This window comes from Felis catus, chromosome D3 (assembly GCF_018350175.1).
Source record: "Felis catus isolate Fca126 chromosome D3, F.catus_Fca126_mat1.0, whole genome shotgun sequence".
Taxonomy (NCBI): Eukaryota; Metazoa; Chordata; class Mammalia; order Carnivora; family Felidae; genus Felis; species Felis catus.
Window position 1 is genome coordinate 87022320 of NC_058379.1, and position 72089 is coordinate 87094408.

Sequence of the window (72089 nt, forward strand, 5' to 3'; positions counted from 1 at the left end):
CCCAATAATGGTTATAGCTAAGGCATAAATTTGGTTCTGGGCTTCTTGCAGACATAACAAAAAAAAGAAGTTACTCATTTATATAGATTTCATTGTTTAATGGGGCACGCTGTGCTTGTCTGAATATGAGATATAAATAGCTATTTCTGACACCTCCAGAATAAACATTGCGCCTGGGGCTTCATAGAGGGGGCCCTAAGCAACTTAGGATAATGTCCTCAAAAACAAAAACAACATTAAAGCCTCTAATGAGGAAGGGACTGTTTCTTTTATTGCCCCTCCATAAAAACCCAGGATATAATAATACATTGCTATCCAGGCCCAGCAAAGGAATATGGCTTAATAGGCATCTTTCTGATGATTTTGGTGGATACAGAGCTACAACCTAGATTCTCAAAGGTTTTCTTCGCCTACGCTGTGGCAACATTTCATGAAGAAAGTGTTCGTTTCTTAACTTCAATATTCACTGAGTGTCCACTAGGTACTACTATGGTAGGATTGGAAGAGGATGCCCACTTCTCAGGGTCATTTAATGTTAGTCTCCATGAGGAGCCTCTTTCACATCTTGTCTCTACTCAGATCTCCATCACCACCACTGTCATCCTTACTCTAAGGTGATGACCTAGTTTCTTTCTCCCCAGAGAAAATAGAAGCAGTCAGAAGCATTTCCCAAAGTGTCCTCTCGAGTCTTCTGACCTACATGCATCTACACCATACTTCTGTCTTTCCTCCTCCCACAGATGAGTTATCTCTGAGTCATCCAACGCCATATATACTCAAGGACATGATCCCAGCAGTTGTCCCTGCAGTCTTCGACATCATCATTTTTTTTCTCTTTTCTGGATCATTCTGGTCAGTATACAGGCTTGTTGTCATTTCCCCCTTAAAAATGTCTTCCCCTCGACACTACATCTCTTCAGTTCCCGACTCTTTGCTCTGCTCTATTTATAACAAGAATCCTTAAAATATTTTAAAGTATCCCCTTTCTCCCATTTCTGTATAAACAGACTCTACTCGAATTTTGTCTCCATCAGGTTTCCCAGACTTCTTTTGTCAAGGCTACGAGAGTCCTCTATTTTGCTAAATTGAAGTCAATTCTCAATCCTTATGTTTCTGACCCATCATTTACCATGGGTAACCACTCCCCCTCCTCCCCCCCTCCCCCCGCCACTTCCAACATTTCTTCCATTTGGCTGCTAGGACCCCATTCTCTCCTGGTTTTCCTAGAGCTTCTTCAGAGCTCCTTTTCACTGTTATCTGCCTCCCTAAATGCTAGAATACCCTAGGGCTCATGCTTTAGGTGTCTTCTCTTCCCTATTTACAGTCGGTCTCTTGATGACCTCATTTAATGTCATGGTCTAGACATCATGCCGACCAGTAAGTGGTTAGCTATCCTCACAAATGTTCATCACGGCATGTCAGTCCTCAGTACAGCTTAACGAAGAGAGCTTTTGTAAAAATTCTCGGGGACTACAAATATTCTCATTTAAATGGTTTGTGATGAGGCCCAGGAAGTAGCACATTATAGACGCTTTCCAGGTGATTCTAAGTGCAGTCAGACTTAAGAAGATGCATATGTATTGAGTGGAGACTTAAACTCACTTCTGTACAGAAAGGAACAAAGATCTTTTGTCTGCACCCAAATGGTAAACGTATCAGTCCTAGATATCGCTTCAACCAATTTCTCCACTTCCATTCTTGCTGTTCATGCTTTACTTGGCTAACAGAAGGAGATTCATAAATATAACTAAGAGATCAAATGCAATGATGAATAAAGCAATCAGCACTTTCTAGTTTTATTTCCATCATCTCTTGCTTTAGATTCCCTAAGAAGACATCCAGATGCCCAACAGGCACATCAAAAGATGCTCAACATCACTAATCATCAGGGAAATACAGATCAAAACCACACTGAGATACCACCTCACGCCGGTCAGAGTGGCTAAAATGAACAAATCAGGAGACTATAGATGGTAGCGTGGATATGGAGAAACAGGAACCCTCTTGCACTGTTGGTGGGAATGCAAACTGGTGCAGCCACTCTGGAAAACAGTGTGGAGGTTCCTCAAAAAATTAAAAATAGACCTACCCTATGACCCAGCAATAGCACTGCTAGGAATTTACCCAAGGGAAACAGGAGTGCTGATGCATAGGGGCACTTGTACCCCAATGTTTATAGCAACACTTTCAACAATAGCCAAATTATGGAAAGAGCCTAAATGTCCATCAACTGACAAATGGATAAAGAAATTGTGGTTTATATACACAATGGAGTACTACGTGGCAATGAGGAAGAATGAAATATGGCCCTTTGTAGCAACGTGGATGGAACTGGAGAGTGTGATGCTAAGTGAAATAAGTCAGGCAGAGAAAGACAGATATCATGCTTTCACTCATATGTGGATCCTGAGAAACTTAACAGAAGACCATGGGAGAGGGGAAGGGGGGGGGGGAAGTTACAGAGAGGGAGGGAGGCAAACCATAAGAGACTCTTAGATATTTAGAACAAACTGAGGGTTGATGGGGGGTCGGGGAGAGGGGAAAGTGAGTGATGGGCATTGAGGAGGACACCTGTTGGGATGAGCACTGGGTGTTTTATGGAAACCGATTTGACAATAAGTTATATATAAAAAAATAAATAAATTCCCGAAGAGAGACACATTATTATTTTCTAATTGTTTTCCTGATTAATGCTTATATTTTAGAAAATCATAAGTGAAAAGATAGAATTTTAAAAGAACAGTAGGTTGTAATAGACTATGTGCAGTATGATTCAATATTGAGCTGTGTATGTGTGTAGGTTAGCTCTAGGTGGGAGGTCTAGAGATGGTTTCTTTTCTTTGTGATAGTTCCGTATTTTTTAAGTAGGCTTTATAATTACAAAATATAAGAAAGACAACTTAGGGATACATTTTACTTTAAAAACCAAACATCACAACTATGGATGTATTTTCCATATTTGTAAATATTTCACATATTTTTATTTTACACATTTTTTCATACTTCCTTTCACATATTTGTTCATGTATTTTGCGTATCTTTTGATTCCTAGTGATGGCACTATTTACTTAAGTGCTCTGTATGTTAGAAAATAGCACGAATGAAGAGAATTGAAAATTCCGTGGATTAAAACTCCCATTAAATAATACAAATTAAAAGAATATCAACTCGTCTGTGTGAAGTGGTAATTTTTTGTGCTTTTTTGCACAGTCAGACTTTCTCTGGTATTGGCATTAAGCAACCCCTGTGTGAGTTTTCATTAGCTATCATCACCTTTTGATTAAAAGACATCTTTTCTACATAGATTAAAATGAATCACTTATGTAATTAAACCGGAAGATCTTAACTTTCAGAAATACAGATGGGCTGCACTTTTCAAAAGCAGTCCTGACCTTATGTTAGTAACATATTTCTCTTGCTAGGCTAAACATCTTTTCAGCTTATCAGAGGGTAATTTAAGGATTAATTGCTTCAGGAATCAAGATGAGGCAAGTTGTTTTATTGTAATGAAATCAAAGAGCATCTTGTTAGTGACTCTATCAACATCGCTATCACCATTTATCAGAATAATGTGGTTTGGTGGTATTTGGCTTCAAAAAAAAAACAGAAAAAGAATAACCGAATCTTGCTGTTTTTTTCCCAAATAATGTTGTCCCCTTCTTTAAAAAAATCTCATGTGTGTCTGTAGGATGACCTGGTTACCAGTACTTCGCTAAGATGCTAAGTGCTTGAGTTGGCGTGTGTTGTAGGGTACTTATTGCTTTCTGCATACCCAAGCCGCGCAGGACCTCGTCTCCAAGTTATTCACACAAGATTGTCACAGTTTCCAAATAGTGGGACTTTGCATTAGTTGGGCAGTAAACATGCAAAAAAGGAAGCCCATACCATCCAGGGAATACCGACTTAATATTCAGTTGTCTATAAGTGGTTACTTTTTTGATTTATGGAATTCACTTATTTGGTTACAACTTACCAAAACTTCATACTTGTGGTCTGCCTTCATGCACATAATCATGGTTGTGCTTCTGTGTGCCTCTGTTAGCAATTCAGACTAATTTCTGTACTTCAGGGTGGCTTAGCCTACTGTTTGGGATTTTTTTTTTTAATATTTAAATATTTATTTATTTATTTATTTATTTATTTATAATTTTTTTAAAAAATGTTTATTTATATTTGAAAGAGAGAGAGATGGGGCGCCTGGGTAGCGCAGTCGGTTAAGCGTCCGACTTCAGCCAGGTCACGATCTCGCGGTCCGTGAGTTCGAGCCCCGCATCGGGCTCTGGGCTGATGGCTCAGAGCCTGGAGCCTGTTTCCGATTCTGTGTCTCCCTCTCTCTCTGCCCCTCCCTCGTTCATGCTCTGTCTCTCTCTGTCCCAAAAATAAATAAACATTGAAAAAAAAAATTAAAAAAAAAAAAAGAAAGAGAGAGAGTGCACGAGTGGGTGAGGCAGAGAGAGAGAGAGAGAGAGACACGGAGACAGAATCTGTAGCAGGCTCCAGGCTCCAAGCTGTCAGCACAGAGCCTGATGCGGGGCTTGAACTCATGAGCCTTGAGATCATAATCTGAGCCGAAGTCCAAGGTTTAACCAGCTGAGCCACCCAGGCGCCCCTGTTTGGGAGTTTTGACTCTAGGTGGCAGTATAGCGTGTGTAATCGAGAGCTCTCTTCAGGTTGGTTTTGAGTTGGGCTCTCAAAGACTCCTTAGTGATAGACTGATTTTCAGAGGTATTTTCAAGTTCATATGTTATATAAAACAAAGATTGGGGCGCCTGGGTGGCTCAGTCGGTTAAGCCTCCGACTTCAGCTCAGGTCACAATCTCACAGTCCGTGAGTTCGAGCCCCGCGTCGGGCTCCGTGCTGACAGCTCGGAGCCCGGAGCCTGCTTCGGATTCTGTGTCTCCCCCTCTCTCTGCCCCTCCCCTGCTCATGCGCTGTCTCTGTCTCAAAAATAAATAAAAACATTAAAAAAAAAACACAAAAAACCCCACAAAGATTGATTGGTTATACTACTTAAGGTACCTATTAATGGCATGCCTTCTTACTCATTAAATCATGTAATCCTATTGTCTTTCATTGTTTGAAAATTAAGGAAATGTTTATGCCTGGACAAAACAGACCAGAACATAGGCCCCAAGCAAAATAGTTTATGTTTTTATGGCTACAATTTAAAGATTTTTGGCTTTAATTTTCACTAGTATATGCTTTCTGATAGACTATAGGGAAAATGAAGGCCGTTGCTCATGAAAGAGGAAGGTGTCTGGTAATTTTCTTAATTATGGTTTGTGACACATCCTCAAATGCACACTCTGACCCCTTTTTCAAGGTAATTCCATTTGAAAACAAGGTGTCACAAACTTACCTTGATTGTTCCCCAAATCTCCCTGCTCATATATTTCCTTTTCCCTATTTTAAGGTAGGAGGGCGAGGGGCTTTTTTTCTTTTCTTTTTCTTCCAAGTTATGCACGATCTGCTCTTTAAAATCAGAACGGCTGTCCCTGGAGTGGAAAGTGATTCATAGCTGCTCTGAGGTACCTCTTTTTCAGGAGTTCCTACTGTGAGCTGTTCCTTCTTGGCTCCCCTCTCTTCCTGCTTTCCTGTCTCCCTCCCTTCTCTTTCTTTTTCTCCCTTCTTCTTCCCTTGCTTCCTCTGCCCTCCCTTTCTCTCTCCTCCCTCCCTCCTTCTCTCCTTTTCGCTTCCTTTGTTTTCTGCAGTGTAGCACACGGACGAGAGCACATGCTTGAGGGTTAGTGCTGAGCTGAATCCTGCTGAACAACCTTAGAAAAATGACTTAGTTTCTTTGAATATTAGTTTTCTCATCTGTAAAATAGGGCTAATAACGCTCCCCTCCTATAGCTGGAGAGAGGCAAATGAGTAAAGTGTGGGACATTTGGCTCATACTTGGCATATACTGTTACTTACTTGGTAATAGATCATTGAGTACACACTGTTTACTTATGTCCGAGTAGAGTTAATTTTATCTTCATAGCAGGAGCTAAATAAATGGTAGTTACCGTTATGTGAACATTCTTTGAACATTTTAGTATAATTTGCTTTTCATAGAACATGCTTATGTTATTAAAATGAAATATTACTTACAATTCCACAGATCCTCGATTCCTGATTACCATAACCTTGGGGCAAATGGTCACGTGTGTGCCACAGGGACAGTAGGACAGCAAGGATGAAGTAGGCGGCCAGAGATCTGCTTCTGGCTCTGCCATTAGCCTGTCCTGGGACCTTTACTGAATATTTTTTTTGGTAGAAGAGGGCGCTTCATTTTCTAATGGGATTTAAAAGGAGATTATATTGTCTATCTCCCCAGGGCCACTTCCAGATTGGGGCAGCTCCAGCTGGGAAGCCAATATAGATGGTCCTCAACTTGCTATCGTTCGACGTAATGATTCTTCGACTTTAGGGTCGAAACCCGACACAGTGACAACCATTCTGCACCCCTACCGCCATCTGTTTTTCACGTTCAGTACAGTATTCAGTGAATCACATGAGATGTTCAACACTCTGTTGTCAAAGAGGCTCTCTGTTACACGGTTTGTCCAACTGTAGGCTAATATAAGTGTTCTGGTCATGTTTAAGGTCGGCTGGGCTAAGCTATGGTGTTCAGTAGGTTTCATGTTAAATGCACTTTCAATTTATGGTATTTTCTTTTTTTTAAAAGTATAGTTATTTATTTCGAGTGAGAGAGTGTGTGCAAGTGAGGGAGGAGCAGTGAGAGAGGGAGAATCCCAGGCAGGCTCCGTGTGGTCAGTGCGCAGAGCCCAACATGGGGCTTGAACTCATGAACTGTGAGATCATGACCTGAGCTGAAATCAAGAGTCAGACGCTTAACCGACTGAGCCAACCAGGCGCCATTACGGTATTTACAACTCACAACGGTTTTGTGGGGGACTTAACACCATCATTAGTTCAGGAAGTCCTGTAGTCTGAAATGGGACGTGATCAATTTCTTCTGTCTTCTCTTTTACTTATTTCTCTTCTTAGAAGCTGGCTACCTGTGCCTTCTGAGTTCTCTGGGACCTAAAAAGAGGGCATCTGATGGCAGAGATGAGAGGAAGGGATAGAGAAGGTTTCAGACACTTTCATGATGTGTTATGGCTTCTCAGAGATACCACCTGTCTCCTCCTGATGTTGGAGATCTCTTACCAGAAATTGCCTGGATCCCACAAAATGCATCTTCTCTGGCTCACTTTTGCGTTTTCCTTTGACACCTGAGGTTTCGCCTCTCCTTCAGCTGGTTCTCTTATGACGACCCTAGACCAGCATGATCTGGTCCACGGGAAAAGTGGATGCTAGTTGAAGATCTGTCGGCGTATGGAATGGCATTGACTGCACACTGATGATTCTTATTAAACCCTTTCTCTAACCTCTGACTTCTTCCATAGGAGGGGAGTGGGTAGTCACTTAAAAATTACATAACTGGCTTCCACCCCCTTACATGCAGGCCTTACTTACATGGTCTAGCTCTTCATTTTGGAAGGTGGGAAGTATTATCATTTATTGTTTTAAGTCTTTGGGCCCCAAATGAAAAAATAAACTTCCATTTTATATTTTATTCCATCCAGATCAAGTAATCCAGCTTCACCGTTGTGTAGTTCTCGGTACATTTCATAAAAAGTGAAAAATGTATATTAAAAAAAAACCCTAAACGGCCCCTTGAACTTTTTTTTTCACACCATATATTAACTGACCTTATTTGAAATTCATTATTTCTGTTTAAATTTTAAGTGATAAATATGAGTGGACTTTCTAATGGATTTCATTTGATGGATTAGTGGTTGATTCTAATGGGCCTATTTTTTATCCGTCCTTTATGCTTATAGATTTTGAGATAAGGAGATGAGCCCAAAACATCCATCTGAGAGCGACATTTGGAGGCACAAGCACCCTCCACTGTCACATGAATCTGAACATTCAAGTCCACTCTCTCTGAAGAGTCAGTAAACCACTCTGATAACTTGCTCTTCACTTTATTATTTGCAACACAATTCCTGAACAGAACTGAACTGTAGAACAGAGCTCAGAGTAAGTGCTGCAGTGATGGTTTGAGTGGCCAAAACCTGAGACAACCGATAGATAAAGCCACCATCACAGGGGAAGTGTTTATTCCATTCCAAAGAAAATGAAATTACCTCTAAATATATCACAGGGAGTCTTTCTTTTAAAAAAAAGAAAAAAAAATAATGTTTGTTTATTTTTGAGACAGAGAGAGACAGAGCATGAATGGGGAGAGTCAGAGAGAGGGAGACACAGAATCTGAAGCAGGCTCCAGGCTCCGAGCTGTCAGCACAGAGGCTGACGCGGGGCTCGAACTCATGGACTGTGAGATCATGACCTGAGCCAAAGTCGGATGCTTAACCGACTGAGCCACCCAGGCGCCCCACAGGGAGTCTTTCTCAAAGTACACGTCTCATATACCCATTTGATCATGGGGTTAGTTTAACATATAAATATCAGTATGTTCTCTAAGATTTAATTAAAAAAAAAGCTTTGAAAGATAGTTCTCAGGAGTGGACAGTGACCTTAAAATTGGACTATCCAAATAAATCACATTCCACTGGCAAAGGATTATGCAAAGTAAATTCTTGAACTTTGAACGATAAATTCTATTGCACTTTATTGTGAAATATTTTAATCAACAATGAAGTTGATGTATTACAGTTAAGTATTCCAAGCATCTTGAACAGAAAATTGTTTCCTCTTCAACTCCTGTTCATATACTGAACATAGAACGTCTGGATATGAAACTTAAGCAGTGTAAGAAAACAAAGGAAACTCTCCTGATGTGCGGAGACACTTTATAAAATCCAGAAATATTTCATAAAGTATAAAAAAAGTCCAAGGGTGATGACCACTCTTTGCACCTCATTCTGGATGGTCTAAGCTGGACTTTCATCTAGGGTTGATTTAAAGAGAAAATGCTGCTTCTAATTCTGCCATCATCTCTGCTTTGGCCCTGGAGTCTTAGTCTGTTCTGGAAGCTGGAATGACAACTGGTAGCGTGCTTTGAAGAATGGGAGGAGTTAATGAGGTCTTTTATTATATGATTATGTTCTCTACTTTCCCATCTAATTTGCTGTAAGGTAATTCAACCTGTATTTTCCCATCTCTTAACGAGAATAAATAGCTGCGCAGTCTGTTTTAGGGGCTTTAATTGTTGGCTAGACATTGCAGATCTTTTCCAATAGTGCTTATGATGCTTGAGAGAATGTTCCCGTTCTTGCAGAGTTTCTGCCAATCTGACTCTTTGAATCAACTCTAATGGTACTATTGTTGAGAAGACCATTATGAGGATGCTATCAAAGTCTTAGAAGTGAATTATAGGCAATAGGATCATCCTAAGGGTGGGAAGGAGGAACGGGGAGCCTGCAACAGTACTGACCAAATCTTTCATGTTCTTAATGAAGCAGTGCTCTTCCTTTTTTAAATTGCTATAGTTAGAAGCGACAATCAAACTACTAAATCTTCACTTCATGACAATTTTGTGATCTCTGTATGGAACAGAGCATTCATTTCCTCCATCTGGCTTAGTAGTTTGTAGCATATTTCCTATATAAAATGTCCATTCTTCTCTCCTTTTGTCATTGCCTTTATGGTCACCAGAAATCTTCCATGCAAGAAAAGTGCACCTCAAAAGTCTGTCTGTCTATTGTCAATCCTAGGGGCTGCCAGGAACGTGCCCAGCTCTAACTCTGAAGCATGCTGGGAGTCATGAAGAAATAACATAAGAAGAAATGGTTAATGTAGAGAAATATGGATAGGAGGAAAGATAGGTATAGGAGTATGAAGAAATCTGACTTCTGACATCAAGACCAAAAAGGTGTGCGAACAATCCCACCAACACCTTTCTCTGGAGCCCACGAGTTTGAACAATGGAAGACTCTTCTGAGAACTGGTGATGGAATATATGTGAGGCTGGTTCCAGGAGGCATGTGGATCCCTTACAATAGCTGAGCAATGATCAGGAAAGGGCAACGCTATATTCAATAGTATTTGACAATGAGGCTAAATTTTCTCTGGGTGTTCTGTTTGCAATTAAAAATAAAACAACTGGAAAAGCTCGTTTGGATTTTTTGGCAGTAGGGAAAGCTGGAAAGTCCCCCTGTCTGCCTTCTTGAAGAATGGATAATTTGGGGGCAAGATTGGTTACAGTGCTGCTGCAAAGATGATGAGCACTTGGTGTGGTGAGTACAAGTATCTGTGCTTTCACTGTGGTTAGTGCGTCTTGTTTGTCTGCTTGTCTTGACTTTTGGGATGATCCTGTATCTACTAGCATCCAGTCCTAACCCCTCACATCTGACTACACACTCCTGTCTTTCCATTAAGAATATACACATACTTGGTTGCCTCCGATTACAGAGGTCTCTGTGTCTCTGGTCCTAGAAAACCTGTGATGGGTTGTTTTGGCCAATTTAGTTCAAAGTATTAGAAGAATCCTTTTTAATTCTTTTGCTAGTCATTTGACTGGTGTATTTGTGTGTGTGTGTGTGTGTGTGTGCACGCGTGCTCACACATATGTGTGTGTGGAATTGGCTTACATGATGATGGGGGTGAGTAAGTAGACTTTGTACTCTACCTCCATGCCTGGGGTGGGAGCCTGAGGCTCCGGGTAGACAGAAGAGAAGAATAAGGGCTGGAATCGCATGAGCAGAAGCTGAAATACCACGACTGAATGGACTGAAACCCATGTTCATTCTTGATTCCGCTGACATTGGTGACAAGGGTATCCTACAAAGCCTGCAACCCTTCTTCATGTAGCTGAGACACACACTTGGCTTAGCCACTGCTTTAAACAAAGGGACTGATTCAGCAGATCAGAAAGATCTGGAGCTGTTGCCTCCCTTCGAGCCTCCAAAAGCTCGCACAGTCTCCCCTGTGGCCCAGAAACATCCAAGAAAGGAGTTTTGGGGAGTGTAGTTACACCTAGGCAAGTTGGATCATTGCAAGGAAACTACACTGGGAGAATCTTTAATGATGGTGGCGGTGATACTGACAGCAGCTGACATTTGTCGAATGAGTGCCTTCCATTTGTTAGGCCCTGGGCTGAGCTTTTCATATGATTATTTCATCAGGTCCTGACTACACTTCTCTGAACTAGGTTCTATTATCTACCTCACAGATAAGAGCCTGAGACACAGGGACATTCCATAATTTGCCAGACTGCACGCAGCCAGCAAGTGGCAAAGCCATGATTGGAGCCCAGGTGGTTTTTAAACAACCATTTTCAAAATATCACCTGCATAGCATAAGTTTCTCTAGACAAATGGTTAATTTTCCACACTCATTAAAATGTCAACTTTGCCTCAAAAGGGAAGAGTGGGGTGTGTGTGTGTGTGTGTGTGTGTGTGTGTGTGTGTGTGTGTAAACATTGACTGGGAAGAATATCCATTTAGCCATTTGTCCTTCACAAATAAGATTAGTAAATTCAGAAGATGGAAATTTAGACAACTAGTTAAGTAATTTATCCCAAGATAGTTAGTGTATCTCTGGTACAAAAGGGTGTCATAAGTTTTTTTTCCATCTCACTACAAATGCTGTAATGATTCTAATACACTTTAAAGGTGCCATTTGTATAAAATTAACTACATCCATGACGTCCTGTAACACATTGTACCTTTTTTCCTGTCATTTGCTTGCTTATGAATAATGCAGTGAAGAATATTCACTTGTGGTGCTAGCTCACAGACTCACTCTGGAATTCTCTCTTTATTCCAGCCAGAGCAGCTGTTCTATCAATGGTTGTTTATATATATTTTTTCCATAAAACATTGCTTTTTACCTAAGAAATAATTTAGGATTAAGACTGTATCTTCTCCTCTGATAGTTCTTTCTATTGGCTCACAAAAAGTAGCTTTTCAATGTGTTTTGTTATTGAAATAGAATCTGTAATATTCTAAAATGTTTAAGCTCGATGCATTAGCAACATCTGTATTTTCATCCAAGTGTGAAACAGTTTTACCACACTATGAGTTTCTTCTAACATTGTTCTTTCAATTTTTCAATGATGTTTTCCACATCCTCTAGCATATTTGCTGACAAGAGTGGATTTTATTTTGCTATTAAATTGTCTTTCGTGTATAATTTCAGTCATTTTTAATGCATCTAAAAGAACAAGTGTTTCCCAAATTTGTAGGGTTTGTCTCTTATTTTTAAGTAAGAAAACCCCCAAAAGGCTTCTCAGCATTTACCATTAAAGCTCAGTGAAGTTTTATAAGATATACTATTATCACTTGCTGAAAAATTGAGGTATTTTCATGTTCTTGATACTTAATTTTAAGATGAATCATTGATTTTTAGCCAATATTTATATTGCAAATGATTAATGATTTCCTTGATGCAATTTTTTAGCTTAATTTTTATCAGAGCTAATTATTTCAACTTTGTGTTTAAACTCATTCATATTGTACTAGGACAATAGAGTGATCACATCTAATATTTTCTTCCTTTTTTGTGGGGGGAGAGAGAGAGAGCACTCGAGACCATGAGCGGGGGAGGGGGAGAGAGAGAGAGAGAGAGAGAGAGAGAGAGAGAGAGAGAGAGACACTTTAGCAGGCTCCACTCCCAGTGCAGAGCCCCACACAGGGCTCAATCTCATGACCCATGACCTGAACTGATATCAAGAGTTGGGCATTTAACTGACTGAGCCACCCTGGTGCCCCCTTTTCTTTGCTCTTAAATTATGCTTTCATTAGTAATGCTCTTTTCAATTTTGATTTCTTTGCAGACATCTTTTAGAATCAACTTCCCATTTATTGGTTTAATTTAAATCTAGGAAATATAACCCATAACTCTACAAATTTGAGTCGGTGGAGTGGTCATGTATCTATGACAAGCTGTGGCACAGGTGGGTGGGTGGGAGCTTCTATTTTCATTCCACATAACAAACATTAGACGTGATCTCTTTTGCATTGTTGGTGGGAATGCAAGCTGGTGCAGCCACTCTGGAAAACAGTATGGAGGTTCCTAGGGGCGCCTGGGTGGTGCAGTCGGTTAAGCGTCCGACTTCAGCCAGGTCACGATCTCACGGTCCGGGAGTTCGAGCCCCGCGTCAGGCTCTGGGCTGATGGCTCGGAGCCTGGAGCCTGTTTCTAATTCTGTGTCTCCCTCTCTCTCTGCCCCTCCCCCGTTCATGCTGTGTCTCTCTTTGTCCCAAAAAAAACAAATAAACGTTGAAAAAAAAAATTAAAAAAAAAAAGAAAACAGTATGGAGGTTCCTCAAAAAACTAAAAATAGAACTACCCTACAACCCAGCAATTGCACTACTAGGCATTTTTCCATGGGATACAGGTGTGCTGTTTCAGAGGGGCATATGCACCCCCATGTTCATAGCAGCACTTTCAACAATAGCCAAAGTATGGAAAGAGCCCAAATGTCCATCAATGGGTGAATGAATAAATAAAATGTGGTATAATATATATATATATATATATATATATATATATATATATATATACACACACACACACACACACAACGGAGTATTACTTGTCAATCAAAAAGAATGAAATCTTACCATTTGCAACTACGTGGATGGAACTGGAGGGTATTATGCTAAGTGAAATTAGTCAGAGAAAGACAAAAATCATATGACTTCACTCATATGAGGACTTTAAGAGACAAAACAGATGAACATAAGGGAAGGGAAGCAAAAATAATATAAAAACAGGGAGGGGGACAAAACAGAAGAGATTCATAAATATGGAGAACAAACAGAGTTACTGGAGGGGTTGTGGGAGGGGGGATGGGCTAAATGGGTAAGGGACACTAAGGAATCTACTCCTGAAATCATTGTTGCACTATATGCTAACTAATTTGGATGTAAATTTAAAAAAAAAATAAAAAATAAAAAAAAAGAAGTGATCTTTCCCCATAACTTTTAGATTAAAAAAATAGCTGTAACTGGGAGTTCTAACATGCTCTTATGGAGGACGTTTTTGACACTAGAGGAGCTTGGAGATGGGGGCACAGGAGAAGGGAGCCCAGGAAGCTGCTAAGCCTGCATTACTCCTCAGCTGTTAGCCTTTGCTGAGATTATGCGGTGACATTTGGACATCAAACTGGTGCCATGAGGCGATAGCTTCTTAATGACAAATGGAACGTGCATTGGCCCAGCCTCTCTCTGCAGTTCTCTCTCTGTGAATTTCTGTGGAAGGACAAGGATGCTCAGTTGGCACAAGATAGGATTCAGAAATCCAAACATAGGCACATTTGCCACTATGACTTCAATCATTTTGATTCTTGGATAAAGTGATCAATGACAACAGAACGTTCCTGGCAGGAAGGTAAGTTTCTATGAAATCGCTGTGTAAAAACATATGGCTTTAATATATTTACATCTAAGTACCTACCTCCTGCACATTTGATTTCATTCAATAGTATTCCATAATTTGTTCTATATTTCTATAAAGAGGATACTAAAGTGCTAATCTGAAACAATTTAGGGCACAACTAGTTACTATGAGAGTCTCAGAATTCCTCTCCTTTTGTATATTATGTTGGCTATTGACACACAATTGGGGTGCATTATTAACACATACTGAATGGAGTTCACGGAAGAAAAATAGACAATTGATAGTGTTTGGGGATGTATTTACTGTGAAAACAGTCACTCCTGACCAATTCTGCTAGTTCTGTCTATAGCCTTGTTTCAGTGACATTCTGTATAATATGCACTTTGCTACCCAATTACAACATGTAAACTGTGAGTTGGAAAAGGACCTTAAGATTTTGACTCTGGAGAACAGATATTTTCTCACTAGTATCAGTGAAGTTGTATGGGATGGAATTCAGAATTGAAAATGGTGATTCAGCCCTTCTGAATGGATTTAGCTCTTAGATAGTATTTTTCGGCAGGGTCTAAGGCTCAACCATGATGGGCATGTATACACTGTACAAACAAGGGCTGTGAAGGAGAAGGCAGAGTGATCTTATATGTCACAAATGTCTAAGCTGCACAGAAAATTACAGATACCAGTGAACATTTAAGGAGACTAGACACATGCAAATAAATGTTATTCTAGGAAAATTATTTAACTTACCTGGCCAGGTGAACAAACTGATAACACTAACAACAGGTGCACAAGGGATGTGGGGCAGATTCTTAGACTGTGCTCTTTAGGCATTAGGATTGCTTCTTTGGCTAAATGTAGAGAATCAGGGATAATCTTCGCAGATCTTGAAACTTTTATTTTCTGTAAGGTAGAACATTGTTTCTCAAAATGTGAATATACAACACCGACATCAAAATCTTATGGTATATACTTTATAATTCAAGTTCTTCAGCATTCCAAAGATTTAATAAATTGTGCATATGGCGCCAAAGTTTCTGATTTTTAAAGCCAGACATTCTTGGTGCTACTTGGTGCTACTTATCTACTCAGAAAGTTTGAGATCTGCAAAGACAGAGGAAACAATTGGCTGAACTTGATTCTCTGAATGCCATCTAACAGAAGTTGGTGAGAAACTTCAGGAAGTTGAAGTCAAGGAAGAAGAAATTGAGAATAACTAGTGTGTTTTGATCTCCTAATGACAGCAGATTTCAAAAGCTGAAGTAAAATGTTAGCTCCATTTCAAAGCACCAGTCTTTGGAGAAAAACAGCTTGAGATGGTTGAGCTCTTCCAACCTGGTTCACTGTGCAATGATTTAACTGCCACATGATGAGTAGGGTGTGGCATACCAAGATATCAATGCGGCTGTCTGTGCAAGAGCTCTCTGAGCAAGAGCTATCTGTGCGGCTGTCTGTGCAAGATCCATTTCTGAAAGGATGTGCACGAGGTTGAGAAGGAGGTTATGGATTCTCTATTCAAGGTCAAACAAGATACTGGTACAGAATTTAGGGTATAAGGAAGGCTGTGTGCTGAAATGAGCTGAGGCCAAAATGTGAACCACAACACAAGCTTATTCATTTACTCATTTATCTCTGTAGGTTTTTTTTGTTTTGTTTTGTTTGTTTGTTTTTTACAAAAATGAGAAAGGTCTTCCTATTAGGGTTTCTGGTGAAATGATAAGGGTTCACCTCTTTAATTTTTTTTTTTTTAACGTTTATTTATTTTTGGGACAGAGAGAGACAGAGCATGAACGGGGGAGGGTCAGAGAGAGGGAGACACAGAATCTGAAACGGGCTCCAGGCTCTGAGCTGTCAGCACAGAGCCCGACGCGGGGCTCGAACTCATGGACCGTGAGATCATGACCTGAGGTGAAGTCGGCCGCTTAACCGACTGAGCCACCCAGGCGCCCCAGGGTTCACCTCTTTAACTGTTGTTTTATTTCTAAGTTATTTTCACGCACAAAGAAAGGTGTTGAAAGTACTTAGATAAAAACCAAAATACTATGGAAAGGAGACTGTTCTTCCCCAAACAGAAATGGATTGGAACATGGCACTGTCACTCATTCATTGTGGGACTTTAGGAAGTTCCTTACGTCTTTAAGCATTTTTCTATTCTTCTGATCTTAAAAATGGAGAGAAAAACATTGGTTCATAGATATGGTATGGGCAATAAAGATATAATAATACTCTTGTGCAGTTGCATGAAATGTTATTTTTGTTTTTTGTTTTTTGTTTATTTTTGAGAGAGAGAGAGAGAGAGAGAGAGAGAGAGAGAGAGAGAAGGAGAGAACAAGCAGGGGGGATAGGCAGAGAGAGAGAGATGGAGAGAGAGACTCTCAAGCAGGCTCTGCACTGTCAGCACAGAGTCCAATGCAGGGCTTGAACCAATGAACCTTGAGATCATGACCTGAGCCAAAACCAAGAGTCAGGCGCTTAACTGACTGAGCCACCCAGGTCCCTCCAAAATATTATTTTTTTTAAAAAGTTAACTTTTTGGCTCAAATTTCTTCTTACTCTATTAAAGGCATTTGCAAATTAAATTGGAAATTACTGAATCTGGTGGGTCATCTTTGAAACATGTGGAAAACAGGAGAAGACATGTGGAAATCATGTCAAGACAACACTATTTTGATTTTTCTATGGAGAATGAGGTCAGGTTTAGAAAAGTAAAGATCAGTTTAACATGAATATTTGACAAGATTTTTACCCATATTATTAAGAGAATGGAAGGTTTGCTTGTATGAAACATAAATTGATGTACAATAGATCCAGACAGGAATTCACTATGAACAAGTCACATCAGACTGAATTTCTTTTGTTGACATGGTTATTGAATGCCTAGATCAGGGAATCTTGTTGGATGGAAGTATACAATGAAATCTACATCTGTTTGTATTTAAAAAAAACTAAACAGCTGTAGTTTTAATTGTTGGATGAGGAACTGATTGGATATTGATCCTTTTTCATGTGCTAAAAGCTATACTGAGGCAGATGTAAAAAGTTAAGGGTTTACTTGAGAAAAGTCAAATTGGGCACCATCCAATCTAGCAGACAGGAGCTCCAAGGAGTTGTACAAAAGGAAGAACTTTTATAGGCAAAAGGGAATGAGAACAAGGAAGTTATCCTAGGCCGAAATGTGGATTAGTTATTACAAAATTACTTTCCTTTTTGGGATGACAGGGGTTTAACCAGTGCTGATCAGGTGATTCTTGATTGACTGGTTTAAGATTCCTTTTCTGGGAGAGCTAAAAATGTAATGAAGTCTCGGTTTAGCAAAAAACAACTCCATATTGGGCATGCTGTCTTTTAAGAGTTTTTCCCTTTTGATCAGACTCTTACCTGAGAGATGTGATCAAAATTTAAGGCATTAGTGCTACTCCCAGCTACCTCTCTGGAGTTTTTGGCTGAATCACTGTGTGGTATTCACAGGTGTTGAAACCAAGTTCATATTCTTTAAGTTGGTTATTCTTTTTCCTTCTCTGATGTTCTAATCTTAGGGAGATCATTTCTAGGTGATTAGGAGCTGCAAACATGCATTTAAAGCTTTTGAGAGAATACAGGGCACCAGGGACATTACTATGATTATTGTAAGTAGGATAATTTCCAATGTCTTGAGTGCACTTCAGACCCATGGTCCACAAGACTCAAAGCAATCAGAATCAAGTAAGTCAAAGAAAGGCTCCCTTGAAGAAGTCACTTTAAAAAAAAGTATTTATTTTTGAGAGAAAGAGAGCTCGAGTAGGGAAGGGGCAGAGAGAGGGGACAGAGAATCCAAGGATCTGAAGCAGGCTCCACACTGATAGCAGCGAGCTCCATGCAGGGCTCAAACTCAGGAACCACAGGATCATGGCCTGAGCCAAAGTCGGATGCTCAACCAACTGAGCCACCCAGCCGTCCCAAGGGAGTCACTTTTGAAAGCCAGCTGTCTTGTTCAGTAATCTTATGTAGCGGAGTCTAAACTCTCCGGAAGTGTCAATCCGAAGCGAAGCAAGTGGTGTAGGGAACTGTACAAACACCTCCTTGCTCTGCTACAGGATAATCAAGGGCTATCCTGTTATCGACAACAGCTTTGTCCAGAGGGTGTAGGGGTTTTGTGGGTCAGCCATCGTGTTAGCAGCTGGTTCTGCAACATCGTCAGTACTGATCTGCCAAAGGAAGCTAATTGTGTTTTCATTCTTTTTAACGTTTTATTTATTCTTGAGACAGAGAGAGAGAGAGAGAGAGAGCGCACGTGAGCAGGGGAGAGGCAGAGAGAGAGGGAGACACAGCATCTGAAGCAGGCTCCAGGCTCTGAGCTGTCAGCACAGAGCCCATGTGGGGCTCAAACTCACAAGCTGTGAGATCATGACCTGATCCAAAGTCGGACGCTCAACCAACTGAGCCACCCAGGCACCCCAAAAGGAGCTAATTTGGAATCATGAATGCCCCTTGGTAACTCCTTTTTGAGGAAACAAAGATCCAGAGCCACTCCCAAAGATAAGCAACAGGAGAAAAGAAAAAGACTCCGACAATTCCCCTGAGAGCTGGCACAATCAGTAGGGTGAGAGCCACCAAGGGGGTGCAAGGCACATTTCTGTTCGGCCACATTTTGGGGGACCTCAGCCTGATGCCCTAAGCCATCACAGGTCACAAAATGAGACACACCAGAAGGTGGTCTATCCCCGGGAAAGAAAGCATCGACAATCAGTGGGCACCTGAAGATACGATCACACGTCACAATCCAAGATCTAATCCTTACATTTTTTTTTTTCCCTGCCAATCTGAATTGGAAAAGGAAAGGACAAATGTGAAATTTGACCTTCCTCACTCTATGAGGGACCATAGATAGAGACCTAGAAAGCTAACTTTGGTAATAATTTTTTTTAAAGTATATTTATTTTGAGAGGGGGGGGAAGAGAGAGAGAGAGAGAGAGAGAGAGAGAGAGAGAGAGAGAGAGAGAGAGAGAGGGAGCATGAACACATGAACAGGGGAGGGGCACAGAAAGAGGGAGAGAGAGAATCCCAAACAGGTTTCGCACTGTCAGCATAGAACCCAACGCAGGGCTCAGACTCACAAACCGTGAGATCATGACCTGAGCCAAAATCAAGAGTCCAACGCTTCACTGATTGAGCTACCCAGGCTCCCCCACTTTGGTAAGAATTCTTACCCTTCGCTGGCTCTGCCAGTTCTCCCAGGATCCTTCTGCAGGTTCCAGAGCGAGTGGGGCGTCCCTCTGGGGTGATCACCAGAAACTGTAGAGGAGGACAAATAATTTTCCCTCCAACCTCTGAGGTGAGTTCTTTGGGGCCCTTTTTCTCTAGGGCACCTCCTAAATAGGTGCGCTTATCTAAGATGGTTAGAAGTTCTCCGCTGTGGCCCCTGCTAGTCAAGATTATCTTTGGTAAATTAACCTGCTTATTGAACCTTAAAACAAAATCTCTGTCACCTGAGGCCTCACACTGCACGCACCCCCACACCTGTTAGGAAGTCGAGCCAGTCTAACCCGGACCGGTCTGGTTTTTAAGTGGCGCCTGGTCCCCTTTTCAAGTCAGACCTGGTCTGGTCTTCAAGTTGAACCGGGATGGTTTTTAAGTCTGAGCTGGTGTCCTGCGGCCGGTCTGGGAGCCAGGTGGGGAAAAAGAGATGCCTTGAGGGTAGAGGCTCCTTCCTGACAGAAGCCGAGGAGCCGGGATCCCAGAGGGGCCCCCCACCACCTCCAACGGGACAGCAGCGAGCTCAGGGGCTCAGCAGGTGCCTGTGGGGCCGGGGTGCTCCTTTCTCCTGGGGGCTCTCAGGGGCTTCCTTGGCTTCCTTCTTCTGATACTGGAACTATTATAAGATAAGCCGAGAAATATTAAACATTTTAACAATTTATTGAGCAAAGTCGAAGCAAATCGAGCAGTATGCAACCTAGCAGGGAGAGGAGCTCGGGGGAGCGGTGCAGGCAGGATGAGACTTTTATAGCCCGAAGGGAGCAGGAAGAAGGAGGTTTTTCCTGGTTATTGCAAGGTTCCTTTCTTTTAGGGGATGGCAGGAGCCTATGGGGCAGGTGACTTAACTGGTGTTGGTCAGGCGATTCCTGAGTGGCTTAAAGTTCCATTTCTGGGAGAGCAGAAGGTGTAGTTAAGCCTGGGTTTGGTGATCTGGGGCTCGGTTACGTAAGCAACTCCATACGGGGCTTGTTGTCTTGTTTTTACCGTATGCTGTTAATTCTCCTCAGAAACCAACTGGGTGGTTGTCCCCCTTGAAATCTGATACCAACTAAGTTTGATGAGCCTCCGGCTTGGGTGGTTTTCCTTTGCCGCTGTTTTCCCAACAGTCCACTGCTTTCCACCTAAGGACCAGTAGGGTGTGTTTTGAAAGCGCGTGTGGGTGCAATCCAGAGCCAGGCTGTGGATCCCCACCTCTGCCAAAGAAAAGACCCCTCCAGTCTGCAGAGAGGGCACTTATTTGCGTTTTATTCCTGGGGGAAGCTGCCTTCGTTTTTGTTCCGTATTTTAGCCTCTGATCCCAAGTCCAGACTTTCCTCAAGCTCTGCTCTTCTATTTTGGGCTTTTACGACCTGTACTAGTTTGCTACTTAGGCAAACCACTTCCTTCGAAGAGTGGTTCTCAAGTTTGATTCAAGAAGTTAAGTTGCTCTCTACGCATAACCCAGGAATGAGGAGAGCCAGTTGAGAATTCAAGTTTTCAGTAATTCCCCTGCCCGTGGTCCCGAGAAATGGGATGATGGAGCGCCCACCTGGCCAGCTGCAGTGAATACTTTCAGGGATTGCCTTGCTCGTGGTCCCGAGCTCCTGGCCTTATATTTGTTGCTTCTCAGGTTTGTCTGGAGCTCTTTCCTGGTGGTCTTGGGTGAGTGTTTCCTCCAGGTTTTTATTTTTCCATCAGTGTGTTTTCTATTTTCCTGGGCTGTTACTCTGTTTCATGTTTTCCAACTCCCCTTATGATTTTCTGCTTCCCTTTATATTTGGTTTTTGCTCTTTTAGTGGGACCTCAAGGGATAGAGAAGGTAAATAGACTTTGGGTCTTTGGGTCACAATATTTAGGCAGTAGCTTTATGGGGTAAACAACAAAACAAGAAAGCAATCTCAGTCATGCTGATACAGTATGGAGAAATGTTGATGCACCATTTTAGACCTTAGAGAAGTAGAAACTTACCTACTAGAACACTGAAATAAGTGTTATCCAAATTTTAGAGTTGAAGAAATGCTGTTTAAAATATGTGGTTACTTGGCCTCTCCTAGGGTTGGTGCAAGCTTTGTGATTCCAGAGGCAAAGTTGTATAGTCATAAAAACATTACAAAACATTGGAGGAGTTGAAAATAACAGACGTGTTGGTGCTCTTTTTCTTCTCTTTCTTTTTAAAATTTTTCCATCTAGAATTTGGCTGATATGTTTTTACGTAGTTGTGTCAAACGTTCACAAGTGGAAGTAAAACCACTGAATCACGGAGGTGGTAATCAGTAAAAGCTTATTTTGCACACAAGAAGACCGTTTGTGGAGGGGGGGACTTCACACCAAACGTGGGATGGGGCTCAGGTGTATTGTTATAAAGCCACGTATATAGTGAGGAGGCAGTGAGTGTTGACTCTTCAGCGACTGGTTATAATATCAAGAGTCCTCTTAAGGATGGGGAATTGGCTAGTGGTTACTTGATAACACTTTTGGAGAATAATAGAGGTGTTGCTTCTGATTTAAAGAGGCATTAAGTGACTCAGGTCAAGTGTTGTCTTGGAAAACAAGGTAAGTTTTTTTCCTATACGACAAAAGTGGTTTTGTCTATTTAGGGCGTTTATGGGTTTCATTTGTTTGATTTTAACCAGTTATAGTGGATACTCGCTTAAGAAAGTACTTAAGTTTCATGTTCACCAGAAAGGTATTAAAAATACTCTTACACACATCTTGATGCATTTACTTTCAACGTTTCCTGAGGACAATTTCCCAAAAATGGAAATTCTAATTCAGAAATTAAGAGGTATAAATATTGGTTTCATATTACATCTTGGCAAACTGATTTCCATGTGATTTTTTTTTTTTCCGATCCTTGTCACTTTCCGAACCCTGTCTGTGGCCTTTTCACTCTATATGTGTTTATAAGCCATTTTCGACAGGCCGACTTCTACCTACCAAAATACAAAAATGGGGGAGATGAGGCTTAGCAAGTAAAGACACTGAAAAAACAAAGTCTTTAAGCCTAATATGAGGAAATGTGCTTCTTAAAAGCTAGCAGAAAGATATGATCTTGGGCTTTTCATAAAAATAGGAATTTTGATAGTCTGAGTCCGTAATTTGTTAAACTATACCTGGTGGTCAAGCACAGGGCATGGATTATAATAGTTACGTAAAAGGCAAATCATGTACTTTCAGATTCTAATGGTATTGTTTTATTTATTTTTGGGACAGAGAGAGACAGAGCATGAACGGGGGAGGGGCAGAGAGAGAGAGGGAGACACAGAATCAGAAACAGGCTCCAGGCTCCGAGCCATCAGCCCAGAGCCTGACGCAGGGCTCGAACTCCCGGACCGCGAGATCGTGACCTGGCTGAAGTCGGACGCTTAACCGACTGCGCCACCCAGGCGTCCCTAATGGTATTGTTTTAAAAAGGAGTTTGTAAGTGATAGGGATGCAAAAAGGGTTTAAAACTTTGGTACATTAAGAACTGTTAAAAAAAAAAAAAATTGGCAGAAGGGAAAAGAAAATAGAACTCTTAAAAACAAAACAAAAAACCTAATCAGTCCCAGGTGATCATACTAGAAGCCACACAGACCAAAATTTAAATGATTTGAGCTCCATGTGAAGAACTTTCTAACAAAGTAGAATATAAAATGCACAGTGAGCACCAATGAATTTTTGCTCATTTGGAAATTCTGTGATTTTTTGATTAGAGGTTGAGTTTGCCAAACTTAATTTTTAACTGTGCTGCTCTATGAGGTCATAATTTCTATTAAACATATCACAAGTAATTGTAGGTTGGAATCCTATGTCTGAATGCAACATAAATAAGAACTGATCCAATAAGTGATAAAAAACATACTATTCAGTAAAATTATATTTCAATAATGTAATCAGTTGGTTTTGTCAATCTCTAAAATTGAAGGACTTACTTTCATTGGATTATTAATAACGAAGTAATCCAAAAGATTGGTATTAGTTTTGGATTTTCTATAACCAGGAAAAAGGGAAAAATATTTTTGGGTGGGCATCCCTCGAATTGTTAATTTGTCCTAAAAAGTTATTTCCACATAATTGGTTAGTTATCTCTTAATAGATGTAGTTTAAAGTTATTTACAAATTGCTTTTTTGAGCTCTTAGTGGACTTTTTTCAGTAAAGATTTCAGGGAAGTGTTCCCCCCCAACCGAGAAAATCCTATTTGCTTTGTATTAATACATCAAGTCTATTTTATGGTTGATTAAGAATAGTTCTATTGTAGATCATCCACCTCATTTATTTTGATGGTAGATTATTTTCTTTGCTATTCACATGGGAAATGAATTATTAAAGTAGAAAACCAGTAGAGTGTGCATATAGATTTTTAAAACCCTAGGTGGAAAAGGAGAAAGTGGGATTGATGTTTCTTTAGTAGGCAGGCCAGAGGCAAGGGAACCAAATATTATTAATATCTGTTCTAAAGTTTTGTGCATTTTGAGTAACTGACTTTGAAAGATGACTCTCAGGTGCTTGGAATATGTTGTGTCTGGACAGGTGCAGCCATGAAGGCACAGGTGGAAAGTTCATGGTACTTCTCTAGGAAAGCAGATTGTGTTCTAGTGGCCCTAGACGTCCCATAAACCAACGTGATGGATTTATTTTTGTTCTGGATCACATTATAGTAAATGAATGCTTCCATTTCCCTGTAATCCTTTAGGCATATAAATCGAAAAGTCCTAACCCAATGGAATAGACCATATGTGAAAGCAACCCACCTGCTTCCAGAGTCCTCTCAAACTGGAGATCTCCCTTAGATTCCCTAAGACATTGGCTTAATAAGAACAGCATACGTGGGAACAGATTTTTGATGGTGATAATCAGTTTCCTCAAAATTTTGCTCAGCTATGTTTTTCCTAGTTGCAGTGTCTGTTCCTCCTCCATATAACTTACGGTTGCCAACAACAGGATTGTAATACTGTCTCCACTCCACCCCTAGTACAATTCTAGTTTTCTCTGTTCCTATTATATCATGAATCATTTTTTTTTAAAAAGACTTCACTCACACTTAGGTGGTGGTTTAGTTCAAATTGATTGTTGAAAGCCCCAAGTTGTTAAATCTTCAATTGGAATAAAACGAGCCCTTCTCCCAAAGGAGTAAGTGAGGTAAATGACATAATCCCTCCCCCCACCCCACTCACCCAAACCCAATCCTGCCACATGCCACTCGGAGATTTTAAAGGGGATGGAGTCATTATAAAATGGATGTAGTCCCCAGCCAGCCAGTTTTAAAATGGGGGATTCAGAAGGGGAAATCTATGAAAAGGAACAGAAAAGTTGCCTTTTTATTCCTAAAGGCTTTATTTCCCAGTTTCACACCTATTTTTGGGCCCCTGTCAGAGCATTTCCTATTAAACTGTATATCTGTGCATGTCTGAGATGGGGATGGTGTGTGGCATTAGTTCTGGCCAAAAAGTACCCGTTTTGGTAACTAAGCAGGAGAGCTAGCTTTGGGGAGTTAGAGATGCAAATAATCAGTTGATCCTGTATTCTTTTATATATCCGAAGCCTCTTAGAACAACCTTGGGATCCCATTTTAAGTAAAGATTTTCCTTGCTACACTTAAGTCTCTCTCCTTCACGAAAGTCTTCAGTGGCTTTCCATCCCCGATCAAATGATATCCAAACACCCAAGAATGGCTTAGGATGGTAGTTCTTAAGATTTTAGCATGCATCAGAATATTCCAGAAGGCTCTTAACATGGAGGTGGCTGGGCTTCATCCTCCATCTGATTCAGCAGATTTGAAGTGGGACCTGATCCTTTGCATATCTAAGAAGTTCCTCGGTGATGCTGATCCAGGGAGTACATGTGGATCACAACTGGGATAGAATATTTTCCTAGGTGAGCCTTGGACCATTTCCTTGTACTCTGGTAGGTTGATCAAACTATTTGTGGGTAGCAAATGCGTGTCCTCTCTGCCCTAGATTCTGCCTTGATGGGTCTTCTAGCTAGGGTCTTCTGTGTCTGACCTCTCAAGATCTCCTGTAGGTCTCCCTCTGGTTCCCCCAGCCCTTAATCCCAGTTTGTTGTCAGTGGACGGTAAGTTTGAGGCTCCCAACTTTATCTTGTTTTTGATTTCCTTGGATTCTGCCATTGTGTTTGGGCTTTCTTGGAGGAAGAACTGTGATCCCTTGTCAGATTCACAAGTTTTACTTTGTTTTTATCGGCTACGGTGCAGTGGCGATGAGCCAGGACTTTGGAACTGTGGCCTGGTCTCTGATCCCGATTTCAGCACCTTTTGTAGCTATGGGCAAGTTCCTCTGCCTTTCCCGAGTCTGAGTAGTTTTCACAGCTGTATAAGGGTGGTCCTCATAATCCCATTCCTTGTAGTTTTGCTGTGTTAACACCTGTGAAGGATTTTGAATGCTATCTGGTAGTTCAGCATACAAACAGGTGCTACTATTATAACAAGAATGTGATCTCCATGAGGGCAGTGGCATAAGCTTCAGTATTCAATCAACCAATCCTAAGTGATTCAGGAGGCTTGGGACTGAACTCTGATTTGGATCGAACTAAGAGTGAATTTGTAGTTGAAAGATTGTCAGCAAGAACTGTAGCATGGTAATGCTTTTCTTATTGACTAGGCAGTGTTTACGCTTTTAAAAGAGCCTTTATTTTTTAAGAGCCCTTTTATGTTCATAGAAAAATTGAGCAGGAATAGTTCCCAGTTATCCCTCTATCAGCACAGAGTTTCCCCATTAATGCCTTGATTAGTGTGGCATATTAAAATTGAAAAAACGTTAATATGTCCCAATATGTAAGATAAGGTCTAGATTAGGGTCCGTTCTTTGTGTTGTACATTCTATGGGTTTTGACGAATTTGTCATGTATCCAATGTTACATTGTCCTCCACCTTTCACCACCCTAGAAAGGGCTTGCGTTTCACTTACCCATCCCTTCTCAACTCCCCCCGAACCTGTGGCAATCACTAATCTTTGTACTATCTCGGTAACTTTGCCTTTTCCAGAATTTCCTATAGTTAGAATCCTACAGTATGTAACCTTTCCAGGCTGGCTTATTTCCCTTAGAAATCTACACCTAAGGTTCCCCCATGTTGTCGTTTGGCTTAAAAGATCATTTCTTTTTATCAGTGAATAATGTATTTGGGTGTAGTATAATTTTGTCCACTGACCTGTTGAACATCATGGCTTCTGCCATTCTTGGCAATTATGAGTAAAGCTGCTATAAACATTCACGGGCAGGTTTCTGTGTGAACAGAAGTTTTCAATTCACTTGGGTAAATAGTAGGATTGCTGGATCACATGGTAAACCTGCGTTTAACTTGGTAAGAATCTGCCAAACGTTTTTCCAAAAACGGCCGAACTGTTTCACATTCCCACCAGCAAGAATAAGAGTTCCTGTTGCTCTACATCCTCTGTAGCATTTGGTAGTATGTGTCGTAGATTTTACTGGTTTTAATAGATGTGTTTACATCAAAATCTTCCCATAACCTTTTTTAAAACTTTTTTTAACGTTTATTTTTGAGAGTGAGACCTAGCATGAACAAGGGAGGGAGGGCGGGCAGAGAGAGAGGGAGACACAGAATCCGAAACAGGCTCCAGGCTCCTAGCTGTCTGTGAAGAGCCCAGTCAGTGCAGGGCTTGAACCCACAAACCGCAAGATCGTGACCTGAGCCGAGGTCGGACGCTTAACCGAGTGAGCCACCCGGGCACCCCACCGTAACCTTTCTTCTTGATTCATTATTGGCTATGAACCTCTATGGTGGTCAATTGATGTTGACACACTGAAATGTCCAGTGCTGAGATTTGTCTGTATTTTCAGCTAGAAGCTGAATTTAAGAGAAATCTGCCGATCGAACTGCATAAAGTGAGCTATAGCATCACTGACATGAGAGTTACATGAAGAACTCCCTAATTAATCTTGGGAATAGGGTAGAACAGGCAAAGAACTGATCTTTGACCTGATCTCTTTTGGACTGTGTGGGGTTTCCTAACACTGAGCCTCCTGGCACAGCACGGCAAAGGAGGACTGGAAGTGACGAGCTTTGGGTTAATGTATCTGATTTCCCACTGTTTAATCTGGTGACCTCAAGCAAGTCACTTAACCTCTAGACCCCAGAGAGCGTTGTACTGTATGATTTATAATCTCCTTTAAGCTCCAAAATTCGGATTCTAAACCCCATCTTGCCATTGCTGTATCAGCACAGAACAAGGGAAGGAGCGCCCGCAGAGCCTACACTTGGAGGCAGACAGGATTTCATCAAGAAGGAAACCCTCTTGAGTTGTCAGTCTTTGAAGCAGCAGAGATATGTGACGGGGTGGCCGATGGTAAAGTTCTTTGGGGGGGATCCTGAAAATTTCAAAAAGGGGATCTGGTGTTTTGATGACCCAAGCATGGGGATCATAGGAAGTGGAGCATCTTTGGCAGGAGTCGAGAATTGGGGATTAGCAGTAGCCATAGCTGCTGGAAACTGAAACACTCCCGTTGAAGAGTGCCAGTGTGCAGCGATGTGCTGTCACACTGAGATTTCTCTATTTTTTCATTTGTGGACGAGGTTAGAGGGCTTGTGTGGACAAGCAAATTAAACTGAATGAGGTGAACAGGGACCTCGGGAAGAGCTGGGGAATGACAAGAGAAGAGCCATTGTCAGACCGCATGATTATACATCACTGTGCCTGTGGCTAAGTGCATTTTTTTTTTTAAGGGGCCAATGAAATCACCTCTCTCCCTTTGAGCCTGAATGGTGGACATATTTCTGGGAACAAAAAGGGATGTTTAACTTTAAGAAAATGAAAGGTATCTCTCAAATGTTTCTGTCCTGCTTCTATCTTTATCGGCAGGTGCATTTCCCACAGAGCTAATTGGTCATTCTGGAAAGTCGATGGGGTGCAGGCAGCCATATAGTTATAAGTAAAGCCCAGATGATTTTTACCAGCTCTCTTGGGTCAGAGTTGTCCTTAATGATAATTGTGGGCTTTAATAACCATCCTTTATGGCAGTAGAGGAGCAGGATACCTACTCATCCGTTAGGCTATTTTAATCTTTCTGAAATTCCCCCCCTGAGCATTTCTAAATTTCTTCAGCACATTGTCCTCTCTGCTTGCTAGCCACTGAACAGGTGGGAATAGAGCCATAACGTGATCTGTGGTCGTCCCGTTTTACATCAGAGCACAGAGGCCATCTGCCTGCGTCAGGCTGTCCTGCTGTTCTAGGTGTTTATAGGTGGGAGGGGGGGGGGGCTCAATCCATCAGGAAACTCCCCACCCCCGCCAAGTGATGAGTGGCTGGACCACAGTAGAAATCTCTAGTTGACTTAAAATATCAGGAGGGTTGACCAGCTCAGCAGGGAAGCCTTCTTCACACAGCCCACCTGGCACTGCTGTGTGGGGCTCTGCCATCTTCAGTAAATGGTTTCCAGGGTTGCGCTGGCAGGTGTTTATTCTGGCCAGAGAGCGAGAGGCACGGAGCATGACTGCATCGGGCTTTTTAGGCCAGACCAGAAAGTGGCTCCGTCCCCTTGTATCCACGTTGCATTCACAGGAGCCCATTCGTAGGGTCCTACCTAATGGCACAATCTGGTCTCTGGCTAAGAAGCTGCTTCTCGGTGCAATTCGACTCCATAAAAGACAGAACATAGACTCTCGCTGGACATGAGCTAACTGTAAAGGTGTTGTATGAACTGAGGCATTTATAGGCATGGATGGGGCATTCTCTAAAGACGTTTGTTCCAGAAAGATTATGTGGAAATAGGAAATAGGGCAGAGTAAAAATTTCCTTCCATGGTGTTAGGCAAGGTGCTTGAGGGATGATAGATCCCTGTCTGTGGCTGATGGTTTGAGATGCAGGGAGACCAGCTGTGGTCTCCCCTCTTTGCATGTAAGACTGACTGTATTTATCACTGGAATTCTGACCCTCCTCCCTGTGGGATCAGGGACGCATAAGGGTGTCCCCTCACCTGTCCTTGTTGGCATATCCTCAGCACTGTTTGCTGCTTGCACAGTAGCCAGAAAGGAATGGCCCATTGTGGTCACAACTAGGTGACAGGTGCTTCCTGTATAGACCCCCCCCCTTTTTTCTCTGCCAAGTTTTGATTTTTAAATTTCTACCAATTTTCTCCATTCTTCTAGCACACGTTTTCCCAGTGCTTTTTACCTTCGAAACACTGATGGCCATGCTTGGCTGATGGACGCCTCTGGCATAGCGTCAGGGTTTACATCCCCATTCTCCAGTAACCTTGTTCATTCCTCCAAAATAAAGCCTGCCTCACTTTCTCCTTCAAACCTCCTATATCCCCAGCAACCTGGGGGAAAGCATTCTTAAAACTGAACAATACTGTTAGGGAGTAGTTTTACTTAAAGTGTTATCCTGTTCGAAGTTGTTGAAGGTTAACTCAGAGGATCCTACTTCTATACTTCTAATCAAATGATTATCTCTAGGTCCCTTCCTGGCTGTGGCCTCTCTGGTGTTTCCATTTAGTCACATTTTCATTTGCCTCTTTATGTCTGTGGGCATCCCTGGGCTGGTAGGCAGGGGTGGTGCACTGAGGTCAGTCTCCTTAAAAATAAGCACCCATGTCCTTGTCATAAGGGCCACTTCACATTTCTGGGTCGTGGTAAGAATTGAGGCAGTTGGGTGTCTGGGTCTCCTGTTTTCTCTGAAACCCGCGAGCAAATATCGTCTGTCCTTTGCAGTTCTCCCAGAGGGAAACTTTTCTTTTGCTTTATTTCCAGGAGGCAATTTTATCCTCTTGCCATACTTTGCTAACCGGTTTTCCTTTTGAGTACATACTTGCTCTGCCTTCCTGTGCCTGCCTCGTTCTGTCTGCTCAAACACCATTTTGTTTGTGTAATTTTGATCTAATGCAAGTGTGTTATCTTGGGAATTTCAAAAATTTTGGTAACTCATTTGAGGAGATTTTTCTGTAACCCAGAAAATTTTGGTTATTGTTCAGATTTCATCTTCTGAAATGACTACCTTTTTGAGGGTACCAAGGATTTGTGATCCAAGTTAACTTGCCTAAAATATCTGGAATGGTTTTTGCCTTCATGGAAAACTGAGCCGTGTTTCTGAAGACGACACACACACACACACACACACACACACACACACACACACAGAAATTACCAGAACAGAAATTTCACTGGTGCTCTAGGTTGCTTTTCCATGACTTATGTGAATTTATACGTATTTGTGAATTACAAGATGGTTACCTTATTTGATGTACACACTAATAACCATGTCCATATATATCTTGGGTCTTGGAGTCAGACTTTTCAATTGTTAGTAGTTGTATGAGTTTGGAAAAGTTTACTTAACCTCTATTCCTCAGTGTGCTAATCTATAATTGGAGGAATCTAGGATTCCTCAGTTAGTAAATGAGAATATGTATAAGATATTTGCAATAGTTTCTGATATATAGTATACACATTAAAAATCTGCTATTTTTAATCTCCATTCCATAAAAACAATTCAAAAATTACCATAAGTGTATTTTAAGTCTCTGTTGCCTAGTGTTCCGTTTGGAAAGGTTTGAACTCTGGGGTTGGAGTGGTCACTAAAGCTTATGGAATAAAATGATGGACCCTGGAGGACACAAGAAGAAAAATGTAAGAATAAAATTCTTGAAGTTCTCCGTAGATCTTGAAGTGTTAGTATTGACATTGGAATATCCAGTGGTGAAATACATTGCTTAAAAAATTGGAAGAGAACCTACAAGTAGAGAAAGATAAGGTCAAGGCTCAGAAGTAGAATATGTGGGAAGTGAGAGCCACAAACAACTGGAGAACAAAAGCCTTGCCGAGGAGCAAAGGAGCGGGCCAAGGATTACAAAAACAGTATCCAAAGTATTTGTTGAGCACATTGTGTTTTGCGTTATGCTGATCTCCAAGGCAAATACAGAACTATAAGCCGTAGTTTAAGATTCTTTCCCCAGCTAGATTTTATGTAATGCACATAAAATCATGACACATTGATCTCCATTTAGGGGACTGTTCATTACCTATTGCTAATAAAAGGAATAAAATGTACAGTGCTATTAAGGTCATTAATAATTTCCTAATTGTTAAATATAGAAGACTTTCAGTTTCTTCCTTATTTAAATCTTTTATTGCCACTGACACAGTCCCAGTCCACTGCTCCTTCTATCTTTAAATTCTGGCTTCTGGCTCCTGGATCCCATTTTTTTCCCCCTTGGTACTTTTCTTAGCTCTTAGACTGTTGATTACTGTGGTACCTGGTTGGCTTAGTCAGTTGAACATCCAAGTCCTGATCTTGGCTCAGGTCATGATCTCATGGTTTGTGAGATAGAGCCCCACACCAGGTTTTTTGCTGACGGAGTGGAGCCTGCTTGGGATTCTGTTTCTCTGTCTCTCTGTCTCAAACTTAAAAATGTTCCTCTTTGGATTCTCTGACACTCCAATAGATGTTGACTGAATATACTGTGGTATCAGACTTTAGATTCAGCTAGGGACCGGGCTTTTCCATGTATGTTGGCTGCCTCTCACTAGCAATCTTGGTAAAAGCTACACCATCCATCCCTGCCTAATCCATCCATCTCCTGTAGACCTGCTCATTCCCATCAAGTCAGTGATTAGATTATCTTTATTTGTAAGTTTTGTTCAAACCTTCATACCGGTCAGGATCCAATCAGAAATGGAAACCCTGGGATACATAATGTTTTTCCTCACTTCGCCTCCCCATCTTCTATCAAAGGATTGGTCACAGGGATCTGAACTTCAGCAAGTGTAGGAGCTGGTTGAACAGGCTCTCGAAGTCTGTCCTCTTCACTTCTGATGTTGCTGCTTGCTCCCTGAACTGCCACATTCCAAATCCCTATCTCTTGCTTGGTTTCCTTCTGCCTTTGCTCCAGTATCCTCTAATTCTCAGAGCCACCACTGATCCCTTTATAATGCAACTTGGGTCATTTCATTTCTCTGCTTAAATCCTTCAGGGCTTCTCATTTCACTTGGGTTAAAAAACAAAGTGCGTCCAAATGATCCGCAAGGCTCTACAGGGTATTCTTAATTGCCGTGTTGGATTGCCATATATATTTGTTAGCTGTGATAAGTTTTGTGGAGAAAATTGAAACCTGGTAGTGAAAATGGCAGCCTGGGGTGGGGGGTTAGTTTTAGTTGCCACGTTAGAGAGCATGGTTTTGTAGAGAATCGTCATCCTGCAGATAGGTGATAAAGCACTTGAGAGTTTGTGGAACCACGTCTATCCTTTGTTTCTTAGTTTTAATATTTCAAAATATTTTACTATGACTTCCTTTTCAAAACATTACCAATGTTGGGAATAGTTTTCCTTTGCTACTTAATTGCATATCTGTGAAGAAATAAATTTTTGTGGGGCGCCTGGATGGTTCAGACGGTTAAGCGTCCGACTTCAACTCAGGTCATGATCTCACGGCCCCTGAGTTCGAGCCCCACGTTGTGCTTTGTCCTGACAGCTCGGAGCCTGGAGCCTCCTTCGGATTCTGCGTCTCCCTCTCTCTCTGCCCCTCCTCCACTCATGCTCTGTCTTTCTGGAAAATAAACAAAAATTTAAAGAAACTTTTGTGATATGTGATACTGTGTGTTTTCTAAATGCCTTAAAAGTACATGTAACTGATCAGTTCTGTTTGAAATGAATTCATGTTTGGCTTGCATCCATCCATGCTTGTCAGATGGGGAGAACTGCATACCTTATTTTTAAAATGCATTTGGAATAAATATGGTTTTAAAAGTGTAGGGATGAACTCTAGTCCTCTATCCCCTAACTACTCATCTCAAGATTATTCTTACAGTTTTTTTAAGCACACCTTGTAATTCCCAAATAATTGGCCACAATTATCTTTCCTCTCGCCATATGTCGATTTATAATGAGGTCTTCAAAGGGAAATAACTGTATGCATAAACATTTATTGCATTTGTTTGCATATTCTAGTTCTGTTTGCCTAAACTGTTTTACATGTCTACCGCTTCTTTAAAATATTTGCTAATATTAAAAAGAAAACTTTGGGGCACCTGGGTGGCGCAGTCGGTTAAGCGTCCGACTTCAGCCAGGTCACGATCTCGTGGTCCGTGAGTTCGAGCCCCGCGTCGGGCTCTGGGCTGATGGCTCAGAGCCTGGAGCCTGTTTCCGATTCTGTGTCTCCCTCTCTCTCTGCCCCTCCCCCGTTCATGCTCTGCCTCTCTCTGTCCCAAAAATAAATAAACGTTGAAAAAAAAATTAAAAAAAAAAATAAAAAAATAAAAAGAAAACTTGGACACAGAAATACCAATATATTGTGCCTACTTTAAGAACTCTAATTTATAAACTTTAGGTTTTTCCCGCCCAAAGATTTTAAAATGAAGGATCTACTTGTGTATCCCCTATAAGTGACTTTATGAGGATTATTCTGTAATACCCTATAGGTGATGTTATGAAGATTATTCTGTAATCCCCTATAAGTGACCTTTAGGAGGTTATAAGCAGGAGGAGCACATTAATAAAAAGCATTGTATTAATAAAACCTTTCAAGAGTAGAATTGACAAATGTCTAAGAACTTGGTTTTGAAATCTCCTAGTTCTGAGATAAAATTGATATTAATTGTAGAAATCTGCAATATTAAAAATTTAAATCTTAAGTTAACATACTTTGTAATCTCAGGAATATAATTGAGTGATCACTTATGTATTACACCCAGTGCTCATCCCAACAAGGAACCCTCCGTTCTCTGTAAATCAGCACTTCTGTATCCTTTGGATAAATAGCCACTAGTGCAATTGCTGGGTTGTAAGGTAGGTCTGTTTTTAATATTCCGAGGAGCCTCCATACTGTTTCCACGGTGACTGCACCAGTTTGCTTTCCCACCAGCAGTGCAAAAGAGTTCTCACGAACATCTATCACTGCCTGAGTTGTTAACATTGGCCATTCTGACAGGTGTGAGGTGGTATCTCCTAGTGAGTTTGATTTGTATTTTCCTGATGATGTTTGATGTTGAACCTTTTTTTTTTTTTTTTTTTTCATGTGTCAGCCATCTGGATGTCGTCTTTGGACCGTTTTCCCAGCACCACTTGCTGAAGAGACTGTCCTTATACCATCGGATATACTTTGCTGCTTTGTCAAAGATTAGTTGGCCATAGGTTTGTGGGTCAATTTGGGGTTCTCTATTCCGTTAGGTTCACCTTTGTATTTGTTTTTTGTGGCAGTGCCACACTGTCTTGATGATTACAGCTTTGTAATATAGCTTGAAGTCTGGAATTGTGATGCCTGCAGCTTTGGTTTTCTTTTTCAGGATTGCTTTAGCTATTTGGGGTCTTTTCTGGTTCCATACAAATCTTAGGATTGTTCTAGTTCTGTGAAGAATGCTGGTGTTATTTTGATAGGGATTGCATTGAGTATGTAGATTGCTTTCGGTAGTATTGATATTTTAACAATATTGTTCCTATCCCTGAGCATGGAATATTTTTCCATTTTTCTGTGTCATTTTCAATTTCTTTAAGCTTTCTATAGCTTTCATGATACAGATTTTTCACCTTTTTGCCTAAGTTTATTCCTAGGTATCTGATGTTTACTGGTGCAATTGTAAATGGAGTCGATTGGCTCTTCTGCTTCATTACTGGCATATAGAAATTCAACCAATTTCTGTACATTGATTTTTTTTTTTTTTATATACTGTGATTTTGTTGAATTCATGGATCAGTTCTAACAGTTTTTTGGTGGAGTCCTTTTGGGTCTTGCACATAGGGTATCGTGTTGTATGTGAAGAGTAAAAGTTTGACTTCTTCCTTGCTGATTTGGGTGCCTTTTATTTCCTTGTGTTGTCTGATAGCTGAGACTAGGAATTCCAATGCTATATTGAGTAATAGTGGCAAGAGTGGAAATCCTTGTCTGTTCTGGACCTTATGGGGAAAGTGCTCAGTTTTTCCCCATTGAAAAACTTAGTGGTGGGTCCTTAGTGGTGGATCTTTCATATATGGCCTTTAAGATATTGAGGTATGATCCTTCTATACCTTTATCAAGAAAAGATGCTGTATTTTGTCAAATGCTTTCTCTGCAGCTATTGAGAGGATCATGTAGTTTTTATCCTTTTATTAATGTGATGTATCATATTGATTTGCAGATATTGAACCAGCCTGCATCCCAGGAATAAATCCCACTTGGTCGTGGTGAATAATTCTTTTATTGCATCGTTGGAGCTGGTTGGCTAGTATCTTAAGAATTTTTGCATCCATATTTATCAGGGAAATTTGTCTGTAGTTGTCCTTTTTAGTGGGGTCTTTGGTTTTGGAATCAAAGTAACGCTAGCCTCCTAAAATGAGTTTGGAAGTTTTCCTTCCACTTAAATTTTTTTGGAACAGCCTCAACAGAATAGATGTTAACTCTTCTTTAAATGTTTGGTTGAATTCCCCTAGAAAGTCATCCAGGCCTGGACTCCTGTTTGTTGGGAGATTTTTGATTACTAATTCAATTTCTCGACTAGCTATGGGTATGTTCAAATTTTCTATTTCTTCACTTTTGGTAGTTTATATGTTTCTAGGAGTTTGGCTAGTTCCTCTATATTTCCCAATGTGTTGGCATATAATTGCTCATAATGTTCTTATTGTTTGTATTTCTGCGGTGTTGGCTGTGATCTCCTCTTTCATTCGTGATTTTATTGACTTGGGTTATTCCTTTTTCTTTTTGATCAGTCTGGCTAGAGGTTTATCAATTTTCTTTCAAAAAAAAAAGCTCCTGGTTTCATTGATATATTCTGTTTATTTCAATATCATTGATTTCTTCTCTAATCTTTAGTATTTCACTCCTTCTGGCTTTAGGCTTTGATGTTCCTTTTCTAGTCCCATTAGATGTAAGGGTAAGTTGTATACTTGAGACCTTTATTCCTTCTTTAGGAAGCCCCGTATTGTTGTATACTTCCCTCTTATGGCCACCTTTTCTGCATCCCAGAGGTTTAGGGCTGTGGTGTTATCATTTTCATCGGTTTCCATGTATGTTTTAATTTTCTCTTTAATTTATTGGTTAGCCCATTCATTCTTTAGTAGGATGTCCTTTAATTTCCATGTATTCATGGTCTTTCCAGATTTTTTTCTTGTGGTTGATTTTTTGAGTTTCATAGCATTGTGGTCTGAAAATATGTACAGTATGATCTCAATCTTTTTGTGCTTGTTGAGGGCTGATTTGTGTCCCAGCATGTGATTGATCTATTCTGGAGAATGTTCCATGTGCACTTGAGAAGAATGTGTATCCTGCTTCAGGATGAAATATTCCGTATATATGTTAAGTCCACCTGGTCCAGTGTGTCATTCACAAGCCATTGTTTCCTTGTTTAACTTTCTGCTTGGAACATCTGTCCATTGTTGTAAATGGGGTGTTGAAGTCCCCTACTATTATCAATGAATTTCTTTGTTTGTGATTGATATATTTGGGTGCTTTCATGTTAGAGGCATAAATATTTACAATTGTTAGATCTTCTTGGTGAAAAGACAATAATGCCCTTCTTCATCTCTTGTTACAATCTTTATTTTAAAATCTAGGTTGTCTGATAGAAAGCTGGAGTAGTAGCCAATACTTATCGATGACCATTAGCATGATAAATGGTTCTGTCTCTTTACTTTCAATCTGCAGGTATATTTAGGTCTAAAAAGAGTCTCTTGTAAGCAGCATATAGATGAGTCTTGTTTTTTATCCATTTTGATACCCTATGTCTTTTGATTGGAGCATTTAGTTGATTTACATTTCGAGGAGTATTGAAAGATAGGAATTTGGTTCCATTGTGTTGCCCCTCTAGAGTTGGATTCTGGTGATATTCTCTGGTCCTTTCTAGTCTTTGTTCCTTTTGATCTTTTTATTGTTGTGTCTTTTCTCCAAAGAATCCCCTTAAAATTTCTTGCATGGCTGGTTTAGTGGTCATGAATTCCTTAGTTTTTGTTTGGGAAACTCTTTTATCTCTCCTTCTATTTTGAATGACAGCCTTGCTGGATAAAGAATTCTTGGCTGCATATTTTTTTTTTATTTTAGCATGTTGAATATATCCTGCCACTCTTTTCTGGCCTGCCACGTTTCCGTGGATAGGTCTGCTGCGAACCTGATCTGTCTTCCTTTATAGGTTAAGGACTTTTTTCCCTTGCTGCTTTCATAATTCTTTGCTTGTCTGTGTATTTTGTGAATTTGACTGAAAAGAAAACTGCCGGTTTTTCTCTCTTCATCTTCTGGGACTTCTGTGATTCAGATATTCCTTTTGAAGAAGCCACTGAGTTCTCGAAGTCTTGTATCATGCTCTGGCTTTTGTTTCCCTCTTTTTCTCTGCTTCATTGTTCGCCATTTTATCTTCTAATTTGCTGCTTTGATTCATCCAATCTTGACAACATCCAATCTCGCATCCATTTAAGATTGCATCTCAGCTGTAGCATATTTAATTTCGTCCTAACTAGATTGTACTTTTTATTACTGCATAAAGGGATTCTGTGCATTTTTCAATCCCAGCTAGTATTCTTCTTATCATAGTTCTAAATTCTAGTTCAGACATCTATATCTGTGTTGATTAAGCCCCTGGTGTCATTTCTTACCCTTGTTTTGGGATGAATTCCTTCATTTTGTCATTTTGGAGGAAGAAAAAAAAAAGTAAAAATTAAAAAAACCCAAAGGAAGCTAGATCATAGGTGTATTTTGGTCTGCTTGTTGAAAGAAGTTTGTTAGAGTAGGGAAAAGGGAAAGAAATTTTTCTAAATTAAATTAATAGAATAAAATGAAATAGAATAAAAAATTTTAAATAAAATTTTGTGTATTCAAGAAAAGAGGAAAGAGAAAAACCCATTTAAGCAAAAACAGAAGCAAAGAAAACGAACAAATACATGAACCAGCAAACAGAATGAAACCTGATGAAGTTATATCCAGTTTCCTCTTGAACTGAAACTATGAAGCACCCTATAGTCTGGGCACTAAGCAGGTGGAATGACTTGTGCTGGTATTCTGGGGGATGTGCTTGGAGGGCACAGTTGGGCAGGGTTTGGTGTAATGGTTCCATTCTCCACTACTTGGTGCTGTTTAGCTTATTGGGGTGGATCAGTGTGGTGTGTGTGTGTCCATGCACATGTGTGGGAGAGGTGGAAATGGCTTCTCCTACCTCCCTAGTTCCTGGCACAGGAACTTTGGACTATCACCTGCGATCAAGCACCCGTTTTTGTCTCAGGCCTCCATCCACTCCCCACTTCTGCCCTGTCCAAGCCATCCACCTGACAGGTGGCACCTCCCTCCAGAAGTTTATCTCTGATGGGGTGGTTTTGCAAAACTCCACGCTTCAGAGACCTCTGTGACTTGGACCCACACTGACACTCTTGCTGAGTAATGTCCAGGTGCTAGCTTGCCCCAGAAAATGTTCACGTGATCGTGTAGCAGCAGAGGTTCCAATAACGGCAAACGTAGCTGCTCTCTGGAGCTGCTGGGACCTTTGCCTGTGGGGAGGCCACGTGGCCTCCGAATGTACTCCAAGCAGGGAACCGCTGCTCCCCATGTGGCGCATGGGCCCTGCAGACCCTGCTGCCTGCTCCTGGGGATTCACCCTATTTCCTCAGCAGAGCACCACCAGGAATTGAGCTCCAAAACTTTAGATTGCGCTCCACTGTCTATAGAATCCTGGTATATTGAAACTTTCTTCCTGTCAATAGTTTTGAAGAACAGATTTCTTATCCAGTCCCCTGCGAGTGTTTTCACTCTTTCACTTTCTCTTCTTCCAGCTACTTTCGGGGGTAGTGCCCTTTTTGCACGATCCCAGGGAGCTTCACTCTCCCCCTTTCTCTTTTTCTGTCCTCTCTCTGCAAAAACCGCTTTCTGCCCTCCTCAGCTTTCTCTCCCCCAGTTCACCTCTCCACACCATGTACCTGCCAAGTTGGGTGGCTTAAGTTATGCAGATTGTTGTGTTAATCCTCAGATCAATTGCCTTGGTGTCCAAAGTGGTTTGGTGCTGATCTCGCTGCATTTCAGGGATGAGACCAGCTCAGGGTCTCCATGCTCCTCTGCCATCTTAACTCCTCCTACAAATGTGCGACTTGATTTGATACACCTATATTATGAAATGATTACCATTCTAGTGTTAACACCTGTATCCTCTCCAGAATTACCTTTTCGTGGTGGGTGGGGGGAGCGGTAAGACCATGTATGTTCTATTGTCTTAGCAACTTTCAAGTAAAGAGTACTGTATTGTTAGCTGTAGTCATCAGGCTGTACATGAGATCTCCAGAACTCATCTACCCACTGGAAGCTTGTACCCTTTGTCTAACCTCTCCCCTTTTTAGGTTCCACTTAAAACTAACATATAGTATTTTTCTGATTTTTTTTTTTTCTTAGCATAATGCCCTCAAGGTCAACACATGTTGTCTTACATGAGATTTCTTTTTTTCCTCCTGGATGAATAATAGTCCATTGTATTTATATACGACATCTTTATGCTTTTGTCCATTGACTGGCACTTAGTGTTTGCGTATCTTGCATGCTGTAGTAAACATGAGAGTGTATATATTGCTTTTTCATATAGTGATTTTTGTTTACTTTAAACATACCCACAGGTTGCGGCGCCTGGGTGGCTCAGTTGGTTCGGCGACCAACTTCGGCTCAGGTCATGATCTCGCAGTTTGTGAGTTCGAGCCCTGGGTTGGGCTCTGTGCTGACAGCTCAGAGCCTGGAGCCTGCTTTGGATTCTGTGTTTCCCCTCTCTCTCTGCCCCTCCCCTGCTCATGCTCTGTGTTTGTCTCTCAATTATAAATAAATGTTAAAAAAATTTTTTTAAACATACCCACAAGTGGAATTGCTGGGTCATATGGTAGATTTTTTTTTTTTAACTTTTTGAGAAATATCCATATTGTTTTCCACAATGGCTTTATAAATCACATTCCTACCAACAGAGCACAAGGGTTCCTCTTTCTCTGCATCCTTGCCAATATTTACTGGTCTTTCTCGTGATAGCTATAGCCATTCTAACAGGTGTAAGGTGATATGTCCCTTTGCTTTTGAATTGCGTTTCCCTGATTGGTGATCTTGAGCTTCTTTGGTTGTATCTGTTGGCCATTTTTATGTCCTCTTTGGAATGTTTATTCAGTTCCTTTGCTCATTCTTGTTGTTGTTGTTTTTTTTTTTTTTTTTTTTTTTTTTTTTGCAACTGAGCTGTATGGGTTTTTCATGTATTTTGGATAACTAGTATTTTAGATAGATAAATTGCAGGTTTTTCCCCCATCCAATAGATTGGCGTTTTGGTTGTTTTTGTACAGTCGTCTTCTAGTTTGTAGTCCCACTGGCTGATTTTTCCGCTTGTGCTGCTTGTACTTCCGGTGTTACATCCAAAACTTATTGCCAAGACCGATGTCCAGGTGCTTCCCCCTATGTTCTCTTCTAGTTTTATGGTTTCTGATATTATGTTTTAGTTTCTGATCCATTTTGAGTTCATTTCTGTGAGTAGTGTCCAATTACTAGGGGGTCCAATGATATTTTTCTGCATGTGGTTCTCCAGTTCTCCTGAGTCCATTTATTGAAAAGATTATGCTTTTCCCATTGAGTATTCTAGTTCCCTTGTCAAGTACTATTTGACCATATATTCGGTTTATTTCTTGGCACTCTGTTCCATTGGTCTTTGTGTCTGTTTTTATGCCACTAGAATATGGTTTTGAGTATGATAGCTTTCTAATGTGGCTTGAAATCAGGAAGTGTTGCCTCCAGCTTTGTTACCTTTTAAGATGGCGTTTTTTTGTTTTGTTTTGTTTTGTTTTTTGTTTTTTTTTTGTTTTTTTTTTTTTGGAGTCTTCTGTGGTTCCATACAAGTTTCAGGATTGCTTTTTATGTATTTGTAAAAAATGCCATTGGAATTTTGATAGGGATTGCACTGAGTCAATAGATGGGTTTGGGGATGATATGAATCTTCTAACAATCTTATTCTTGAAAATAGGCTATTTTTTTGTGTCCTGTTTAGTTTCTTCCATTGAAGTCTTGGACTTCTCAGCACATAGATCTTATATTTCCTTGGTTAAACTTATTTCTAGGAATTTATTTTTGATGCTATTTTGAATGGGGTTATCTTTTGAAGGTATTTTGTCATTAGTGTATAGAAATTGATTTATGTAAGTTTTAAATACTGCAACTTTACCGAATTCATTGACTCTTCTAAGTTTTTTGTTTTTTGTTTTTTTTTTGGTGGAATTTTTAGTGTTTTCCATATATATGGTCCTATCTGCAAGCAAAGACCGCTTTATTTCCATTTTGGTTGCCTTTTATCTTGCCTGATAGTTTTGGCTAGGACTTTCAATACTAATGTTGAATAAGAGTAGTGAGAATGGGCACCTTTTTTCTGATCATAGAGGAAAATCTTTTAGCTTTTTATGATTGAATGTGATAGTAGCTGTGGGGTTGTCTATAAGCCTTTGTGTTGAAATCTGTTACTTCTATAGTCAACCTGTTAAGAGTTTTAGTCCTGGATGCTGAATTTTGTCAGATGCATGTTCTGCATCTAGTAGTTGGGCATAAGATTTTGTGTTCTATGAATGTAATGTATCCCATTTATTGTGTGTGTGTGTGTGTGTGTGTGTGTGTGTGTTGAACCTTTTTGCATCTCAGATACTCTTGTGTCTATTGTACTCTATTGTGTGTGTAGTGTATGATACTTTTAATGGACTGGCTGAATTTGGTTTGCTAATACTGTGATTTTTAGCATCTATATTCATCAGGGATATTGCTTTGTAGTTTTCTTGCAGTGTATTTAGCTGGCTTTAGTATCAGGGTAATGGTAGCCTCTAAAATGAGTATGGATGTGTTCCCTTTTTAAGGTTTGGTAGTTCGAGAAGGATTGGTGTTAATCCTTGAAGTGTTGGGTAGAATTCATTAGTGGAGCCATCTGATTGGTCCTAGACTTTTTCTTGTTCTGAGGTTTTGGATTACTATTCAGTCTTTCATCATTGGACTACAGAGATTTCCTATTCATGACTTAGTCTTGATAGCCTATATGATACTAGAGATTCTTCTAGGAATTTCTTTGTATTATATCTCATTATTCTTTTTATGTTTATCAAGCAGGAAATGATTTTTCAGTGTACATTTTTTTCCTTTTATGCTACTCCATTATGTATATTTACCATTTTAAACAACTTCTCTATTGTAAACTCATTTGTCATTAATTGGCCACTATAATAGATAATGCTGTAGAGGAGTTCTCATACATGTCTCAGTTTGGATGTAAGCAAAATTTTTGTCATGCAGATCTAGAAATGGAGTTACTAGGTCATAATTGATTTGTAAAACTTGATTAAGTAATGCAAGACCGTTTTCCAGGATGGCTACACTAGTTTCCTTCTAGGGACCATGCACAAGTGTTCCTTCCGATTGCCCATATCCATACACACCTACATTTTGTGTTGTGCAGTTGTCCAATTTTTATCAGGCTTATAAACTATCTATAATGTTGCGCTCAGGCAAATTGTCATTTAAATTGTGTGAGAAAATAGGAAAACACTTTGTTTTGGGGGAAAGGTTTATGTAAAATTTCAGATTCAAAGTCCTAAGAATACAACCAAACCTAAAAGGAATGAGACTGAGGATATCATGGGTTATAAGAAAGGGTATTTGGCAAATAAACTGATAACACCTAGATTTAAATCCTTATGAGAAATAATTGCTGATACTATGTGGTTTGGAGGTCCAAAGGATTTTTAAAACATCCAAAGCATAATAGAAAAAAACTGAGATAAAAACTAGATTTCAGTAAGACTTACATGGAACTAAGTAAAAAGTATGTTGCTTTTTGATTAATTGAATATTATGGATACTGAATTTCCCAACATTAATAGAAAAATGTAAGTTAAAATGTTTTAATGTCATAAAGAACATTGGAAAATAGAAAATTGTTACTTAAACACTAAATGCTGAGAAAAAGGAAAAGGAATGCTACTGTAACATTCAGTACATATTGAAATTTTAAGCTTTAAAAAATAACCATTTTTAAACCCCTCATTAAAACAGATGCTCAGGTTTTGTAAAAACTATTAAAAAAAATTTCTATACATGCTATTGTAACATATCAAAATCTAACCTAACTGCCCAGACAGTCATGAACAAAGGGGTCGGCTTTTTTTTGGACCTGGGGAAAGGAAGAAGGTTGTGGGGGGAGGAATAGGTGAGGAAAAGGGCTGAGCATAAGTCCTGGTGAAGAAAGGTATCTTGAAGTCCTTACTCCTAAGAGGGTCTAAGCAGAGGCACCTGAGAAAAGTCTTGGCCAAGGGCCACCTGTGAATGGCGGTGCATAGGGCCACGGCATGGAGTGCAGGTATTCCTGTGGACATGGCTGGCTTGCAGGGGTTGGGGCTGATCCTTGACTAAAACTCCCTCCAGAGACAGCAGTGCACTCCTGTGAACCACGTCTGCCATGAGGAGGGTAGGTACTGCCTTTGTAATTGCGTGGCGTGGCCTGAAGGATCACACTTAGGAGTTTGGTCTGAAGCAAGACTCCTCAGTGACCTAAGGTCCAATTAAAAACAAAAGCCAAAAATAACAATTATTTTATAATTTGGGGAAAAAGAAAATGTTCTTGAAAATTTTTGTCAAAATATCACAAGACATGGTATTTTAATTCTAAATTTTAGAATAATTCTAACAAGTCAGATAGGAAAAGGATGATTATCATAGGAGTGATACTATACTTACATAATTAGCAAATGACATGATTTTTCTCCCTGAAAATTCTGACCCTCATTAGAAGATCTTCAATGATTTGGAAAAATGGTTGGAAATAAGGACAACTAGCAAATCTACAAATAAAAATAGCAAAAGTTAATATAATGGAAGAATGGGGCACCTGGGTGGCTCCATAGGTTGAGTATCTGACTCTTGATTTTTGGCTCGGGTCATGATATCTGGATCATGAGAACAAGCCCTGTGTCAGGCTCCATGGTAGGCATGGAGCCTGCTTGGGATTCTTTCTCCCTCCCTGTCTCTCCCCAAGCTCCCCCATGTGTAGTATATAAATAAGAAAGGAAAACAAAAACCCTATTTAACATAGAACCAAAGGGTCTAATACCAGAGAATAAACTCAGTTAAGAAGCACAGAAACAGTCCAAAGAATCAAGATCTTTTAAGAAACCTATATAGTTTGACCAAGGAAGTTCTAATGGAAAGAGTCAATATTGTGAAGATGTCACATATCACCAGGCTAATCTAAAAATGGAGTACAACGAATTTCTCCACGAAAGTTTAGAAAATGAGCAAGTTGAATTTGTTTCCCTGCAAGTATATGTGGAGAAGTAAAGCCCGAGAACTGTTTAAAGTACAAAGTCAAATTACATAAAGTTATGATGAATACTGTATTGATGCGAACAGGATTTCATGAAAAAAATAGATGGCTTAGAAATAGACCTCTATATGTGTATTTATGGTATAACTAATCACTGGGGAAATAACATCGTATAGAAAATTGACCAACTTAGAACAAACAGTTGAACCCTATCAGACATCTATAATTGCAAGGATTAACAGATGCAATCTATTACTGAATTATATACAGATACTTATAATCTTCCATTAAGACAATAAGATAAATACTGAGATTCAAAGGTAGAAATCCTGAACATTTGCAACATTATAAAAATCTTATTTGACAGAGATGAAAATCATTTCAGAAACAGAACTCATGGCAGAGTCTGTCTGGGCGTCATTCTTGGCCGGGTGATTACACCGTGGTGTGGCCTGCATCTGGTGGCTGGTCTGTGCAGGAGGACGAAGGCCCAGTTCCCCTCAGTTGGGAGAAACTTGGAAGACTTTTGTAGCTCCTGGTCCCTCGTATGATTAGGTGAAGTCCTGTTGTAACTGCTTCACGGTTTCTTCTTCCTCTGCCGGATTGTGCTCTAAATTCCATGTAGGTAGTCCTTGGGAGCACACACCTGTGTTGGCTTCCAAGGTTGCCATGACAACGCGCCACAAACTGGGTGACTTAAGTCAGTAAGTTATCCTCTCAGTCCTGGAGGCTAGGAGTCCAAAATTCAAGTTGTCAACAGAGCCAAGCTCTCTCTGAAGGCTCCAGTGGAGAATCTGTCCTATGCCTTTCTTTTGGATTCTGGTGTTGCTGTCCACCCTTGGTATTCCTTGGTTTGCAGGTGTATGGTGACCATATCTGTGTCGGTTGTCACATGGCATCTCCATGTGGCTTCACAGCATCTTTCCTCTGTATGTGTCAGCCTCTGTCTCTCTCCCTTCTGTGGGCACCATCTTGTTGGATTAGGGCCCACCCTAATGACTTTACCTTGATCATATCCTTAAAGATGCTATTTGCAGATAGGGTCACATTCCCAGATAGAGGAGGTTAGGACTTTAACATATCCTTTGGGGGATACAATTCAACCCACAACACTCCCCAATAAGCCTCCTACCTGTAAGTCAGGCCCATGGCTGATTTCTTCTGTGCTACATAAAGAATTAGGCTCTTCCTTCTTTCCTGATAATTTTCTGTAGATTCCTAAAGGGAAAATAAGATGTTAAAATAAGTATACACGTAAGCATGTAACAATGTCCTCATTTTGACCCAATAAAAAATTCCTTCTCATTTATGAGAGTGGTTGTTTGGAGACTGCATTGATGCCCAGATAAAATTGTCGCTAACTCAACTCTTTTAAACACTTGCTCTGAGTTTCCAACCTTTCAAAATATTTAGGCAATTAATTTGTGGGAATACTTTTTATTTCACTTCTGATACAGTCCTGCGTTTGGAGAGTTCCCAAAAGAATTGCACAAATGAGCTCTGTGGTCTTACTAACTGCCAGCTGTAATTTTGAGCCAGACTGTGTAACATAAATGTGTTATTACCTTTTGTGATTTTCTGGCCAGGTTGCTTAATGCCTACCCGTATGCCCTCACACAGAAAGAGAATTACAGCATAGCGCTGTGACTTAAGATCACTTTTTCAGGTGTTCGGACAGCTCCCGTTGCCATGTAAACAGCTTGATAACTTGACTGCCTGAGGTGCTTACATAGTCTGGGTAGATGGCCGTTTTCTGAGGTTTTACTAAAATTAAAGTAAGAAACAGAGGAGTAGTCCTGTATAAAAGAAAAGGGGAATCTGCAAAACAGTTTTCTTGTGTGTTCACGCTACTGTGTGACAATTGAACGAGTTTAGTCGTGTTCATTACTACTCTCCCTACCCCACCACCATCCCCTCATATCTGTGATTCTCCGAGAGGGGCTCAAGGGTTGTGACCTCAAAGAGGCAGAAAATGGTTTTAAAATCTCCCTTCGAAATCTCACAAAGCCTGCACTGAAATGGCGTGAAGTCTGAAGGAAGTTGAGTATTAGGTGACATTAATCACTCTCTTGCTGGGAGAGGTTGGGTGACCGTAGGTTGTACCTCCTCCGTGGTGAACACCTGATTTCCTGTGCTGCCCTATGCCAAGCGTCCTCTCCCAGGATGCCTTGGGAGAGTGGCTGGACTCCACTAAAATAAAAACCCGGTTGCTCTGACACCGAACATCTGGCAGTTGTTTACTTGTCCTGTGGCTTGCTTAAATGAATGCAGCATATGGTCAGTTGTTCTTGTCATCTTAGTTTCTTAACCATCCATGCCTGGGATAATATGATAACCCTCTCAGCATTTTCGCAGGATCAAGTTTAAAAATACCTTTTAAGTAGACCCTTACTATTGCATAACCGTGATGGACTCTGTTCAAATTCTTTTTTCCCCATAGCTTTCAACTATTTATTACGCTAAGCCTTTGACAAACCCCCAGACCAGGCTAGGATTTGCTTTCATGGGGCTGTTAGTCAAGTAAAAGAGACTGGCATCAGACAAAAATTGCACAAGAATTTGTTTCACTCTAGCTGTAAATAAGCCCTGTGAAGCAAAAACCAGACAGGTAAGTCCTCTTGGTGCCAGTGGCATTTCAGTGGATGCTGGAAACTTGGAAAGAGGCAAAATTGTAGAGGTCAGTTCAGAAATTAAGATCAGCTTCTGCAAGTCCCTTGAGGCAGAAATGCAAAGACGACCAGATACTGGAAGTCTGGTGAGCGAGGTCAGTGGTGCAACAAGAGATGGGTGAGGAGATACGGGGGGCCCCTCACACACCTGTTCTTTAGGACAAGCTAAGGATGTCATGGGACTTGGGGCTAAGAGAGGCAGGATGCTCTTTAAGCAGAGAAAGATTATGTTTTGATTTCCTAATCTTCTGGTTGCTAGTAGAGCAAACCAGAGGAGGCGCATGAATGCAGTGAGCCCAGGGTACCAGTGGGCTACTTACAAGATACTGGGTTGGGGGGGGGGCACCATTGGTAGTGATGTAGAATCGCAGTGATGGCTTTGGCTCCACAAGAAGTGTAAAGATGGGAGATTCCAGTTGATAGCACTTGGATAGCAGGGTATGAAGGTGAAAAGTAGTTAAAGGAGTGGCTGGCAGGTCTCTTCATGGGCAGCCTGGGGCTTTGGTGTGCCATTTGCTGCGAGAGGGAGCATGGAACCGAGGACAGTCTGTTGTGTGATTCTGTAGTGTCGATGGGAAGTCGTGAGCTGGGCCAGTGAGAAGCAGAGAAGCCTGGTTCACAACTGTCGCCTGAGAACATGACATTAAGGTGTGGGTGTGTGGCTTCAGAATAGTAATCCTGAAACCTGGGGGAGCCAGGCGCTGCCTCGTTGTACCAGTAACCATAACAACAAGACACGTTCTCACTGGCACGTATGCACTCTCTAATTGGTACCTCTTAGAAGCGTTGCCCACTCCTGTCCACCAGCCTTGCTTGAGAGGTGAGGGCCGTCTGTCACGGAGATGGATCAAAGCTTCTCATGGAAACATTGTGATCTTAGGTTTCTTCTCCTCTTCTGTGTGCTTTGCTATCACAAGAGATTCCATAGATGTAGAACGTAATTCTTGTCATGGGTCTATTGCCTGTGAGAAAGGAAGTTGATTAGCTAGTTGGATGTACTTGTGGAATTATTTCCAGAAAATGTATTGTAAGTCCTGGAGGGTGAATGGGGCAATCGCTGAAACGTCCCCAGTGTTCTGGTCTCCAGGGTGTTGAACACGATAGCTTTATGAGCTACAGAGCCTGGTGATCCTTCCCCCCCCCCCCCCCCAGAGGATAGTTAAGATACAAAACCCACTGTAACTCCCCGATGCTCCTTGAAACTACGCTTCAGCCCTGCGTGCCTTCCCGTAGCCCCCAGGTGCATGTCTGGTTAATGTCTCAAGATCCTTTGTGTTCTCTTTCCATTCTTTGATACTTCTATGTAACGAAATACAAAATAAAGGCTGCATGTGATCTCTGCGCCCTCGCAGACGCAGCCCTGCATGTCCGCCCAGTCTGGTGTCTGAGAACCACTTCTGTGTGCGGCCACAGGTACTGATGTAGACTCAGAAGGTTTTATTTGTGCTGGAGATACAGGTTTAGCAATCCTCTACAGACCTGGGGATAATTGTATTTAAGCAATACTCACATAGTAACTAATGTTATCACGTGTCCTCAGTGCTTTTACCAATTAGCAATTAATGTGAAAACAACCCAGAGTTGGTGCTCTGATCTCCATTCTCCCTTGAGGAATTTGAGGCTCCGAGAAACTAAGTGACCTTTAAAAAAGGTGCATGGAATGTGGTGAACCTGAGATGATGAACACGGGCTACCTGTCAAGTCTAAGCTCTCAGTCACTGGGCTGTGCTGTGTCAGGAAAGCATCGAGACTAAACCAAATGAAGTTCTAGGAAGACCCCCGTCTACCGCCTGAGGTGTGGGGACATTGAAGGCACCGTAGTGGTAATAAACCAGTGGTGTGGCCTTGCCGGCCTTGCTTTCTAAACATCCTACTTTCTAAGCAACCTAGGAAAACAATCTCCCTAATCTAGTTGTCAGAGATTAGAAACCCTTCAGGAATCTTTGAGCTGGCTGCTACCGTCTTGGCAGATTCTCTGCTCTTTCTCCTCCCCTCCCAAACTCCTCCTTAAAAAAAAAAGTGCCTGGGGAGATGAAAACCACACAAATGAGAACAAGCAAAAGCTATTTATTTAGAATTTCCTAAAGCAAGGAAGTCCACTATTCTCACTTGTGTCTGACAGAGACTCAGAGGGAAGCTTTATAGTGAAAAGTCAAATGGAACGTTCCAGGGGTGTGCTGATTGGAGGCTGTTGGCATGGGGAAGCAGTATGTGTGCTAAGTAAAAGTGGGTGTCTTACGGGATTGGTTAGGGGAGAAGATTTGCCTTTCTCGGCTTGGTCCTAAGTTGGAAGTGAGGGTAAAAATCAGAGAAGCTGGCTGTTACTGATCAAGTCTTGGCTGTATGGGGCTTATTGGTACAGAGGATGTGGCTTGACTTCCCAGGGTGGTTGCTACAGGTTGTGGGTCAGAGTTCGATTATTATTTATGGTACGGCCCATATCTGCGTATTCAGTCTCTCATACCTGCTGTTCATTTTCTCACATTCTTAAAATACTTCGATGACCGCACAGAAAAAAAAAAAAGGGTCTATTTCTGATCATTTTTTTCAGGTTCTCACATGGGGGTTACTCTGTGTCTGCCTATTGATCTGATCTTGCTGTTAACCAAATGGTTCCTCATGATTCAGAACCCCGCCCCCCCCCCCCCCCTTTCTTTCTCCTTTCCAATCCTTTGTATTGAATTCTCTGTTCTAGCTAGAATGAACCACGGAAAGTTTCAGCTGACTTGGAACATCTTTTCTCCTCGTTTCTGTGGACCTAACTCCTCCTAACTTTTAAATCTCTGCTTAAATATCATTTCCTCCAGAAAGCTTTCTGGGAACCCTGAAAAAGTCTATATGCTCCCAGAGTCCCCACTGTTAAGACATTTGAAAAAAATATTTTAAGCACAGTGCTGCTGCGGGAGGGCAGTCACCTGTATAGAGCCTGGTATAGCAGACAGCCAATAAATGTTTATTGAAATAATGAATTTTATTCAAAAGTGAATATGAGAAAGTAGAGCAAAGCTCCAGAGGTTCACAGAATCCTTTGTGAGCTCTTGGAAGGTGCCCCATAAAGCACATGGGGCAGGTGTGCTTCATGAAAAGTGCTTTTTGTTGTTGTTGTTGTTTGTAAACTTCTGTACATTCATTGTCAGTGAGATGGTGAACAACATTTTAATCTTTGCAATGAAAAACAGTGGATTTTATACTCTTGGTGAAACATGGAAACGAATCAGCACAGATGAGTGATGTGCCCGGAAGCTGTGCTGCGAATCAGGGAGAGTGTAGAAGGTTTTAGGCTTCCTCAAGCCTTCCAGCCACAGGGATCTGCTACAATTCAAGCCCTCAGCGGGTACTGATTCACCAAACTCCTCTCCTAGTACACATTAAAGACCAAGAAAATATCTTTGTGGAGTGCAAATGGTGCCTGTCTTCCATATTAAAAAGTTCGTTAGAAATTGAAAAATGTCTTATCTGTTTAAAAAAAAAAACAACAACAACCAAAAACCAAAAGGCAAAAACAAACAAAAAACCCTACTTGTCTAGCTTAGAGAACATCATAGGATTCCTTTACAGTCCCCTTCTGGACAACATAAATTATTTCTATCCTTTGGCCCGAGTCACTTTTGTCAAATTATCTGATAATTTATGTGGTTTGTTGACTTAAGAAAAAGAAATCCTGTAGTAAGAGCACAATGAACAAATTGTCTTTCATCCTCCAGGAACTTAATTTCATGAAGGCTGTTATGTGAGGAGAAAGGAATAGGAGTATGAATTCCCATCTGAGTTGGGTTTAACTGAGGAGTCTGGTGAAGTTCTGTCATGTTGTAATTAGGTATGTGAGATGAGGAAGGGGATTACAGATTCAATGGTAACCCTTCCCAGGGAAAGCTTTGAAATGCGCCTGCTTTTCAGCTCCTCCAGCCCGGGTGTGGGCTTCTCTGCTTCTAGTTAAATGATGGCTCTCAGATGGGCAGGAAGTAGGAGTCCACTTCCTGTCTGCAGAGGTGATCCTTAGATCAGTTCTGCATTCCTCTGTGATCTCAGGTCCTATGAATTTCCTGATTTTTTTTTTTTTCTTTCAGGTATCCTAGTCTTTTCTGTTTTTTTTTTTTTTTTTTTTTTTCATGTGATAACTTGCAGCTGTACCTTGATTTCCAGGACTTCTGTGTTTCTGAGTTCCTAACAGTAGCTGTGGCTTGATCCTGTTTTCAGACTGAATTCTGTGGGCTGGCCTTTGCCTATTAGTCTCTGACGTGTGAATCAGTGTTCACATCTGGAATGGTGTTGCCCATCTGGGTCTCCATTGTCACCTCTGCCTTTTGACCACCCTTCATTGAGGTTTCCTTCTCCCTTCCTCCCTTTACCTTACACCCCCTGCTTGGCCCCTTGTCCAGGAATGGCAGTATGCAAATGCCTTGTCAGAATGCACTGTCAGCAAAGATCCTCCTGGAAGGAGAAATTTGGAAACTGAGTTTTGAGTTAACAATACTTTTTATCAGTTGCTTCCTACTTTCATTCATATCTAATTTTTTTTCTATTGAAAGGTGTTTATCCATTTTATTTCTTTTGAAGATATTCAGAAATGTCTTGTGGGAGGCTATGATGCCTGAATTACTGTGATTTATACATGATTGCCTGTCAGAAAACACAACATGGAGGTTATTTTGTAGCAACATTCCTAAAGTATGTGGTGTACTTAACAGACAGAACATTTGAGTCCTTCTTAAAACATTCCTCCTTGGACATTTTGTAAGATTGAACACAGATGATCTTGAATTAAAATGCATACTAAAGACATTGTCATCTTTTGTATTTTGATTATTGCCTTGAGACAACTAGGACAATAAAGTTTAAAGAGAATGATTTTAATATCAGGAAAAATTGAATATTGTTGAATAAAAGATGACTAGTAGATATTTGGAAGCTAGGGAAAATTGTAAACGGGATGTTTTCTACTTAAGCAACATAATTAAAGATTTTTCCCTGAAGGATGGCATTGCCTCTTGATGATTTTCAGTCAACAGTTTTTCTATATTGAGTAATGCACATGTCCATATGTAAACACAAGCCATGGGTACTGTTACATGAGAATTTGAGTTAATTACGAATGAATATATACTTGGAACCATGCTTAATGACTCTGAGCAGAAAGCAAAAAGGTATGTTAGTTGTGAGTGGAAAACCTCTTCTGATGACAAGGAGGAAGTGTGAAGAATTGGCTTGAAAAAAACCACTGGATCATGAATACAATGTGAATGATAAATACTTTGCCTCCGAGATACTCAGGGTACATAGGGAAAATAAATACTGATCATCTACTTAAGTTGTAATTCTTACAAAAATAAAAATTTAAGCATAACTTTTCTATGGAGGTAAAATGTTAGCTCATACTTAAAAGTTGAGATATGAAAATTCCTACTTTCCTACTTGGGAATGAATCGTTTTACACCCTAGCCAAAAGCTAGAACTCAGAGTAACACGTGTTAATGAAATTCTCAAACCAGCTGAGTCCATGGCCCAACACCATTGGCAGCCAATAGGGCACATACTGAGAGGCTAAACAGTCTACTGTCCATATAGAAAGCTCTGAGAGAAAAGAGAAAGTGGAGGGGCAAAACACTGAACATGTAGTTTTTTTTTGAAAAGTTTTGATCGTTGTATTTATTTTTGGTAGACTTCATTTTTTAGAACAGTTAACGATTTACAGAAAAATTTGAAAACCTAGTATCTAGAATTACCTCACATTCAATTTCCCCCTGTTAACATCTTGCATTAGTGTGGCATACTTGTTGCGTGTAGTGAACCAGTATTAAAGTCCATGCTCTTTTCAGATTTCCTTAGTTTTACCTAATATGCTGCTTTTGTGTCCTATCCACGATCTCCTGTTACATATTGTTGACCTGTCTCATTTTCTCTCTTTGGCTGTGATGGTTTCTCGGCCTTTCCTTGTTTTATGACCTTGACGTTCTTCTGGAGTTCCAGTCAGATACTCGGTAGAATGTCCTCCTTTGGGGATCTGTTTCCTCATGTTGACACGGGGGTGACCTGTTGAGGAGGAAGCCCACAGAGGTAAAATGCTGTTTTCATCATTTCACGTCAAGAGTATGTACTATGAACGCACTGTACTTGAATCGCCTAATTGAGGTGATTAGCCAGGTTTCTCCATTGTAAGGGTACCTTCCCCCCCCCCCCCCCCCCCCCCCCCCCCCGCCTACTCTGTGCCACGCATGGCTATTCCCTTTCGAAGGTGGTCACTGAACACAGGTCACACATCCGTAGGTTGTTATGCTTCACCCTCCTTGACAGCACTGTACCTACATAACTTATTTGTCATTCTTCTACAGGGGACGTTGATCTCCGCCCCTCCCCCATTTATTCAGTCATTTATTTGCATCAGTGTTACAGACTCTTAGGTATTTATTTATACTTCGTGTTCTATTCCATCACTAATTGATTCATTGTCTAAAATTAATCCCGCTTTGGCTCTTCGGGGACTGCTTTTTAGTCGGTTCTGTGTTCCGTTGGCATAACCCTCCTCAGTGTCAGGCTTTTGTGTTTGAGCACTTCCTGGTGCTCTAAGCAACATGTTCATCTTGTAGATTTGCTGCTGCAGCTGGGAGCCAGCCACTTCTCCATATATTTATTTCTGTCTCTCTATACAGATCTATATATGAAATGATTTGACACTAAGGTCTGCATGCTGCCTGTGCTTGTTACTACTACACTGTGTTTTTTTCCCAGGGCCTTTCAGCCGATGGAACGCAGAAATATAGATGTGTTTACTAAGCTACGGATATGTATGTGTACGTATCCGTAAATGTATTTTCTGCCCCAGGCCTGCAGCTGTTTCTCCATGGAGCATGGTTCCTTGTTTTTGGAGAATGGTATTAGAAATCCAGGGCCGAGTGCTTGATGGGCTTGTGGCTACCTGGCTGTGGTTTCTCAGAGGTCCTCTCCTCTGGCAGAGTGAGGAAATACGTACATCTATCCGAACCCACGTATACACACATTTAGCTGTAGATTTCTGTGTAGGAGTGTGTCTGCATTAAGCTAAACGTGAATTCTTTGTGTCCACCTCTGCTGTGTTACCACAGGGATTGTTTGAGCCCCCCTCCCCTCCTGTGTCTAAATTCCCATTGCTGCAGTGACAGACTTGCCTCTTGTCCTCCGCTTTCTGTGAACAGTTTAGTTCCAGGTATAGGGCTGTCAGATTGGCTAACCAGCATCCCCTTGGAAATAACTGGAATACAACACTTCCGTGTGTAGTTCCTTTGGTCCTTAGTGTTTCCGACATCGCTCCTTTCCACTTGGCTCACACCGTTCCCCCTGCCCTTTCGGTGATGCCATCGCTTACATTTGTAATACACTTCGTTCTCTGGTCAGTCTGGGTTCCTTCCTGGGATCCTTCCATCTCCTCAATGCTTCCCCCTCTCCCCCCGCCCCCTACAGATTTTCCTGGAGTAAGGTTCACTCTTTGTAAAGTTCCATGTGTTTTCGGAAAATGCCTCATGTTGTATATCCATCACCATGTTATTCAGAATAGTGTGGCCACCCTAACAATTTTCCAGGTTTCTCCTAGTCACCCTTCTCCTGCCCTAACTCCTAGAAACCATGGGTCTTTCCTACGGTCTCCTAGTTCTGCCTTTTCTAAAATGTCATATAATTGAAATGATTCAGTATATAGTCTTTTAAGATTGGATCTTTCACTTAGAAATATGCATTTAAGGATCATGCATATTTTTTTGTAGCTTGAATAGTGTATTTTTATTGCCGAACAATATTTCATTGTATAGATGTGTGTATCTATGTGCAAACGTCTTGGTTGCTTCCAGTCTTTTGACATGCAGGCTTGTATTTGTTTTGGTAGATATGAATTATAAAATTAGTTGGTTAGGTAACTAAGAAATCTCTAGGGGCACAATTGTTGGATATGATAAACCTGTTTTTGTTGTTGTTGTTTTGTAGAAAACTTCTACTTTACCCCCCTCTGCTAACAAAAAATACAAAGTCTCATTCAAATTCTGTTCCAGGGATTTAATTGGATCAAGACCTTACATTCTAGCCATTGCTAGGAAATGTAGAATAACTATAGCCTGGCAAATGGACTTGGTGGTCTAATGATAGGTATAGAAGGCAGTGTAACTTCTTACTGAATTCATCTAAAGATTTTTAACCTGTCTCTTTTGAAAGTAACCAATTCCACTTTGGTACTTGCTAGCTCTGAGACGTTGGTAAATTACTTCACCTCTTTGATCTCAGCCTTCTCACTTAGAAAATGGAAATGCTAAAAGCCACCTTGCTGATTTCTTGTGAAGATTAAGGATAAAGAAGCTAGCATAAAAAAATTGTATTATGCTATAAAATGGTGTTAATACTACTGAAATTTACTAGGCATGTATTACATCATGTACTGTGAAGCTCATGATTTAATGGATGAAGCAAATAGAAATACATAAAATATAATGAACAAAGTTCAGGCAAGACTTTTTCGTCAGATGAGCACCAGGGAGTGGGCATGAGGTTACCAGGTGACAGGTAACATTAAGCATTCAGACAGACACAGCATAAGATGGGGTTTGAAAAGGTTTCAGCACCAAATAAAAAGGGAAATGAAATAAAACTATGAGGAAAAGAATCCCAAGATGCCCATTTTCCCAGATAAATAACGTGCAGTTTGTGTAGACATAGTATTTGTATTTGTAAGTTAAAGTGTCCTTAAGAAAGATCTAGAGAAGGGACAGGATTAGAGAATATTAGAGACTGAGAGCTGTGTCAGATCATATGGTGGTTGGTGAAACAGAAAAGGGCTTGGACAGCCTCCGAACATGTAGAAGGAGAAGGAGGAAGCATGAGTACCTAGCTGCCAGGTGTAGTTTGGTGATGGATTAAATGTAAAGACCAGAAGGAGGTGCAGGGGTATTTAGTTTGTGTAGTTGGCGGTCTATTGAGGTCAGTTAATAAAAGAGGAGGAAGGAGAGGTTTTTTTTTTTTTTTAATTTTGAAATTTTGAGATAATTATGTATTTATGTATAATGAGCAAGAGAGCCTATGTATCACTTATGCAGCTTTTCCAAAGGCAACAGTTGCAAAACTATAGTACGATAACAGCATACCTAGATGTGAACCCTGATGTAGTTTAGATACAGAATCTTTGGATCACCACAGAGGTGCTTCATGTTGCCCTATTATAGAAACACTCCTCCTTGGCCTCCACCCTGTTCTTGATCTGACAACTTGACTGTCATTAGTTTCCAGAACTTGGCTATTTAATGAATGTTATGTTAATTAAATCTTACACTGTCTTAACTTTTTAGGTTTGGCTTTTTTCACTTAGCATAATTCTCTGGAGGTGTTTCCAAGTAATTTTGGACATGAGTAGTTTTATTCCTTTGCTGAGTAAGACTCGATGGTACAGATACCTTGTAATGTAACCGTTCATCCAGTGAAGGACATTTGAATGGTCTCCTCTGCCGTGAACATTCACGTGTGTAGGTTTCTGTGTGAACTTCAGTTTTCATGTTTTTCTGGGATAAACAGGAGTGCAATTGCTGGAATATTTTATAGTTGTATGTGTAGTTTTTAAATAAACTGCCCACCTGTTTTCAAGAGAAGCCCCACCATTTTATATTTTTACCACTGGATTGTGACTGGTCCAGTTTTTATGCATCCTAACCAGCATTTGGCATTGTCATTAACTTTTATTTTTGCCCTGTCCCATGATAGATGTGTGATGACATCTCACTGTGATTTTAATTTGGATTTCTTTAATGGCTAATGTTGTTGAAAATATTTTCTTGTGACTAATTGCCACCTGTGTATCCTCTCTGATGAAATGTCTCTTCATATGGTGTATTTTCTGATTGGATTGTTGACTTTTTAATGCTGAAGTTTTTAGAGCTCTTCATATATTTTAAATCTAGTCATTTGTCAGATACATCGTTTGCAAACAATTTTCCCAGTCTCTAGCCTACTTTTTTTCCCATCCTCTTAGCAAGGTCTTTTATAGATCTCAGGGTTTTAATTTCAAGAGGTCCAACTGATCAATTTTTTTCTTAAGAATTATGCTTTGGTGCGAAGTCTAAGGTAATTTGTTGAATATTAACCTCTAAAGATTTTCTGGGGCTTCCCCCCCCCCCCTTAATGTTTTAGTTTTATAGTTTACATTTGAGTACATGATCCATTTTGAGTTAATTATTATCTAAGGTGTGAGACTTAGGACAAGCTTTATTTACTTTGTTTTTCCTATGGAGTTCAGATATTTTCACAGTTGAAATCGTTATCCTTTTATTTTTTATTTATTTTTTATTTTTTATTTTTTTAACGTTTATTTATTTTTGGGACAGAGAGAGACAGAGCATGAACGGGGGAGGGGCAGAGAGAGGGGAAGACACAGAATCGGAAACAGGCTCCAGGCTCCGAGCCATCAGCCCAGAGCCTGACACGGGGCTCGAACTCACGGACCGCGAGATCGTGACCTGGCTGAAGTCGGACGCTCAACCGACTGCGCCACCCAGGCGTCCCTAAATCGTTATCCTTTTAAAATTGAATTGCATTTGTGTATTTCTCAAGAATAATTTGGGCATAGTTCTGTGGTTCTTTTTCTGTTTTCAGGTTATCTTCTCCATCGATTGTGTGGTCTTGGGGAGCACTAGACACACAGACCTTGATTACTGGTGTATAGTAAGTCTTAAAATCTGGTGAATTCACTTTCTTTCCCAAAATTAGTGAGTATTCTAGTTTTTTGATCTTTTGATTAAAAATTTTAGAAAGACACATATCTACAAAGAAATTTGTTGGGCTTTTGATTTCTGTTAAATTTATATATAAATTTGAGAATTAACATCTTTACTATTTAGATTTTTCTAATCCCTGAATGCATCTCTTGGTTTAAATCTTCAATAGTGGAATTTTTAGCATACACATACCTTGTTAGATTTACGCCTTTTAAAAAAAAAAAAAAAGCAAATATAAGGGATATTTTAAATAGTGGTGAGTGATGGGGTCATCAGTGTAGTTTGGGAGGAGGGACTCCTAATGGAGACCAAGGAAATGTAAACCCCATCTACTCCCCTCCCCCCCCAAAAAAAAATCATAATTGGGGCTTGGATTAGACTCTCAAAATCCAAGAGTGATTTTTAATTCTTTATTGCAATATTTGGTAAGCATTCATTATGGGTTGAATTGTGCCTCCCTGAGCCAATCCTCAGTATCTCAGAATGTGACTTAATTGGGAAATCAGGTCATTTGCCAGTGCAACTAAGGTGAAGTTATACTGAGTAGGGAGGTCTGCATTCCAGTATGATCAGTTTCCTTATAAAAAATAAATGGCCATGTGAAGACGGGGGGCACACATTACATCATGTGGTAGTGAGGGCAGAGGCTAGTGTGTGGCCACTGTAATTCCAAGAACCCCAGAGCCTGCTGGCAAAGAAACAGCTGGCAGGAGGCATGGAAGCATTCTCCTATGTATCAAAGCATGGCCCTAGGGACACCAGGATTTCCTACTTCGAGACTCCAAAATTGAGATGCTCAATTTGTTGATTAGTTTCTGATGCTTTGGTAGAGCAGCCACAGGGAGGCCAATACATTCCTATGTTATCAATTAAAAGTGTTTGGTTTTTTTTTTTTTTCCAACTAAAGAGCTGGTGTAAAGTGCTCAAATCCTCTAGTTCTGACTCTTTAATTAAAGGTAACAGCCTGTCTGTTTCTTTCCCTCCCTCCCTCCCTCCCTCTCTCTCTGCCTCTCTCTCTCTCCCCCCCCCCCCTTCCTCCCTCTCTCTAGTAAAGTTTTGGCAGAGTCTGTGAGGAACTGCAGGCTGCCAAGACAAATACAAATATATTTAAAACACTCCTATCTGCTGGATGCAACTTTGCAGAGGTGTTCTATCATTATGTTAAAGAATAAAGATGATCTTTGAATTTAAAAAGGAAATGAATTAAACATTTTATCAGCTTCCTTATTTGAAATTTTGAGTTTCAGCAGAACACAAAAGATGTTAAAAGTAAGCATATGTATATGATCTTTTAATTATCTTTTATCTAAGGCAAACCTGAGCATTTATAGGTCAGTAGAAAGGAGACAAAACTGGAAACTTTGCCAGGTACACGTGTTATGTAGAATATGTTTGAAAATACAGTTGACTTCATATTCATATAATATGATAGAAGAAAGCGTAGAAATAAGTTATATATACATACACCTATACATACCCCTGCACATACAGCCCGCACACGCATGCACGCACACACATACACACAATTTTTGTTTTCTATTGTTGACATAACAAAGGACCAAATCTTAGTGGCTTAAAACAAGGCCCATGACTTTTTCAGTTCTGTGGGCTGGAAGCCTGGGCACAGGGTGGTCAGGTGAGTTCTTCGCTCCGGGTCTCAAGACTGCAATAAACATGGGGGCAGGGCGACCTCACTTTTGGTGGCTTTGGGGAAGAATTAACTTGCAGAACCATTCAGGCTGAATGCCAGGTCCTAGCTGTTGAAGGATTTTGTTTTCTGTTTTCTTATTGGCTGTCAGACTAGGGCGACATTCCTCCCTAGAGGCTATACTTGATTTCCCAGGCTTTCCATGTGGCCCCTCCAGCAATGCTGTGTCCAGTCCCAATGCAGTGATTATCCCCTCCCCTTTTGTCTCAACTCTTACCATCTCCTATGTTGGAGAAGGGCCTGCTTGAGTTACCAAGGATAATCTTAATATCCAGAACGTTAATCACAGCTGCAAAGTGTGTTCAGTCTTACAATGTATCCTATTCATATAAGCATCTTTCAGGGGCTCTTCTGTCTATCAAATAGGAACCAATGCTAGTTCTACATTTTTTACTCCTTAAGAATTTGATAACTTTTAAAAAATATTTTTTAAAGTTTAAAATCCAGTATAAACATACAGTGTTGCTATAAAGTTACCTCTTAGAACCACTTTTGCTTCATCCCAGAGATTTTGGACCATTGTGTTTTCATTTTCACTTGTGCCCATGTATTTTTTGATTTCCTTTGTGATTTCTTGACCCATTCGTTATTTAGTAGCATGTTATTTAACCTCCATTTATTTGTGATCTTTCCAGATTTTGGGGGGATTGATTTCTAGTTCATAGTACTGTGGTCAGAAAAGATACATAATATGACTTCAATCTTACTGAATTTGTTGAAACTTGTTTTGTGGCCTAACATGTGATCTGTTCTGGAGAATATGCCATGTGCACTCGAAAAAAAGCATGTGTATTCTCTTAGGATGGAATGTTGTGAATATATTTATTAGATCCATCTGGTCTGATGTGTCATTCAAAACCACAGTTTCCTTGTCAATTTTCTATATGTATCACCTATTCATTGATAGGTGTGGGGGTGTTAATGTCCCCTAGTATATGTATTAGCATGAGCCACTCTGCCAGGCACTGTTCTATTAGGAATATTACTCGTTAAATCCTCACTTCAACTATATGTGGTAGTGTTGGTGTCCCCATTTAACCACAGGAATACTGAGACCTAGGGAAGTGACTCCTTTTTTCTTATTGAAGATAGTGTACTATTACTGAATTACTAGTAATGACTTTGTTTATTAGCTGCTTTCTGTATTTGGGCACTCCCATGTTAGGTGCATAGATATTTACAATTGTTCCCTTTATGATCTAGTATTTTTTTTTTTTTTTGGTCCTTTGTTATGTTCTTTGCTTTAAAGTCCATTTTGTCTGATACCATAAATGCTATCCTGGCTTTCTTTACACTTCCATACACCTCCATTTGTATGATAAATGCTTATCCATCCCTTGGCTTTTGATCTGCATGTGCCTTCAGGTCTGAAAGGAATGTCTTGTAGGCAGTGTATACATAGGTCCTTTTTTTTTTTTTTTTAATCAATTCTATCACCTATTTCTTTTAATTAGAACATTTAGTCCATTTATGTTTGAAGTAATTGATCTGTACTTCCATTTTGTTACTTGGATAGTTCTGTAGTGCTTTTTGTTCTCATGGTTCGCTTGCTTTCTTTAGTGATATACTCGGATTCCTTGCTCTTTATTTTTTGGATCTCTATTACTGGTTTTTGATATCAGGCTTGCATATAATATTATGCACATAGCAGTATATGTTTAAGTTGATTATTGTTTGTTTGGACCCATTCTTGACTCCTCTCCCTGCCTCCTCTCTCTTCCCCACTGTATACTGTTATACTTCACATCCTTTTATTTTGTGAATCCCTTGACTGACTTTTATAGACTGTTTTTCCTGCTTTTGCTTCTTTTCTTACTCATGCTTATGGTCGGTCTTTCTACTCAGAATCCCCTTTAACATTTTTTGTAGGGCTGGTTTAGTGGTTATGAACTTCTTTAGCTTTTGTTTGTCTGGGAAACACTCTCCTTTCATTCTGAAGGATAGCCTTGCTTCATAGAGTATTGGTTGCAGGGTTTTTTCTTTTGCACTTTAAATCTATCCTGCCACTCCATTCTGGCCTTCAAAGTTTCTGCTGAAAAATCGGTTGATAAGTTGTACGTAACTGTTTTTGTTACAGCTTTTACGATTCTCTTTATCACTACTTTTTTTCCATTTTAATTACTACAAGTCTTTGTGTGGACCTCCATGGTTGATTTTGTTGGAGACTCTCTCTGCCTCCTGGATTTGGATGTTTGTTTCCTTCTCGAAATCTGGGAGGTTTTCAGCTACTTTTCCAAATAAATTTTCTGCCCCCTTACTCTCTCTTCTCCTTCTGGGTTCCTTATAATGTGAAGGTTACTATACTTAATGGTGTTGCTGAGTTCCCTGGGTTTATTCATCTATTTTTTCTCTCTCCTGTTCAGCTTGATTGCTTCCCCATTACCCTGTCCTCCAGGTCACTGATCTATTCTTCTGCTTCCTCTAGTCTACTATTTATTCCATCTGTGTATTTTTAATTTCAATTATAGAGTTCTTCATCTCTGATTGGTTCTTTGTTTTCTCTTTGTTGAAGGCGTCCTTGAGGTCCTCCACTCTTTTCTCAAGCCCAGTGAGTATCTTTATGACCATTATTTTAAATTCCCTTTACGACCATTACTTTAAATTCTCTATCAGGCAATTACTTATCTCTGTTTCATGTAGCTCTCTTGTTGTGATTTTTGTCCTATTCTTTGAGTTGTGACCTAGTCCTCTGTCTCCTTGGGTTGTCCGACTCTCTGGGTCTGTTTATAGGTTTAAAAAGTTGGCTATGTCTCCTGCTCTTGAAAGTAGTGGCCTTATGAAGAAGGGGTCCTGTAGTACCCTAGAATGCAGTGTCCCCTGTTCTCCAGAACCTGTGCTTCACCATTTGTCTCCTGTGTATGTTATACCCTACTGTTGTGGCTGAGTTGCTTTTGCCTTCAGTAATTAGGAATGGCTCTCTCTGCTGGCTGTGGAGCAGGTTTGGTCCCTGTGTTGTTAGTGGGACAGTCTGGGGCCACACTGGGCTTGAGTTATCAGACCGGGCGTTTGCCAGAGTTGCAGTAGCACTAAACTGCAGGGCAGTTTCCCTGCTTTGTCTCCTGAGAAGCATTTGTTGGTGGGCAAGGCCTGCAGTCCACCCCGATGTCTGCCCCCAACCTGCTGAGGCTGCAGTCAGACTCGTGTGTAGTTATCTTCCCTTCTCCCCAAGGGACAAGTCACTTTGGAGTGTTGCCGGTCCCTGTTGGGGCTGCTTGTATTCTGCCTGGCTTTGGAATGGGCTCTGTCCAAGGATGGACAGCATGCCCACAGGAGAACACAGAGTTGAGGTGCATTCTTAGCAAATTAGGTAGCGCATGTTGGCACTGGGCTCGTTTCTGCAGCTGTGTGTCTAGGTTGGATGGTGGGGGAGGGAAATGGTGGCTGCCAGCTTCCTTGTTCTTGAAGTCTCCCATTGATGACAGTCCCTCCAGCCCATGCTCAGAGACTGGTAAAGAAGACTTCCATATACCCCTAGTGTTTTTCAAACTGCTGCTTCAGTGCTCTATCTCCATGGGGCTGTTCGTTGTGCTATCTTTTTAAGGGTGGGGACTCTGTTTCTCCTTTCCCTTCCCACTCTCCCAGAGCTGAGCCAGCTGATTTTTAAAGGTCTATGTGTTAAGCCCAGCTGAGTGTGAGAACATGGGGAAATTATGGGTTTCTTGTGAGTTCCTCCTGCCTGAGGTGCCTGGTGGACAGGTCTAGTCTCTTTCTTTTCTCTTTTTTTTTTCTTTAAAGTTTACTTAGAGGGAGAAAGAGCATGTGTGTGTGCCTTCATGAACCTTTGAATGGGGGAGGGGCAGAGGGAGAGGGAATTCCCTTGACACTGGGCTCAAGAACTCCTGAGCCATGAGATAATGACCTGAGCCAAAATCAAGTGTTGAATACTTAACAGACAGAGCCACCCAGGTGCCCTCTCTCCCTTTTCTGTGCTCAAAGTGTATCTCCCTTTTGTAGACCGTCCTGAAGGTCCATTTGTCTCCTGACCATGCCTCTACCTTTCCTACTCTTCTAGATATGGCTTTTTCTCTGCATTTAGCTGTGGAGAGTCTGTTCTGCCAGTCTGAGTCATTTTCTGGGTGATTTTACACTGATACGGGTATTACCTAGTTGTACCCACGCAACGAGGGGTGAGAGCCTCCAGTCCTCCTATGCTGCCATCTTCCCCAGAAGTCCCTGCAGTTTGCTAATTTTCATGAATTCTTCTAATTCTTCATAAAACAGAATAATGAAATTACACTGAATACAAATGTAATAACAATCATAAAATATCTGTTGAAATGGCCTTGAAAAACGCTCTGGTCCAATAAAGCTGGTAGGAAAATTCCAGGTCTTGAATCTGCGTTCAATCATCAGAAGACGGTGTAACCCTCCCTCAAAGGCTCTAAATTATGCTTCATGCTTCCTGTTGTTTGGAAAAAAAAATCAGAGAAAGGCAATTTTTAAGAGCCACAGTAAACTTAAATGTAGCTTTTCTTATAGAACACTCAAGTCATAGCTTTGTTTAGAAATATCCTTCCTGTTGCAAACCGTATGTAGTGGAATAGAAACAACAGCAACAAAATAAACCTAGGTAAGGATTTACATTGCACAGTTTTTAAACTGAGGATTCTCTTTCCTGGTGAAAGGCAAATCCTAAACGAGGCTAAAAGGAAGAATGGGATTTTCTGCACACACAACACTTTAAACACAATTCATAATAGGTTGATAAGGATATATCATGTTTTAGGTACTTATTAGATCATATACACATCTTAAGCATGCACCATTTGAATTTAACAAGGACTGAAATATTTGGAGACTTATTTTTGTTCCCGGTCAACCCACAGAACTGCATGTGTTAACCTGAAGTAGATTTGCTTTTGTCTAAGAGTGACTCTGGGGGTGCCTGAGTGGCTCCGTTGAGCCTCCGACTTCGTCTCAGGTCATGATCTCGAAGTTTGTGAGTTCGAGCCCCATCCGGGGAGCCCCACCCGCGTCGGGCTCTGTGCTGCCATCTCAGAGCCTCTATCTAGGCTGCTTTGGATTCTGTGTCTCCCTTCCTGTCTGCCCCTCCCCCACTCACTCTAGGTCGGTCTCTCTCTCTCTCTCTCTCTCTCTCTCTCTCTCTCTCAAAAATATTAAAATAAATAAGTGACTCTAGTAATTGATGAACCCCCCACCCCCTGCCCTTGCCTCAACCTTAGTTTCCCTCCTCTCCACTAAACTCCTCTCAGACAGGCTACATGACCTCTGTCTTAAAACATTTAATTAAGAAATCTTGTAAATTCTTAGCCCTTTTTAAGATGTAAATTAAAAACAAAACAAAACAAAAAAACTTTTGCAGGTTTTACAACCCAGGACTGTTTTCCAGAACCTGGGGGTAATTGCTTTGAAATGTAATCTTCAGGAAAGGATCCCTATCTCAAGTCTGGGGGTTGGGGAGCAGGAGCCTAACTTTTTAAGTGCTTAGCAGTCAGCACAAATGCTCTCATCACATTGACTGACTTCCCTTAACTCCCTCCAGTGCCTTCCACTGCTTTATACCAGCACTGAAAAAACCCTCCTTTCTGTTTCAGCAGAGTAGAGTTCAGTCTGTGTCGGCTATTGCCAGAGTTGTGAATAAAGTCTGTCTTGCCAGTTTTTGTCCAATGCAGTTTTTCTTTGACAATAGGAAAAATATTGTTTACACTCCATTCCAATAGGAACCCCAGTTATTTCTCTGTCAAGAAATATGAAGTATTAGGGGACATAACAACCCCTCCCCCCCCCAAAAAAAAAGTCCATACCCTTAGGTTTCAAAATCAAGTGCTATGGGGAACCAGAAGTTTCAAACCTTAATGTAAACTAGTAAAATTGTACTTCTCTAATTACAAAGAAAATAATAAAATAAACTGTGGTTAAAAATAATGCTTGAGCATTTTAAAAAACAAAGATCCTTGTTAAAAGACAGCTTTTAAAGGTTCAAGAGGACTTAAGTTCTTAAACTTTTTTAACGTTTATTTTTGAGAGAGAGAGAGAGAGAGAGAGAGAGAGGGAGAGAGAGAGGGAGGGAGGGAGGGAGCACGAGCAGGGAAGGGGCAGAGAGAGAGGGAGATAGAAAATCCAAAGCAGGTCCCACACTCTGAGCTGTGAACACAGAGCCTGAGGTGGGGCTTGAACTCCCAAACAGTGAGATCATGACCTGGGCCGAAATTGGATGCTTAACCAGCCGAGCCACCCAGAGGCCCCAAGAGAACTTGAGTTCTTTTGTGTTTTGTTGTTGTTCCTCCTCTTCAGATAGCTGTGGGCCATCTGTGTTACTAAGATACAATTAAAGGGGGGGGGGGGACCTTGACTGTTGAGAAGGGTTGGCTCAACAGTATAAGGATTCCAATTCCTAGTTTCATTATAGAATTAGACTGAAATTGTTACCTTTTTTAATGTAGAAAAAGAATGCTAAGCTGACCTGGAGTTTGCTGCTCATTTCCAGTGTCTTGCCTTCCCCTTCTGGCAGAGGGTAGGTGCAGGCACGGACACTCTGAAGGGAGTCTGTGTGGCATCGTCAGGCCTGGGCAAGTGATCTGAAAGTCCCACGCAGTCCATACCTTCTGATTAAAGCTTGGCATTTGTTTTCTTGCCCTTTAGAGCAGACGGCATGCTGCCTGGAATTAGAAATACGAAAGACAGAGGAACTTCACACTGTATAGAGAACGTTTCTTGCTCTATTTTCATAAGGCAGATGAGTCGCCAAACTTCCTTTAAAAATAACTTGCATCCCTTGTTTGTGCGTGTAGATCTTAGTATTCTTTCTCTAGCTCTCTACCATAAGCTCCTGAGTCCTTATGTGGATGTTACCTTTTAGCTCCGCTTAAGAGAAGAATACTTCCGTTGTCCAAAGCATTAACTGAGGGATTTTGTTTTCTACAGTTAGTATCACTTTTGTGAATTTTATGGCTGGTCTGTGAGTCGAGATGATTTGTTGTGGGTTAAAGAAGACAAACTGTTGTCATAGGACTTACTAACAATGTAATGAACCCTTTGCCATAGATCCATACCTGGGATTTCAATGCTGGCCATGCTTATCCCTACCTGTTTAGGTCACCTCTGGTAGTAAGAGAGCAGGGTAGTCGATTCTTGGTGAGAAAGTTCAGTTTAAGATGAATGAATTCTGAGTGTTTCATGAAAATTCCCAAGAATTCTTTTTTTTTTTAATTTTAAGTTTATTTTGAGAGACTGCATGAGCAAGGGAGGGGCAGAGAGTAGGGGGGAGAGAGAATCCCAAGTAGGCTCTGTGCTAACAGCAGGGCTCAAACTCCGAAACCATGAGATTATGACCTGAGCTGAAACTGAGAGTTGGATGCCTAACCAACAGAGCCAACCAGGCACCCCTCCCAAGAATTCTTCATGTTCAGATTCACAATTGTATTTCATGCAATTAGTGTCCTTGACTAGGCAAAGCTATTTTCTCAGTGATTGCTTTTAGTAATATGAGCAACTTTTCTTTATAAATACATCTGTTTCTATAGATATTGCCATGGTTGTGCTCCCTTCCTCAAGGTCTTGGCACATTTGTGATTCAGGAGTCTACACTGAGCTCCGTTTCTCCTCGGCCCTCCCTGAACTGGATTCTATATTGCCCTTATATTGGACTACCCAAAGGGTTCAGTCTTTTATATATATATATATAAATGTATATACACATACACATATATATATACATATATATATGTATATACACATACACATATATATATACATATATATATGTATATACACATACACATATATATATACATATATATATATATATATATGTATATGTAGTTGGTTGCTTAACTAACTGAGCCACCCAGACGCCCCAAGGGTTCAGTCTTCTTGATCCTCAAGGGGAATTATTTCTTTCTCCTGTTCTATCTTCTGTAGATAATGGCTGAAGGTGTGATAGTCTTCCATAGATGCATCCGGATGCTGACCAAGATCCCCCTGCTGGAGGCTGGGTCAGCCACTAAAATCGTTTATAGCACTTACAAGCATTTACAGTGCATTTGTAGAGTTAGTAGGGTAAAATCAGTACTGATAATAAAAAACTGGTAGAATACATCTATGCAATGTTTCTTACAAGTCAGATACTATATATTTCCCATAATTACCGTTTTTAATCTTTGCAGAAATGTTTATATATCCATATACTTACTGCCGTTGTCCTGATGCAAACTGAAGCCCTGGAATGTCAGAAATACAGGTGACCCTGTTACCATAGGTGAGAGAGTCTGTGTTGTGTGAACAGAGGTCTCTGTTCTTGGGTTCCTCCTGGAAGGATTCACAGGAGGATCCAAGCTTGAAGAAAGACAGCCTGAAGGAAAGCGGTAAGCAAAGAGCAGTTTCTTAAGGCCGAGAGTCCACTCTCCAGGTGGGAGAGAGGGCCAGGCCGGAGGTGGTGACTGCCCTGAGGCTATGGGGTGGAGGGGCAGTGCTTGGCTTTGTTGTGAGCTGACTTGTGTTTCTGGCCAGAGTGGTGTGTGCTGGAGGCTGCTTCCAATTATTTGGGGGATTTCCTCCTACAGGTTGGGAGGAAACCTGTTGCTTTGTTTTTTGGATTTTGGGTTTTGGTTCTTTGTGTTGTTGTTGTTCTTGTTTGTCTTTTGACCCTACGAGGTTTGTACTGGAACTGTCATGGCAGCTTTCCCCACTGGAGGGGCTATAACTGCAACACAAATGTATCATAAGGAGTCTGGCAGTTACCCTGGGGCAGAGGTGAAAGAAAAGAGCCAGGGTTTTGCACCTGTGGCTCCCAGCCCCCTCCGTCTTGGAAGCCACAAGGTCAGGATGTTCTGCCCTCAGGCTTATTCCCCTTGCCTCCAGCTCCTGTCTGCCTACTTTTGTCAAATCCGGCAGGCAGCGCAGAGGTAGGGAGGTCAGGAATTAAACTTTGGTGTTCCAACACCAGAGGTCTCCCCTCCTAAGTGAAAAGGCCTTGGGAGTTTGAGGTTATGTTTTGAAATACTTACCAGTGTGAAAAGATCTATTGGAATGCAGGTGAGTTATGGATAGGGCTATTTTAGAAGTCGTCTTGCACTTCACTCTGATTTACGTAAACCCGAAAGCCCCCACCAGCTCTAGTATTCCGTTAGTAATTGCACATTCCTTGTAGCACCTCCGATTTGCGTCTCTACAAATGAGAGCCAGCGTTCCTCCGCGGACATTGGTTCAATGACCGAGTGCATTAGGGTGCTAGTCTTCTAAGGGACCCTTCTGGCATCAGCTCTGCTTTTCGTCTCCTGATGTAACTCCTTATGTGTGACCACACATAATCAAGTATTGTCTCAGTAATTTCTTCTATCTGTCATGTCCTGCATCAGCCTGTTCCTTGCGATCTCTATTATGAAAGCCCTTGCAAAGGAAATGTTTATCAGCCTCCTAATGGTAGCACTATAGTTTTGGCCAAATGGAAGGCTATCCCATTAGGAAAGCAAGCAAACTGTCTTAGTTGCCTGCCTCATCCCCGCCCCCACTCCCCTTTACCCCTTTGTCTCTTAAATGTTACCATTATAGCTTTTAAATCCCAGTGGGCTAAGAATCTGCATGACTTTAACTGTTAATGGCTTAACTCCCTGAGGGATATAATTGCTTTTTCTTACTTAAAAAAACAATTTAACCATATTAATAGTACAGAATCACAGTTCTTGAACTGTGATTTGCCTTGCCTTAAAGAAATGCTGAAGGAAATGTTGGGGGCAGGGGGGAAGAGCAGGCTTGTTTCTTTGAGTACTGACCCTCTATCTCCTCATACATTCGTCATTCATGATGATCTTACACACTTGGTTACTTGCCCCATAGAGAATCTCTTAACCTGGATTCATAAAGGTCCATGGATAGTTTTCAAGTGTCTGCAACCCCTGTGAAATTATATGCAAAATACCAATCATACATGTTTGCACTTTTTGTAGACATAAGAGCACTCACTTTCATCCGACTCTAAATGGTTAGTGACGACAAAGATGAAGAATCTCTATGATACTTTTGAAATGAGAGAAAGTGGCACTGTTCTGTGACCCAGCACCCTACAGCAACAGAAACTGAAGCTCACCCATACACTTCGTCTGTTTTCAAAGGTCTCTAACTTGTGTTTTTCCCAGTGTTCCTAAATATCCCAAAGGAACTCCCGCTGCAATGCAGTTAGATGCCAGAATAACTGTAAAATGTACTCTTCACAGCATATCCGGTCTCCTAAAGAAGTAAAATGCCCTCTCTCACTTACAAAAGGAAGAAACAACAAATTTCATCAGGGACAGTAGTTAAGTAACTGCTGAAGTGAGGCGATGTCTTTGAGGCATAGATCGGTTTCAGCCCTGGGATTAGAACCTTAAGCTTCAGGCCCACAGCAAAGGGAGGTTGCCTTCTCTAGGATTCCCGCCGTCCTTCCAGATAATTAACAGAATGTTAATTACTACGGTGCCAGGTCAAACATCCAGGGACCACACAGAGGCACACATAATACTTTTAGACCAAAAAGAGCATTAGTAAATATCTTGGAAAAAAGTCAAGGTAAACTTCAGAGTGACAATGAGCTAACAAATTTGGAAGAGTAGTTGAAAAATCAGAGGATGTAATGAGAAGATCAAACTTAAAGCTAATGAGAGTTTCGGGAGGGAAAAAGAGTAGAGGAAGGGGAATTGAGGAAATGGTGCTTGAGAATTTTCCAGAATTTAGAGACCAGGATCCACGGGTATATTAAGCACAGCATATAACAAGCAAGATGAGTAGGACGTAAGTGCACATCTAGACACATCGTCATGGAACTGGAGCACCAAAGACGGAAGACCTGAAAACTTCAATAGGAAGGTTAGGTCCACATCCGAAGAAATAGACTGGCAACAATTTTCTCAAACAATAATGGAGACCAAAAGACAACCTTGAATAGTGCCTCCAGCAAAAGTAGGAGAGTGAATACATTTTCTCCTACAAAATTGAGCCAATTTATTACAGTTTTATTACAGTTTTTAAGTAGCTTTCTACAGGATGCACTTCAGGAACTACAGTAGTACCACAGTAGTTTTTATTAATGAAAATGGGAATTTAAAAATCTGTAAGACTGATGAAAATACTACATGTGAAACTTGGAGGATGAATGAAAAATGTTGAAGGGCTATTTTATATATTTAAATAATTCCATTAGAGAAGGAGAAAGGCTAAAAATACTAGGGCTGACCATCCTATAACCATTAAAACCAGAAATAAAAACAGAAGTAATAAAATTGCAAAGTGGAGTATGTGTGTTCTATTTTATGAAATAATTTTGCAGTAAAGAGAAACAGAGCCTCAAAGTTTTCTTTGTAAGCACTAGACCATAATGAAGCGATAATCGTACAAGAAGAAACTTCTGCATAAACTATCATAACCAAGTTTGGGTTATGGCAGGAATCTAAGAATAGATCAAAGGCCATATAGAAGAGTAACTTACCTCTATTTATATTTGTTATAATTAATATACAATATTGAGTCATATATCCTAGTGACTTGATATTTTTTAGACATTTCAAAAGGATCCCTATTAAAAGTCTAGTTAACATTTGTCACCATCCAAAGTAAATACAATGTTATTGACTCTGTCTTTTGGCTAAGATCAAGTGTAGTGTCTGTTCTCAGCTACAATTAAAAAAATAACTTCTAAAAGCCCTGTAGAATGAGAATGAGAAAAGACCTAAATAAACCATACTAACAATTAACAGGAGAACATAGGTGCAGTGAATTTTAAAAATGAGAATCTTCTAAATTTGTATGCCACTCTATTTGCTAGGAATATGGACAAGTTCTGGTCCAAAAAGAGGACAGCATGAGTAAGTCTGAGCTTTAAATAGATAAAACGAGTAGATAAAAATGTTATCACCACTAAAGCAATGAGCACAAGCGAATTTTCAGGCAATTTCTACTTAACTTTCAAAAACCAGATTATTCCAGGTATCTATAAATTTGTCTAGAAAAATATCTCCATTGCATTGTCTGAAATTAATGTGACGTTCTTGATTCCAAATCCTGGAAAGAACAGTATGAGAAAGATTATAGTCAGTCTCCCTCTTGAGCATGGAAGAATTCTTAAAATGATAGCAAACCTAATCTAGCACGTGTGTGTGTGTGTGTGTGTGTGTGTGTGTGTGTGTGATATATAATGTGTATGTAACAGGTATATAATATACTATATGTGTAACATATAGTATACATATAGAAATTTTGAATCCCGATCAATTGAGTTTATTTCAGGAATAACACACATGTTTATGGTTTGTTTCCTTTCATCTATTTATAAAGTCCTCAATTTATGAAAAAA

General features: G+C 40.6%; 1 long non-coding RNA gene across 3 annotated transcripts; it reads right to left on the reverse strand.

Moving 5' to 3' along the window:
- Positions 1–13787: 13787 nt before the first annotated feature.
- Positions 13788–21124, reverse strand: LOC123381111. Of its 3 annotated transcripts, XR_006587634.1 has the most exons (5): positions 20379–21124; positions 19874–20148; positions 19487–19571; positions 15051–15203; positions 13788–14155 (listed from the first exon to the last, which is right to left on the reverse strand). It is a non-coding gene; the product is annotated as an uncharacterized LOC123381111 (long non-coding RNA). The 3 variants fall into 3 exon arrangements; XR_006587633.1 differs by having other exon boundaries at positions 19874–21082; XR_006587632.1 differs by lacking the exons at positions 19874–20148; positions 20379–21124 and having other exon boundaries at positions 19487–19624.
- Between the last annotated feature and the right edge of the window lie 50965 nt (positions 21125–72089).